Genomic DNA, 60,948 nt, shown 5'->3' on the forward strand with positions numbered 1-60,948 from the left:
TCATTTTATTATCGGTATATCCTAGACTTGTTGTCCATTACCTGTAGTAAATTAAGAAAAATACTTGGGTTTTTTTGCTACAGCATATTTTAAAAGTCTTTCCCCCTTTAAACATGCCATCAAATATTATATTCTGAAAAGGTTATCAGTCTTTGTTTTAAGGTAAATGAATCTCAGAGATAACTCAGAAAATATGTGTAGTATAAACTGCAAATTTGCATTTGGAAATATTAACAGTTCCTGCTTATGATGAAGAGTGGGCTTTTTTCTTTCATCTGCAAAACTGCTATTTGCAATTCTGATGTGCCTTCTTAGGTCAAATATCCCTTTTTCTTTCATATATGGGGTAGGTCAATAAGCTAATGGTGTCTGAGCTCCACATATTAGTGTATTTTGGAAAACATGGTAATAGCACATGGAAATAACACTCAGACTGCACTAATTTTAAGACATATTTAAACTGACATATACCTTTTTCCTATGTAGATATATGCAATGAAGAAGGAAAATGATTTTATGAATTTTGTGTCCTAGTTTTAAATGAGTATGCGTGAAAAACCGGCCACATTTTCATTTATCGCCATCAGAAGAACTAATGAAAATCTGCATGTAATGACCCCAGTTCTCCACAAGAGTAAGCCAATAGCTTAAATACATCTTTTCAAGTAAATGTTTTAAATGTGATACTTGCGGAATGACTCTCGTCCTCATTTAAATCAGTGGCCCTGTTCCCACTGCTTCATGGGACCAAGATTTTCAAGACCAGTCTTAGTAAGTCTGTATGTACAATACAGACTTACATGACTATTAATAATTTGAAAACTTCATGAGGAATTATATAAGAGTTGCAGTATACCTCTGAAAAAATCCAGTCATAACTCCTCTTAAGTCTGTGAACAAAGATGATTACCCAAATGTCTCTAAAAACAGTGCGGAGAATAAGCTTGCTTTGGCAGTGGGGTTCTCATTGTCAAGGCTATCGTTATCCATTGCCCAGACACATGCTTTTATTCTCTTGCTATACCCACAGTACTATCCAAAGTTGAGGAAGGTTTTGGGGTTGGTTTGCTTCAGTTTTTTGGGGGAGTTGGTGTTTTGTTTTTGTTGGATTTTTTTTTTTTGCTGTTTTGGTTTGCTTTTTCACAAAAAAGGGAAAAAGAAGACAACAATGAGTTTGCTCATCCAGCTTTGAGGTTGGGTGGATACCAGGAAAATGCTTGGTGCTTCAGAAAGTTGAGCAGCATGAATGCTGAGGGCTACTCACTCCCTCTGGAAATCAAACCTAACATCATCTCTGGCTTGGCACTGTACCACAAGATGCCTAAATCTATTTCAGTGACTTCTTCAGTGCCTTGAAGCAAGCAGGAAACAAAGATTGCTACTATCCTCATCTCCAGACCGTCCTCATTTAAACATAAAATGTGGTTGTGTTTTTCCTCTATAAAAATGCATACAAATTATCATGTTATTTATTTTAAATGTTCTGTGATTTGTATAATGTCATGACATTAGATATCTGGAATACTAATGATTTGAATTCATTACATTATTTTAGTGTTAACTAAAACTATAGTGGTGTTTAAAGTTACAGCTGCTGTATGAAGTACATACAAGTGACATTCAGCTTTATTTAAAAAATATGGAACAAATACACAATTTTTATCCCACAGAGCACATTTTACAGTAAATGAAAACCAATGCAATTTTCATCAGAATTTGGAACTAAGGTAACTAAAAATGTCACTGATAACAATTCTATTGTAAAGTGGGAAAAAAGCACCATATTCTTAAATATAAGCATTTTTACATTCATAAAAATTCAAATATTTTTAATTTTGGTAGAGCACTTCAAAGAAATAAAAATTTGTAGTTTAAGTTGCATCATAATCATCTTATCAACATTTTAAATGCTCAGCAGCATATAATATAGAAATAATCACTAGAATGTACATATGAACAAAAAGGAAAAGTTAAAATGGATATGAATGCTAATGTTTTTTTAAAGTGATGCACACATAACTGTTTTTAAAGATATGAAACACATATTTCATGCTTTACTTTCTGGTAACACAAAAGAGAAAAGCCTTCCTAAACATCCAAATCTTGGTGAAGCTGGAGTTTACCTGGCAAAAGGCTCATGAAACATAGAAAGACAATAGAATTTGTCCAACTGAAAATTTAAAAAAAAAAAAATAATATATATATACATAGTTCTGCATGTCAATGCACAGCAATCCTTCAACTTAGCTAATGTTAGGGAGTTTGATTTCTAAAATCAAATGGAAAATAGATCAACACATGGTAAAGGCATTATATTTAGCTTTGGAAAGGTCCAACTATTAAAAATGCAGAGGTCCTCAAAACATATACCTGAAAGAAATGTACTAAAGGTACAGGAAATTAAAAACAAATACAAATATCCTATACCATATGAAATACCTCCTGCTTTTTCTGTAAAATATATATTTGCTTAACACTGAGTAACCTCAGTGCTTTCAGTGAACATACTGCAGTTTGTACAAACTTCCTAGCAAGTCTAGGAAGAATTAGGGCCAAAGAGCATTAAAAAGGTGCTTTTGTTTTCTTTTTTATGCACTCAAGTAACACATGCCAGCCTTTTTGTGAATTAACTTCCTACCGTAAAAAATGCACCTCAATGTCAAAGGCCTCATATCTGAATAAAATGATTGCACAGTCCCACACAGATTTCCTGCATTGTCAAGGATTTCACCATCTCAGGATGCTTATGGCACACTGATATTGGCACTTGTTAAAACTTCCATGAAAACACTATGCCTTATATTTCTTAAATATATATATATGTATATATATATATTTGCATAAATTTTAAGGAAAAGGGGACTAGACTTGTATATTTATCATCTAATAAAATAGGAAATCTACATTTAAGCTTTACCAAGTTTTGCCTCTAAATTCATTTTATCATTTGAAGTTTCTGGATGACACAGTTAAATTCATATATGTAAGTAACTCTGTATCACTACTATTGACATTTATTCTGATAGTTCTCCAACAGCAGATAATATAAATGGCTTTAACACATGGAGACATAAACATATTATGACAGATTTCAGGAATCTAACCAGCATTTGTTGTGCAGGAAAAAGCATACTTATAGAATAGTTTCATCCATGATAACAAGCAATGAAATCTAAGTTACCTCATAAAACTTTCTATTGCAGAATTAGGACTGGAATAGCACGAGAACATCAGTTCAGATAACATGAATGATTTGGAAATGTTTTATAACTCTTATTCCTCAGAACAAAAAGCACATTTATTTGTGCTCTGTTAAATATAGTTTTGGCTTACTTTCTTAAATCCAACTAGGTAAAAATAATTCTTTTATCTAATGGCATATTGAGAATGTACCAATGCAAATAAAGTTTTTGGAGGATTTTTTTTCTATAAAGGAAGAAAAATCCCAATAGGCTACCTCCAAAAATAGATATTTTGTATTAACACATTCCATTATTATTTGCACAGAACAATTTACAATATCAACAACTGTGTTAAAAAATAACAACAATTTAGTTCCACTGGACTTGTGCTTTCAGCTGCTCTCTCAGCAAGTACAGACATAGAGCAAATGTGAGGACAAAATCAGGATTTGTTTCATCCATAGCTCTTGTGTAAGGACTAGCATGGCATGTCCTTTGCTTCTGCAAAGCCCCACTAAAGCATCTGGAATTTCACGACTGCATATACAAATGCATATCAAACTTACCATAAATATCTTACTTATGGCTTGTCTGGTTTTACTCAGTCACTGACTTATAGTTACTTTAACTATACACACATATAAATAAGCTTTGCACAGTTGAAGAAACCAGGAGTACCCAATTACTTTCCTTTAATTTCATTTTATATCTTATTAGTTATGTGGATAGTTCCCATGCTGCAGCTCCTTCCATCTCCTTTAGCAACATTTGTACAGGCACATTCTATTGTTTTTAAATAATTTCTCTAACAAGGAGCAGGGAGGAGAAATATTCATACAAATAAAAGGGGACACTGTCAATACACAAACTGCTGACACATCCATTAGGTAAATAAGCTAGAAAATTTATTTCCTTTAGTTCTCTCCAGAGGCCTTTGCTAGCCTTGCTTTAGTCAGAAGTTTATTATATTGACAGTATCCTTTCAAAGGAAAATTCCAGTGCAATATAGAAATTATTTTAACCAGTTCATCAGAATCACTATGGGCCAGACAGGTGCAAATGCATAGACAGGTGTGCACACATACATTCTATATGAGGGCCTTGGGAGGGAATGCAGTCTTTCTTGCACATCAAAGAGCAGCAGCAGTTTGCACCTTGGGAGCCTGGCTGGCCTGCTCTGTGGCATCAACAGCCATAGGAAAAAGTAAGTCTGTGCTTCCCACACACTGAGATTTGTAAATCATTTTCAAAGAGCTGTGTTTCACTGTAGGCTTGTAAAGACATCGTACAAAAACTTTACATGGGTGCTGCTGACTTGCTCCTACAGCAATGGCTTTTTTTGCAGCTGAGGATTTAAGACTACTGAGAAAGAAGTAATTTTAAGATTAAAAAGAGTGCTGTATTGCTCTGAAAAAAAAAAAAAAAAACAAACAGGAGAGAGACAGAAGCAGCCTAACTAGTTTGGGAGTTTTTTGTTGTTTTTCTTTTTTGGGGGGTTTGGTTGTTTTGTACTTTTGGGTATTGTTGTTGGTTGTTGTCGTTGGTTGGTTGTGAAATTCCAGCTATTATAAGGTGCTTTTCACTGTCAACCAATATAGCTCTCGTGGCATCTAAAGTTTTTACATGTAATAACAGAGATTAATACTAATGATTAGTACCAGCAACTCTCCATGACAAAGTCCAAGACAGTTCTTAGTCTAGGGAAACTGTTTTTGTAAATACATTCTTGCAAAATGACTTCATACTGTAGAATCCTTCATGGGACTTGAGCCTACTATTTGCTGAGAAAAAGTGCTAAAACGTCTGGGTGCCTTTGAGAGGTGACATGACTTGTATTGAAAGAGGAACAGTTTCTATTTTTATCAGCATTAAAATAACTGTTCACCCAGCACTGCCACAACAATTTCGTTCTTTACATAAATTAGCATTTAGACATCATACCCACATGAATGGATTTGTGGACGTAGGTAGGCTTTGCTCACAAAAAAGTGCTGACATGTTTAAGGCTTAGTGAAGTGCAGAAATACTGTTCTGACAAGGTTTTTTTCCAAAGCTCATACCTCTGTTTTTTTAAACCTCCCCTTCCATCTGAAAAGAAAGCTGGGATTTTGTGCATTAAGTCTTCTGAGGAAAAGCCACGTGTAACACCAATATCAGAAATATCAGTTCTGGCATATGATAAAGGAAAAGAAAGTATTACTAAATGAGTAGTAAGGAGAAAAACTTGATGACTGGTGTATGTAAGTACCAAATTATGTAGTCAGGGATAAAATTCTGGCCCTTCTGAAATCAAAAGCACAGTACTTGCTAAATCACATATGACTGTCACTGTCAATACTGTGACCAACAGATTAGTTCCCAGATGCTTTTGCAGAAAACAACATAGCTCCTCTTGAGAGTATTATTCTATACACACTTCTATACAGCATCTTTTAAAGAAAAGGCATTCACATAAGTAGAAATCTTGAATATTATTAGAGGGACTAAAAACCTTTGAAGTATCTTTACTGCTTGAGTTCTCTAGGACTACTGATTAGTAGTCATGATTAATAAAGGTAAGCAATTATTTCTTTTTACATAAATATATGGTCCTCTACTTTTTACAAAGTATCTGATCCATACAATTACCATTCATTTTGCAAATAGTTTCCAGGCTTGAATGAAATTTATCTCCAATGAGAGTTACTTCAGTAGAAAGAAGAAAATTTAGATTGTGACCAAAACATGTAACAGAGATAAGGAGAAGGTATGAAAGGCACTTGTGTCCACAACACATTGTCAAATATTCAGAACTTCTGGCAGACGGTTCTAAAATTCTTCATATTTGATGATTGCCAGTGATTTTGGATGACACTTCAAACAATGCCTCCAAATTTTTGCTTGCCAAAGGGTACTTTTCTTTTTTTTTTATATATAAATATTAATCTCCATGCTGTCAGTTCTGAAATGATGAAGATGGATTAGCAGCTTGTCCAAAATATCAGTCAGGCCTTGTAGTAAACACTTTCTAGAAGCACAATGTTGGCAGAAAGCTTTTGAAATTTCAGTCTGCAAATGTCAATTAAAGGTTTAAAAGATTTGTGTGTTGGCAGAGATTAACATTCACTTGTCCTTTCATGTGGAAGAAATTGATCCCTTTCATTTGCATTTTCAGGTTCATCCAGTTCTTCCACAGGATTCTTCTCTTTCAAACCACTATTTTCTGAACAAGAATCATCATCTCCATCATTACGATGACCTTCAACACTGTGTCTGATGCCATAAGCGAAGTAAATGAGGAAGCCTTCCAAAAGGAAAAAAAAAAAAAAGTTCACAGAGTTTTCAGTCAAGTAGTGCATTAAAAATGCATATATTTCTCTCTGGCTGAATATATTTTGCAAAACAATTTTCTTCTTCAGGTATCTGAATCAGAGCTCATGCTTCAGGTCTTTCCTGTTTCTATGGGTAATTCCAGTGCATCATTTTTACATAATTAAATGCTCTAATAGGTCATGGAAACTACTAATTTATGTCTAGATGGAATGAATACAATTTCCTAGATCTAAAAGGAGAATGACTGATATACTGGGAAGAAACCTTTTACAAACAGGTTTCTACATAATTTTGGCTATACTTACTAGGAAAAAAAATTGTGGCTTATTGGAATTCTTCTTTTTACCTCAAAACTATATCTACGATTTTGACTGCATATAAATACTTCTTCTGAAGCATGCTCTTTTTTGATCAGAAATATAAGCTGACTTTTAATACATCACAGAGGTTTTTTTCAAATATTTAAAGGAAAAGAATGTTCTAAGATGAGATTCATGATTTCTAGTTTATGAAGTGACTGAACAGAATTACTTACCGAGTGCCATCCAGAAGCTAAATCTAATCCAAGTTTCTCCACTTAACTGCACCATCAAGTAAATATTTACCAGTATACTGAATGATGGCAAAAATGGCAATAGTGGAACCTAAAAGGAAATATTTAATATATTTATATTAAATATATATTTTTTGCATATCACACTTCTGTTATATAACAAAAACTAGAGGTAACACATATAACCACTAATAAAGAATTGAACTTTTATTTGCTGTTGTTATATAGTGAAATTGTCTTTTTCATTGGGTTTAACCACCAGTTTCTACATATCTTAAAAACTCTTAAAATACATTGTGTTTAATATATATTCTCTAAGGCTGTGGAAAAACTTTCCAGTTTTCTGCTGAACTTATACTAATAAATTCTTGTATTTACAGCTGAAAAATATATTTATGTACATATCACTTCTTTCTGAAATGCATCTCCAGCTCCACCAGATTCCTTGACTTTCATCACTATACTTCATTATTTCCATTAAATAATTGATCTTAGAACATAAGTGAAAGCACAAAATGAAAGGACTTATACTCTGGGAGGTATGAACTATATTGTGTGATTGTACTCTCATCAGTTTCTGAACTGTTTTCCAGTATCTGAGTTCTCTGTCCCACTCGTTAGAATCCATCAAAACCTCTCATTAGAGAATAACAGAGTAAATATGTTATTCACCATAAAGGCCATTTTCTGCTGGTTTTGAGGCTGTCTTTGGATGAGGAGAATGGTAACTATGAAGGACACTGCTAACACAGCAAGAAGGCCAATACTCCAGGGCTCCAAGTTAGCAATGAAATGAATCCCATATGTAGTGAGGACACTCAAGCCACAAACCAAGCAAGCTGTATGACAAACAAAATTATAGAAAAAGTCAATTTCTGCATTGAAGAGGAAGTGACTTTTAAGAAGAGTTGATAGCAAGTCTTCAATATGTAGTATTATCATGAATATATTTAATTAAAAGAAAATATACTAGACTGCAGATTAGATCGATCCATCAAGAAGTATAAAGGCATAGAATCATTATATAAAAGCAAATTAATTAGGACAGAAAGAAGGCATGTTATCAGTGAATTTTTAATTCTGTCTTTAATAAAATTCCATTATTTATGTTAATGCATATATGAGTTTGGACAGCTGAATACTTACCTAAGAGGCTCACTAAAAAGTTAACAGTAGTTGCTGTCTGCTCAGTTGGTAAACTGGATGGATTAATCAGGGCCTGAAGACTGAAGCGATTCTCTTCTATCATATTTATCTGTGATTCACTTACTGCAGATCCCCTTTCAGCTGCAGCCAAAGCTGCTTTTTCTGGAGAATATTTTGGTTCCTCATAGGTTACAGTGGGTTGGTATCTATGCATAAAACAAGCAGGATAATAAGAAAACATGAAGCTTACTTTGGGTTTTGAAGCAATATGAATCTAGGAATGTATTTAAATACTAAATTCTTTGCAGTAGTGCATAAGAATTTCACCATTTATAACTGTACTGCAATAGTGTAGGAGTTGGATTACAGGAAGGATGCTGGATGAGGCATCCTGGGAAATGAAGCCCCGAAGTACTCCCACACATGGGCAGTGAGATGCCCTTGGTAATTGGTCAAGGGAGTCACATGTTACTTTGAGGTGCATATAAAAGGTGTCATTCAGCATCCTTCCTGTAACCCGATTCCTACACAATAGCATCGTTAGTCAGTATCATATATAAAAAAACTATAGCAACTCACTTTTTGGATGGGTTTTTGGGGGATTTTTTGAACAGTTTTTAAAGCTACCTGAATGCACAAATGGGTCAGATAAATGACCAGTCCCGTATAGAAAGAGGGGACAGGCTCTGTTCGTCAACAGCAGAGAAAGTTCCTGACTTGTTTCCCATCCTGTAAGAGGCCTCCTAACTGCTTAAACTGAAATTTTACATCTGCTTTGTTAGCATTTAAGTGTATTTTTAAAAATACATATGGTAAATGAGTCACTATAGAATAAAACAGTCTTCTCTTTTAAAGTGTAGATTATTGCAACAATGAATTTTAACTGAATTTAAGCTGTTACACTTTTCTAAGTTAATCACTTACCCTTAAGTAATAAAGACTGACTTTTCAAGGACAATTTTCTTTTAAAAGAACAATACATAATAAAGTGAGCTATAGCTACCAATATATAAATTTCATTCCACAGTTTACAAACATGATAGATACCAGAGTTTTACTGAGAAATATTTACAATCTCTTTCTTTGAGAGATAATATTTGTTCTCTCTTTGAAGGCTTACCATATCTTGAAGCACTTCTCTGATCTTACATTTCTGACTAGTGTAAAACAAAGCAATTATTTGAACTTGTTCATCCTGTGAAGGACCTAGAACATCTACACCTTTCACATATAGTCCCCAAAATGTAATAGGCATGATGTAGAGCAAAGACTGTATTCATATCAAAATATCATTTGTTGAATTCTGCACACAAGCTTATATTTAGTACCTTTGGGACTAATGCTTGGACCAATACTACTTCTGGAAAATAAAAAGTGTCTAGATTTCACATGAAGTTTTGACTTGACTAACTGCTATACTTCCATGAGAATATACCATTGCTTTCTTTGACGGGTCACTGCTTCTTAGAAATAATTTATACACTTACAGCTATTGGCCATCTAGCAAAAAACATGCCCTGTAAATGTGACTTCTCTTTATTTACTGACCAACACAAAATAAATCACAGTAGAATATGAAGGCTGTGTTTGACTCACCTAAGGATGAGGACACAGGTTGCCACAAGTGAATAAGCAAGAAGTGTACCAATAGACATCATGTCCACTAAAGCCTTTAGGTCAAACAGAAATGCCATTATAGCTAAAACAGAAAAAATAATGCAAAATTTCCATGAGATTGACATAGAATCATTCAGATCGGAAAAGATGTTTAAGACCATCAAGTCAAACCATAAGTGCCAAGATTAATATTAAGACATTTTAAGCTAAGATTTTCAAATTTGTCCAGAGTCTAACTTTACATTGTTTTATGGACAGCAGTATGAGTGAAATCATGGTAATCCTTAAAATCACATTTTTGAAGCCACTGGTATAGTTCCCAAACCTAACTGCCTACAGTTGGGAATCTAATCTATATAGATAGGTACTGATGAGCCGTACAGTCATGCTGCATAATCAAACGCTTCCTATTGAACTTATTTGGACATAAGTATTTGCACACAATGGGGCCATATTAAAAACATATTTTATAGGATAAGGTTCAGATCCTGCAGCAGAATCTCACTAAAGCTGAAAGGATGGATCCCACTGTCAGACCAGGAAAAGTAATCCGACCCAGTTAGTCATTGGGGTGTAAAATTTCTGCTGACCTGGGAAAAAGCTCTATGTAGAGAGGACTTCCAGAAGTTGTCTCAAATAAAATAGTTTTGCGTTTTGGGGTTTTTTTTAATGGTTATCCTACTAAAAATAGTTTTCAAGTGGCCTTCAGGAAAGGCCAGCAAAATCTCACAAGAATTAATTTTTTTAAGATCATTCAACTCAGAGGCAGAAATTTTTATGATCCTGAGAGTAATTCTAGAAATCTTGTGTCTATAAAAGCTAATGTCACATTCCTTTGGAGATTCTGGAATGTATTTGTTTGTCTATGCTGTCTGCACACAGATGCACATAGTTCATCAAGAAATTAGCAGAAGCCATCACTAAATGAAAGGCTAATTCCAATTTGTATTTTATTAACATTTTTGAGATGCAGACTTTTTGAAGCATCTCAAACATCAAATCTCAACATCAAAAGAAACTTAAAGGTAGCCTTTATTCACTGTGTTTATATGCACACCCAAATTTTTCTATATTCAGAAATATTTATATTTAATATTTGTTACTTTTGTTATTTTTTTGTTAATATTTGTTATTTGTTAATGTATTTGTAAACGGGTGCATAAGTGCACAAACACACAGACACATTTTCGCCTGGTATTTGATCCCGAAGGAGGAAGCAAAATGTGATATTCTGAAAACAAGACTGCTGGATTACAGAATTTTTATATCATTTGTGAGTCTCCTTTTCCAATTAAGGAAGGCCATCCTGTTTTCTTTAATGACTGCGGATGTTCCTGAATCAAAAAATTAATCTGCGGAGTAGATTTCTGAATACCTCACTGCTTTTCATGCTCAAAAGTGCATGGGTAAGCAAAGCTGAGGAAGAACAGAACCTACTATAACCTCATGTACAGTAGTTATATTTAACTTTTAATCCTAGCTTCAAAAGGCTACTCTGTAGTCCAGAATGTTCTTTAGCATAAGAAATAAAGTGAAAAATGCCTCTGTTTCTTACTAAGGGAAAAAAAAGGCACAGTATCGCTTTTCCACTTCTCTTAATTCTACTCCAAGAGACAATGGTAGATCCATTTATGATGAAACTGGACTGACACCAAAACATTTTGCTAGACTTTCGCCATTGCAGTTATCACCTGTGAAAAGGTAAGTCACATAATACCATGAGACAGTTACCTCAGCTGTAGTCTTGACCTGGTAACTTTAATTAAATGGCCAAACATCTAATTTCCTTAACATTTCTTAAAGCTATAAGACTTTCATGCTACAAATGCATAGAAAAATCAGATCATATAAGCTCTTGCATACATCCATAACTATTCTGGCAGAACTATTTTTGGCCACAAGTTACCAAGTATGTTGGGGTTTTTTTAATAGAAGAAGAAATTACTCTTTCTCCAGCAGTAGATAAAGCTGTTTTCAGATCAGCTGTTGACACACCAAATGCCCCAAACTCTCTAAAAGCAGTCCGATGAGGGTTGCAGCATAGCTACAGTGAGGGCTGTGTAACTGCATCAACCACTTTACCAGCTGGGGAATACGGTTTTCCTTTTTCTCATCATTACTGTGATTTCTGATAAAGATCTTGATTTTATCCCACAAAACCACACTTCCAAATTATTGTAGGAGAATATGTCGATAAGATAAATAATATAAAGTTGAAACAATAAAAGTAACCCTAAGCAATTTATTTGTACTCTGACCAAAGAAAAGGGAACTGATAATAATGCTTCATGTGGGAAGTCTCCAGGCAATGACTGTGCCTTTCCACATAATTGTCAAGTACGTGGTGTGAGCAGTTCCAGTCTTGTGGCATCTGAAAATACCCTGCCTATAAATGAAAATATTGTGGTCTCATTTCTGAACCTTTTATTTGAGATAGCTCAGTTGGTTAGAGCATGGCACTAACACCAAGGCTGTGGGTTTGATGCCCACATGGGCCATTCACTTAAGAGCTGGGCTCGATGATCCTTGCGAGTCCCTTCCAACTCAGAATAGTCTGTGATTCTGTGACAATCCACTCAAATGACAGAATTTGGGCACAGCTACATGTACCTCTGCAAGAAGTATGGACAGAATTGAAACAGTTGTATGTCAAGAATTAACATTAAGAGTTGGCAACAGCTCCCAAAATACTGTTTTGCTAAAATATATGTAGGCATGTATGTGTGTACATATATGTGCAGACACACATAACCCCCCAACATACACACATATCCCTCAACCACAACTTGGTAAGCCTCTACAAAAACAGAATCATTTTCTCTGAAAGACAATTAAAAAATCTTTGTATTTTACACGAAAATAGACCCTGCTGAAAATATAATTTTTTTCTTATATCTCATAATAAAAAAATGTGTCAGTTATTTTCCCCCTCCCTTATAGATGTGATAAGTATATTATGAGTACATCAGACAAGGAAACCCTGTCAGTAGAGCATCAGCCTAAGGGACTCAGATTAAGTAATAAGCTTATTCACCTACAATGGGTTAATATTTAAAAAAAAAATTGAATTCTTTGACATTAAGGCCATCATCACCACCACCATGATTTGCATGATCGGGACTTCTTACACCCTTTGATTACTCAGTAATTTTATTCCCATTGTACATGCAAGGATAATTAACAAGCAGCCCTTTTCAAAAATATAAAGTACCATGCACGTGCATAGAGTGTTTAAATCTCAGCTTTAAGTAACACGGGCTTTGAGAGCTTACCAGAGATGACCCCTGCTGTCAAGGTGGCAGAAACTGGTGCCTGCCTCTTACTCACTTTGGCAAGAAAACTAAAGAGTAAACCATCGCGTGCCATGGCAAACAGAATTCGGGGCAAAGGGAACATAGAGCCGAGAAGACTAGAACAGAAAAATGTATAGTTCAAATACAGGTTATTAAAAGCACAATGCTTTATTGGTAAACCCAACTACACAAAAAGAAAGCTTGGAAGAATTAATGGGCTCAGGCATAGTTTTCCTTAGGCTCTGTGTTGCTGCTCTTGGTTTTTTATTTGGTTGACTGATGTTCTTGGTTTTGGTTGTTGTTTATTTTGAACCTAGGCTTTGAAAGCACTCGAGATTAACCAGCAGATACAAAATCTGCAGTAGAGAAAAGTTTTACTGGTAGCCTACTTTACCTAGCAACAAGTAGATTTGACCATTTCAGTCCGAAGCACGTCACAGCTGCACAACAGTGGTTTATTTTCATATATGCAACATGTTTAGCAGTGCACCTTTCTTTACAATGATCAACTCTTAGTCTCACCTGCTACTGCACCAGACGATAGAGTAGCAACTAGTGGGGTCTTCGTTTTGGAATTGATTTGAGCTAGACATTTGAAAAGCAACCCATCCTTCGCCATAGCATAGATTACACGTGGTATTGGGAAAATGGATCCAAGAAGACTGAGTAAAAAGCAAACACATGCAACATGGCAAACAGTTCATGCAGAGTTGTATCATGGAAAAGGTAAACCATGTTAATTAATGGCATCTACAGAAACAAAATGTATGGCTGTAAGACAAAACCAGAAAGCCCCATAGCCCAAGGTACTACAGGTCAGACACAAATAGAATTTTTTTTTTAACTGCAAAGTTGATTGCTTTTTTTTAATTATTGTTTTTTTTAATTGATTTAGGTAATGAAATTGTGTCATCAGGCAGAATTCAGATTAGCAAGATAACTCTTGCCATCACCATAGTTCTTGGGTGTTAGTGGACCAGAAACATGTTCCAGATCACACTAACTATGAAATTAAGCTTTAGTATTCCTGGAGAAAGTCTGTCAGTCAGAAGCAGCAGCAAATAAATAAGCATTAGTATCATCTCTTTCACGCTGTATTTTCATGTGAGGCTGCTGATTAACAGTAATTCAAAGTAAGCACCATACAAGTATATTGGGCAGATTTTTTCTTTCGATTAAAGCACCTCTAGGCAAGCTTCATTAAGATTGTTCCTTTTTTTTTTTTTTGGAAGAAGTAAAGCTAATTAATTTAGATTTGTTATTAGTAAGACACAGAACGCTTTTAAACTATTGATAACTTGAAGCTCTTAAACATACTTCTTGAATTAGGTGATTTCTTTCACTCAAAGAGAAATAATTTTAATTAAGAAAACAAAACGCAAAATTATAGCCAGTATAACCTCTGCAGCAAGCACACTAGTTTTTAACCAGGTGAATGGTTTCTTTTCTTACTTTGCAAAATTGACTGTATCACTTAAAGAAGGCACAGCTTTTACATACCACAGATGCTAAATACATCCAGTAATACTTGTGAGACACAAGTGTTTAAGTTAGACATGAGAGAAGTTTTATTGCAAATGAATGATTTTGATATATGAATGTACCTTCCAAAAAGAATGTTTCTTTGCAGCTGTAGCTTTGTAAAACTCATTTAAACTGCCCTTCTTCTAGTACATTCATATATATAATGTAAATATTAACATCTTTACCCTGAGGAAACACGTTCATGAAATAACATAGTATGAGGTAACTGTATAAATCAAAAGAATCATCCCAGAATTTTTTCTTAATTATACCTCTACACTGAGGAATATGAAGTACACTTTCATTTGTTTTGTTCTAAACTGACATCAGTCAACAGACTGAAAGATTAATCTCTCCACAGAAGAAAATATAATTCTTCACCGGAATACACTGGAAAAATAGACTAATAGTCCAAATTTCTAAAAAAGCATTTTACCATCTCAGTTCATTTTGCTTTCCAATATTAATTTCTTTAACTTAGTTTCTGCTTCTATGCAACTTTCATTATTTATCAATGTAAAGGAAAAAATCAGTAAAATCCTCCAAACTGAGGGGACCATGACAACTAGATAGAAAATAACTATAATCCCAGGATGAAATGTCTAACTGTGACATTCTTCAGTCAGCTCTACAATTCTTTTAACATCATTCTGGAACTATTTCCTTTTTCTATCCCCTCCTACATCTAAATATTCCTTTCCTTTAAACCACTGTCCACAGTCAGCATGCTCATCATCTTCAGGCTGCTTACAAGGTTATCTCGGAGCGCTGTTAGCATTAGTGCTTCCACAGGCATCATGTTTGCCTTTGTGGAAAGGCAGCCAGTATTCTTACCACCAAAGCTCACACAAATGGCTCCTTACTTACATAAGCTCAGGTAAAAGATTGGCATCAGCATTTTTCAGGCCCTGAATTTAAGTATCGAGCAATTCTCTATTCTGTGAAAGCGTTTATACCACATCAAAATTGGGGTGTAATATATATGAATACATACTAATATATCTCATGCCCTCCCTGATCTTTTTAATCAAAGTAACATGTTAAGATTACATCCACAGTTTCACAAAGGGGAATAAATTATAATATTTTGACAGTTATAATCTATATCACAAATACCCACACAGAAACCACAGGAAAGGATGATGTCAGAAGACAGAGTGGCTACTGGAGGAAAACAGAGACAGGCAACAAAGATGAGGAGTGGAGTTTAGTTAATCCTCTCTTCAATTTTGCCTGTAAATGCACAGAGCCCATAGAGCTGCTGAGTCATCAGGAATGGACAGCAAGAAAAGACAAAATGGGTGAGGTTGATTTTACCAGTTAATAAAGATAACTTGCAGGTCATATGTTTGAAAATACATACTTTAATAGTAAGTTTCTACCAAAGAGATAGAGTTCAATAACAGTACAGTTAAAAAAAAAGAAACCTAAATTAATGCAGCTACTGTGATGTAGACCTGCTTAAGTATAAAACTTGCTTATAATACTTACTGCTAATTCTTTGCATGGGCTGAGCCTTCAAAATGAACATGTGAACATACATATAAATGTAATATATTATTCATCAGCTTTTCCCAGCAAAATCAGTATTTCAATGTCTTTACCTTGTAGACAAAGCACAGAGGGATCCCACTGCTACAACGTATTTAGCAGGACCCCATGCAACATATTCAAATGCTACTGGCAGAGGACTTTTCTCATCCAGCAGATAGTATGGCATCATAAGTGTCAGTGCAGCTGAAACCCCAAAATAGGCCATGAAGCAGACAAGCAGGGACACCACAATTCCTATGGGTATGGCTTTCTGAGGATTCTTGACCTCTTCTCCTGAAAAAAGGGGGGAAAAAAACCCATCAAAAAATTCTTATGAATTTGCACCTTCAGCTTTAAAAGATAACATCAAAGACAAATTGTTTGTTAATCTAAGTCATATCTGTAATAGAAGTTTTAAAAATCTGAGTGAAATAAGCTGAGAGACACAGAACAAAACCCACTATTTTGTTGTCAGAAATAGCATTAAAATAGAGGTAAATTAAAGAACATAAAATACATTATATTTCTAGACTACTCAGAGCCCAGTATTTCTAGTTATTTACCTACAATTCATAGTTCAATGTACTCATTCCCTATCAGTCATATGCAAGCCAGCCTTTAGAAGAGACACCTCATGTCAGAAAATTGTAAAAGTGAGCAAGTGATTAACATTATTTGAGCGGAAAAATTGTATGCTAAGCACTTCTCCGACTTAGAAAGCAGCAATTAATTTCTTTAGAACAGGAAGAAAATAAGCAAAATCTCCTACTTCCTCCCATAACTATAGCCACATTCAGGAGTGAACTTAGTTCACTCTACACAGACTGAAGAAGGTTTGGAAGAAAGCAGAGTAAGAAGAGTAGACAGATTGTTATGTTGTTTGTGCGTTTTATGGGGGTTTTTTACAAAAAAATCATGTTAAACATAAATACACAGACATATAAATACTATACCAGTTGTTGCAATGCAGTCAAATCCTACAAAAGCATAAAAACACGTTGCAGCACCAGCCAATGTTCCTGTGAAACCATATGGCATAAAGCCACCACTCCCATATATACTTGTCACATTTTCATAGGATGAGATGTTCCTATAAAGAAAAATACAGCAGAAGGAGAACTTATTTTTTCATTATTGGTAGGACAAACACATGCACTCTCCTATCCTATCACTCTAGAGAAACATGTTAAAATGTTCTCGTCAAGACAGAGTTCTGCTTTACAAAACTGCACGAGATGACATTTTTATGTCCAAGCTTGTAAGAAAGACAAAAATAACAGCAAAAGGAAGAATATACGAATCAAGTAACCATCATCTTACTCACTTTGAAGTCTGTGACAAAACATATTAAAACACCAATAGTGTATATATCAATAAAATGTGTAACAGAAAACTGCTTGGAACACGAGCAAGTAAATAGATTTTTAAAAATTACTTTGTTACTGCAGTAAGGTTTCTGAGATATTCTTCACTTATTTTCCAGTTGTCAGCATCTCCTTTCACAAAACCAGAAATCATAACGAAGAGTAGGACCAAGATGTTAATAGCAGTGAAAATTTTATTCACCCATGCAGATTCCTTTACTCCAAAAGATAAGAGACCTGTAAAATAAAAATATTTTATAGATGTGAATGATCCATTAAACTGATAAAATAGCATTTTAAAGAAGGTATATATGCAAGTAGTGTTAATAATACTAAAAAACAAACCAAATTTTATACTTCTAAAAAGCAGTAGCACAAATTTACTAGACTCTTTAACAGCATGACAATAGGAAAATGTATTGGAAACCACAAAAGAAAAAGCTTCTTTAATGGTATTCTTTAAGTATTTAAAAATATTTTGAGCAATGGCTACTTACTGCTTCTCTGAGATGCAAATCCATATCTCTATTTTAATCCATGGAGCAAAAATAGCTACAAGAATTCTATGCTTTGTAAAAACAGGTTGGTGGAATCTATTGTCCTTACAGAACAATTATTCTTTAGATTAAGAATAGAAGTAAAATTATTAGATTAATAATGTAACCTATTCACATTTTCCAGGACACGTTCATCACAGAGTAAGTCCCGTTTCCTAGTTCAATAATGAAACCTTTAAAAGAAATCCTGTTCATAACACTGATGCATACAGATCCTAGAAAAGAGTATGATATGAAATACACATCCTTTAGCTTACAGAGTAGTGCACTTAAACAATCTGAAAGTTATTCCATCAGGATTATACTGTGTCATTAGATTTATAACAATTTTAAGTGTACTAACAGCTTAATGGAAGAGCAGGCAGTGAGCAGATCAGGAAAAATTAAATACAATTGGAAAGCTTTCACAGGTCCTTTACGCTCTAAGCATTTCCACTTATCACATACATACTTTACCTCATTATTTAGAGATTAAGTCTGAAAATTTTAAGCCTCTCAAAATCATGTCTGAAAAGTTTCTGACTCCAGTAATGAGACATTTGCTATCTTATCAGAACACAGAAATTATCTTATGAGATATATTTTTCTTCACCAACAGCATTTTTATTGGAAATAAGTGTATGGTTTCTTCAGCTCAGTTTTTTCCCAAAAAGTTAGTGCCTTAGTCAGCCTAATACAGTATGATTCATAATTTGTGCATTTTTTAAGTCCTTTCTGTAGAAAAAAAAATCCCAAACCAAATTTCTGTGTACTTTTCCTTGTGCTTAGCACGTAATATTTTCTGTAAAACATCACCTGCTATTCCTATGATTCAGTTTTGCACAGCTCAAAATCCAATTACTGTGTCTTGCTCAGCCTACACAGCCCTGATCCATCCCCACTGCCTCTCCTCTCAGCAGTGAATTCCACCCAGTTTGGTGGGTTTGGCTCCTTGGGACAGACACCAGGAGAGGCAACTGAGGATGAAAAGACAGGACACAAATGAAAACTCAGGGGCAGTGACGAAGCACAGGACAAACACTTTGTCTTCTATCAGGAACCTCTAATTCTTATGTTCTGAAGCAGCAATGGTAATGGAGAAAACATAGAAAGCGGTAGCATCTGTACTAGCACTGTATAGTTCAGTTTGTGGAGTTTCAGTGCTCTGCTATTCAAAGTGTTACTTTTTCCTCCTTTATTTGGAAGAGGTGAAGCTGAAATGTCCATCCCACCTGAGGACATAAGGATCTAAACTGGTCCTATAGGCAATTCTGAGCCACAAACATGGCAGGATGCTGGACTGAACCTTGTCAAGTAAACTCCCGGATCTTCCTAAGTGTAGGAACTCATCCTTTTGTGTACAGAGACCTAATAAGAGCTTCAGATGCACTGGTCAGTCATTCTAGCATTAGGAGTCAAACAGAAATGTTTTCCTGGGTCCAAAAAAAGCCACTCGTAATAGAACAAGAGAACAGGAGGTTACATACATATAAAAAGTTTCACTTTCCAGAGAAGAAAAGCTCCTGCTTCGGTTTGATCTATAGAGAGGCTGAACATGACAAGACATCTGCTGAATAATGAAATGCTTCTAGTATTGCCTGAAAACAAACTCTTCCTGCTTCCTTCACTCCCAGTGGCAGTAAGAATGTTTCCTTGTGGAAAGCAATATTTAATGCAAACAGGAAATAAGTTGCAATATTTTTGAGTTTTCTGATCTCTCAAATAGCATGTAGTTGGTGTCAATTTTTGTGATTTAAAAACATGATACATGAGTAAAGATGAAAAAGAAACAAGACTGAGAAGAGTATAGACATGAAAAGTTTACTCAGGTTTCAAACTGGTCTTTTGCTTCATACCAGTACCTTAGAGTGCCCTTTAGCTCAAATAAATTCTAGGATAGACAACTCTTTTGAAGACTTAAAGAGAAGAACATTATTTTATACAAAAAACCACGAACAATTTAGAGAGCAAAAACCCCTTACAAATGCCCACATTTCTTTAAGGAGACCACATCACATCACCGAACTACAGAGCTTAACCTTAAGGTCCCTCCGAAAGCATTTATCAGTGATAAAGCCATGAGAACACACAGAACTGTATAATTTTCCTGTTACCATCAATCTGTATCATGGGTTTTATAAAAGAAGTACTGGCAAGTGATTATGTCACGTCTCAGCTTCAACAGAAGAGGGTACACATGAAAATTTGATTATATACATTTAATTCACAGAGCCATTCTGCCAGTACAAAATGTGCATCTGAACTTCCTTAAACATTATTAAGGCATTTCTAGTAAAATACAAACTACAGTTTGGTATTTTTATCTGTAAAACATCACAACCATCATGAATGAAGTGATATATTGTCTTACCTGCTAAAAGTAATATAAGGAATACAGCAAAGAAGTCAGGATACTCTGCTAGCCCAGAGTAATTCATTTTGAAGTAGGTACCGAAGAAATGACCAATCCGTTTTCCAAGAAGTTCATCAAAGGTGCCACTCCAGGCTCTTGCTACACTTGATGTACCTTCATAAAACACATGAATGTTTAGGGTTTTGCATACATACAGCAGGATATAGCTATTTCTAGTGAAAAATAAATAAAACTAAGCCTGTTGCTATTTGCATTTTAAAAAGCAGAGCTTATGCTACAATTGAGTTTGTTTTGCTGAAGAACTTTAATAGAATTTTTGTATGTAGTTAAATGGTAACATATTATTCTACAACTAAAATATAAAAATTTGTGTGCCACTTATTCTCAAAATATTGCAGAAATTATTTCATTTTCATAATTTATATCTGATGTCATTCTGGAAGAAGCTTGTTTCTAAAGGTACAATATGACATATTTTAAACAATATAAAGTAATGTAAGAAAGCACTTTAACAAAGAACATGGAGGAAAGTTTGCCCACCTGGAAGTAAAGCAAAAAAAAAATCATTAGCAAGATATGTGTTGCTACAGTTAGTATTTAAAATTAATACTCTCCTGTGGTAAAAAGTGCACATGGCCATGGCCAAATGCAACCTTATTTTTACAACTCTCCTATCATGAAATACACTTCAGTACAATACTGGGGCATATAAATTTTTTAATGATTTGGGCAACCATCCTGTAGTTAGGTACAGGAGCTAGGCGTGTTCATACAAAACACAGTTTGTATGAGTGAGGCGTGCTAAAACAAAATATAATATAATGGAAGTTAGGAATGTGTTCCTTTGGAAGAAATAATGTTTGTATCAAAAAATGTTATCTCTGCTGTAGCACTGAGGTAGTTATTTGAATATCTGCCACATAAGCATTGGGTTTTTTTCAGATCTGGTCAACTTTGTATTTTATGGGATTACCTGATAGGACAGTGCTTACTTAGCATGATGCTATAGTAGCAAATTAGTACTTAAACACCATGACTTTCTTGAAGTGAGACTGGGTCCCTGTAAATGTCCTTGCTGAGTATATTCTGAAAAAAATGCTTCTTGATTTTATTGAAATTATTCTTGCTGACCAAAGACAGCAGTGAAATCCTGTTTATTCTTGTGCATCATCACTGAATTGTCTGACCCAATTTTCATACAACGTATGTGGTTCATACTTCTCAAAACACACTCTTACAAAAATATCTTGCAAAAAAACCTGTTTGCAATAGGGATGCACAGGAGGAAATAACCTAATCAAATTACTTTGGTTATTTCATCTCACCAGGACTAAAAAGCAATAGCAGCTAAGTACAGAGACAGAAAAGAAAGACAGACATAAATCTTTATCTTATATCTGCTGTCTCAGAAACCACCAAGACCCATGTTTGTTCTTAAGCTTACCTATAATATAGGACAAAATGAGATTCCAGCCAGTGATAAAAGCCCACAGTTCTCCAACAGTAACGTAAGTATACAAATATGCAGAACCAGTCTTGGGGACGCGAGCACCAAATTCAGCATAGCAGAGACCTGCCATCACAGAGGCAAGGGCAGCAATGAGGAAAGAAATAATGATGCTAGGTCCAGAATCAGATTTGGCTACTTCTCCAGCAAGGACATAAACACCAGCACCAAGGGTACTTCCTACTCCCAGGGCTATAAGGTCCACAGTCGATAAGCATCGGCACAACTTGGTGTCCTCAAGGCTTTCACCACTGACATTCTTCTTCCGCACCAGACACCTAATAAAGGACAAAGCTGGTCCACAGGGCAACATGGTGGATGTAGAGCTGTGAAATAAAAGAAATCATTGCAGAATGTAACAGATAGCACAGACACTGGTGAAAAACAATGAAAAAAGTATTTACATAAATAACTTTAATCACATCTACTAACTAATACATTTACACTCTTCTGTGATGTTAAATAAGCTAGCATTTGCTTTTTCCCCAGGAAAAAAAATTAAGGATATAATATTCCTAATTTAATATTTACCACTTATGTCCCCAGGGAAAAAGATCTTCTGTTATCTTTTGGTTTACTACACTGCTGTAAAAAAGGAAGAGATTTTATCTATTTATCTGCTAATGGCCACTTCTTAATCATTTCTAAAACAGAAACAGTATATTATCTCATATACCATAAGGACTTCTAAAATAAGGATCAACACCAACATAAATAAGGATTTTTGGCATCCATCAAGGCTATAAACAGCAAAAGCTTTAAAATACAGCATTCTGACAGAGTCAATTCAATCTCCTTTTGTCTTCAAACACATCGCTTTTGCCTTTACAATTTGCTCAGTGAGAACTGCTTGAAATCAGATTAAAAGTGTTTCTACTCTCTCCTGCACCAGTGAAGTTTCCCAGATCTAATTATCCTTCAAGAAATCTTGTACACCTCTCCCTGACAATTATCTAAAAAAACCTGATGGGCTAACTGCTCATCCCATGCCAGCTGCAGTTCTTCAATATTCTGAGTGTACATCACAGTGTGGGGTGCAATCAGCTCTTGCCCACAAGCCCAGATTCTGTGACCAGCCTGGTCCTGGAGGCCAGCACGTGAGTAGCACTTCTCTGGCCTGTGACATGGGGTACTGGGTCTTGCTGAGCTGGAGTTCATTTCCCCATAGTAGCCCTCACAGTGCTGTGCTTTGCATTGGTGGCTAGAAGAGTGCTGATAACACACCCATGTTTTGGCTTCTGCTGAGCACAGCACCAACACTGTGACATTCCTTCCTCAATCGAGGGCAAGATCCTGGGAGGGGACCCAAGTAGGCCAGCTGACCCGAACTAACCTAAGGGATATTCCATACCAAATGACATCAGCTCAGATATAAAAGCTGAGGCAAGGAGCAGGAAGGCAGGCATTCACTGTCTCCAGTGGCTGCCTGCTGAGGAGCCATTACGTGTGCTGAGGCCCTGCTTCTCAGAGGTGGTCAACCATCATTGCTCATGGGAAGTAGAGAATAAACTTTGTTATCTTTCACTTCGCTTTTGCGTACACAAGCTTTTGCTTTAATAAACTGCCTTTTCCCAACCCACGAGTTGTTTTCCATCTTATTCTCTCCCCTGTCTGGCTGGAGAGTGATAGAGCGGCTGGGTGGGCACCTGGTGTCCAGCCAAGGTCAATCCACCGTACATGGGTGCCTGTCATGAACAGCAATGATCCTGCTTCCCAACTCAAACAAATTATAGCTGAGGGTCCAAAGCATTTGCTTGGGAGGGAGGACACAGTCATCCCATAGAACATAATATCTCAAAGAGGCAGCATTAATGTACAAGTTCTGTCTTTATGGTTTTGTTTGAATTGTACTGTTGATGGCTAAGAGTTTGGTAAGAATCAAGCAATACGATCTGCCATCTCCCCAAACTGATGTTTGTCTTTCCAACTCATATCATAAATATCTATACTCTGCTCATGATTTGTTAAGTGGAACTCTCCTGGAAACTGAAAATCTATTTAATTTATCATAGAATTATAGAATGAACTGGGTTGGAAAAGACCTCCAAGATCATCAAGTCCAACCCTTGATCCAACACTGCCATGGTTACTAGACCATGGCACTAAGTGCCACATCCAGTCTCATCTTAAAAACTTCCAGGGACAGTGAATCCACCACCTCCCTGGGCAGCCCATTCCAATGTCTGATTACTCTCTCTGTAAACAATTTTTTCCTAATATTCAACCTAAACCTCCCCTGGCACAGCTTAAGACCATTCCCTCTTCTGCTGGTTGCCTGGGAGAAGAGACTGATGCCCACCTGGCTACAGCCTCCTGTCAGGGAGTTGTAGAGAGGGATGAGGTCTCCCCTGAGCCTCCTCTTCTCCAGGCTGAACAGCCCCAGCTCCCTCAGCCTCTCCTCATAGGACTTGTGCTTGAGTCCCTTCACCAGCCTTGTTACTCTTCTCTGGACCTGCTCCAGCATCTCAATATCCTTCCTGAACTGAGGGCCCCAGCACTGGACACAGTACTCCAGGTAGAGTAGATGATCATATTCTGCTGGTATGTACCTTCCTGGTCTGTATCAGTTTCCTAGACCAGTAAAGAACATTTCTACTCACAATAGTTCAATCCGCTAACAGAAATGACTTTGCATCAAGATGGATAGCTCAATTAACAGTGTTTGATCCTAGAACAGAGTCAGAGCAAGAGAACTGCCATCCTGATACAAGAGTGCTTGAAAAAAAAATCCCCTTGTGAGAGAGAAATCTATGCAGACACAGTTTCTCCCTGTTCCTGTCATAGCTCCCCAAGTACACTCAGACATGCCACTTCTGTCTTCAAGGAGCATCCTGAAGAAAAAAGTAAAGGGAATTTGATAAAGGATAGTGAATGGAATTGAATAGCTCTGGGCAGAGATGCTTAATGCTCAGAAAGGTGATACCTGGCCCAGGACAGTAGAAGGAGGCAGACAGGCAAGTTTCCAAAGCTTTTCTGCAATTAGGTAGGCCTTGCAGCCTGCCAGACTCCCAGAGATAAGTATCTGCCCATGGTATGTAGACTTCATCCACTTAGGAGTTTCAGAACTCAGATGATATTCATGTCAGCAGAGATCCACAAGATCTTCTGAGGGGAATCAGCATTGAAGTGTTCAGGCAAAATCCCCTGCTGTGTATCCTGAGCTCTTCAGAAAGAGCAGCCGCTTTTTGGGCATGAGGCTTAGGCACTCCACTCCCACAAAGTCAGGTTTATCTATCCTGGGCTGTACTTAGACAAGTATTCCTGACTCCACTATCATGTTTTTTCCTCATAATGACACTTCTGAAACTGTAGCAATCACTTAGGATGTTATATTAATATACTTATTAGTCTGTAGCCCATAGTGACAGGTAGCAATGCTCTTGTGACTCCATGCCATTCACTTTAGCAATTTCAATGTTGCAGAAACATAGCTTTTTTAAGTAATTATTTCCCTCTCCCCTCAAATGATATTTCATTTGGTATTTCATTAACACGAAAAAATACTCTGGCAGATGTTGTTCTCAGAGCACTAAACAATTTCCAAAACTCCTGTTATTCAAACGACATCTCAGATTGCTCTGCTTCTTTGACATTTGGGACAAGGAGGTTTTAGAGTCATCTTGCAGTGGCCAGGTGAGAGATATTATGGTTTTCTCTGCTGAGAAGAAATCACTGTGACAAAACAGAAGGAGTTTTTCTGCTTTCTCTGATTCTTGTGGAGAGGACAGGAGGCTGGTTCTTGGTGGCCACAAGCCAGTAAGAGGAAACACCTCTTCTGACTCAAATCCAGCCTTTCTTCTTTAGCCTTTACAAACTGCAGCACAACCAAAGACAAAGTTCAATATAAAAATCCTTTGTTTGTAGAGAAAAAAAACACCTCACATGCCTGGGAAACATATCTTTTTAAGTATATCCATCCTAACATGGACTTGATGAACAAATGTTCTTTTACAACAATCACTGCAATCCAGAATGTCTTGCACTACTTCCTATACTTACTATGCATATATGCATAGTGAGCAATGTCTGAACCCAGCTTCACAACTTCTGTTGCTGTGTACCAAGAGCAGTACTCTATGTCAGACATGGCTGAGACATTCCAAGACTTCCTACTTGATGGGATGGTGCAGCAGGAAGAACTGATGAGCTTACAGAGATATTTGGCCTTCACACAGGACCAAAAGACATAAGTAAGAGGTGACAAAGTGTCTTCAGAAATCACTGACAAGTGTAACCTTTTCCTGAGGAGTCACTTGTAAAGCAGATCCATTAATGCATTACCCAGTGCAAGAGAACAGCCTGGGCAATGACTCAGTGCTGACATGTACTGACTCACAAGCACAGTTTGTCAGAACACTGGGGCTAAGCACGTCTCACGCTCAAATACAAACCTACAGAAGCAGAAAACTTAGCAGCCGGGTATGCCTTTTGGTGGCAGTATTGTCCTAGATAAGCTTACACTGACTGCCACCACACGCTCTTAAAAATGGCCTTATTGCTTCAGGCTCACAGATCTTATTCCTTTGAGACAAATCTCATGGTTTTCTTTTCTGTCAATCTTTAGACATAGAGGAACGTGAAGTAGGATAAAGTGGACACATTAAAAAATTATCTGTCCTACTTTTTGACCAGCAGGATTCAGTATCTTCCTAACTGCTCCTTTTTACTTCTTCCTTTCCCTGCTGCAGCCTAAGCCTGCCTTGTCCTAGCGCACTGTAGCCTCTGCTTCATCTTGGCCTCTGCTGCCACGAGCTCTGCCAGCACTGGCCTGGGCACTTGTTGAATATCCTGCATAGTTCTTCTCTGAGCACTGGCTCTTCTCTGAGCCTTCCTGAGTGTGGGGAGGTACACTCGACAGCTTGGGAAAGGGGGTTTTTGTCAATATATTGGGTAATCAATCAAGAAGGAAGAGAGTGCTTTCAAGGCATCTTTGACACACCTGTCCTACAGTTCTTGGAGCGGACTTGGATATCTGCCTGCCTTTGAACAACGGCATGTAGCCTGCAAGTAGAATTAGTCAGGGTGGGCTGAATTGTTCATGCAGTTTAAACAGAGAAAAGACTGAATCCTGAGCTTATACAGAGTTTAAGCACAGGCAATTAGAGAAAAGAAACCAAAAATGGAAAATGCCCTTGCATTCACTAACAGTGTGCAGTTACTTCTAATTAAGGTGAGGAGCAGACCCAACCTGATGCTTCTCTCATGCATTCAAACCTGTCCTGGGCTCCACTTTGGGGAAGTCTGTGTTACAGAGACATTTGTCACAAGCAAACACCTGTGAAGTCCATTTGTCACCAACTGTGGCACGTCCCTTTTGCTGTGTACAACTGAGGTGGCACTTCTCTGGCTCTGCATGCGCTGGGCCACTGCACTTCTCAAATCTCTTTTGGACTAAGTTTTAATTTAGCTACAGATTACTCTGTAACACAGAATACGCCTCCAACAATCCTCTGTAAAAGGGAGGTCCCAGTTCAACTGCCTTAGTCTTGAGGACCAATGATCAGCCCATATTGAAACCTCCTCCTTCCTTGAACGCATTCCTAGAAAGAATGCCGTCCACAATGTTGTTTACAGTTTTACCCTTTCAACTGCATTCAACAAAGAGACAGGCAGGAGAGGAGGACTTAATTTAGACAGGAAAAGAATTTGACAGATATATCTAACATAGGCAGGAAAAAAAACAACAAAGCTTCCTCATGTCTGATGAACATTCATGGTATTTGTCAGAGTACCTGAATAAGCACAGGCATTTTGCCAATTACTTTTGTTCTTTATTGTCTTGGGATTTTTTTTTGTTTGTTTGGGGGTTTTTTATGGGTTTGGTTTGGTTTGGCTTTTTCCCTCTACAGTAGCTGCTAATAGAATCTTCCTAATTTCAGCCTTTCCTGGCCAGCTGTAAACCAGATCATTTACTGTTTGACCACTACACATCTGATTGCCAACCCAAGAAGAAGAGTTCGGCCTTATAATTCATACCAGCTCTTCATTCAGGTGAATGATCAGGAACATTTAATAGTCATCTACTGTTAACCCTCTTCTGGCACGAAAAGTTTGGTGTCAAAAGACTTGTAACTACAAACACAGTGCAAGGAACAAAGTCTCCATCTGCAAGGACTGTATTCATATTTAAAACTGCTTTGACTGCTTCACAGTCCTGTAAAATCTACCATTTCTGCAAAGTATTTTCCATGTAAAAATAACCTAACCTAGACTCCTATCCCAAACAGGAGTCAATAAAATGCAAAAAAAAAAAAAAAAAAAAAAAAAAAAAAAAAAAAAAAAAAAAAAAAAGTGGATATGGGAGCAAAAAAAGTAACTTGCATCATGCATCACCAATTTTATTTCTATTAAAATCACATTTTAATTTAATTATGTCTCATAAGCAATTTAAGTTAGTACACATTAAACCCAAGCTACATGTGAGAAAATACAAAGTTTTCCTGTAGTTACCATTCAGCTTTTCCTACAAAATTTTCAGTTAAGAGCTCTAATAAAAAAAGATAAAAATCTCATATGGAAGGCAACTGTTATAAAGCAATATAAAACATCTGAAAGTTTTAATACTGTTATTGAGAAGTATGTTTAATGATTCCTGAAGCCAAAGTAATGTAAAGATATTTTACTTAAAAACTATTCTGTTGAGCTAATATTATATAATATACTATAAATTTTAGGTACAATAATTTAACATGTTAAACAGCATACCAATTCAGGAGACAACACTCCAATAAGTTTTTAACATACTGAAAATGGGAAAATATAAATATATACCGGTTAATACAGGTTAATTTAGCCTCTTCCTTTCGCCTCATTTTCCTGAAAAATCTGTAAAAGTTTATATATTTTCCATTTATAGAATTGATTAAATTTTTTTTTGTTTGCCCTTAAGTACATTTAGCCTTATCCAAAATTGCAGTATTGCACTGATTAGATCTTGTGCACTAATATATAAAAGTAAAAGAATTCAGAGATGAAGCAAAACTAGGTATAGTCTATGATTTCCGTATGTATGTGTGTACACACATGCACAGCCAACACATGATTTTACTGCAAGTGTCCTAAAAGTTCATATTGTTCCAAAGACTTTCACAAAACTCCTGATGCCTTGGAATATTTAAAGTAATGTATTTCAATAATACTAAAGTGCTAAAACTGGAAAGCAGCACTCTGTAACAGAAGTCTACGATGCGTAAAACAGTAAAGGAAAGCTTTATTATCCAAAAGCAGAAACACTTTCCAGTCAGACAGGGAAGGAAAACATAATCTGCATCTTCTAAATATTAGCACTGTACTTTGCACTTTGCCAAAGACAGAATAATGCTGTATCGTAAACAAACTGTATACCACAGCTCTTGCTACTCAAAAAGCACGTATGTTAAAGGCAAAGTTTCCTATGATAAGCTATGTTGCTTGCAGGTTACTTCTTTCAGCAGTAAACATCATTACAAACCTGATTCAGAGCAACTTCTGCTGGGCAAACTTCTGCTTTTCTTACCCAGTCCCGAACTCCTGCCGTTATAAATGGAAGAGTAATGACTGAAAGTCATTTTATTAACATACTTGCTTTAAAAGCCAGCTGCAGGTAGCGTGGAAGCCATTGGTGACAAGGGGTGGAGGCTTGGCAGCCCAAGCGATTGGAGGGCTGAGAGCTTGTCAGCTATTCGCCCGGCCAAGGCAGGCAGGCAGAGAGGGAGAGAGAGAAAGTCTTGCAGGTGTTCTGATAAATCACATGACTTTCTTGAAGACACAAAAATCCAACTGGATTGCCATTCTCTACGTTAAACACACCTATGTGTGTGCATACAAAATGCACGCTGTATACTCCCTCATGCAGTGAGAGAGTAGCGTAATTTCCCCTACAGGGAAACCTTTCACACATCCTGGAGGAAATGTAGATGTCAAACTTGGTATCCCACTGGGATACCAAGGCAAAATCTTTCCACAGCCCTTGTGAAAAATAAACTGGCTTTCAAGCATGTTGAAGGATACTTTGCAGTAGACCTAAATGCAATAGCACAGCATGAAAACTGGTTTTGTTGAGTAAATTTTAGAAGAATATAAAAAACTTTAAAAGTATTGCTGTGGTAGAAACAACACAGGAGACAGTATATTTACAGAGCCTGGTTAGAGCCCATTCTGTTGAACTGGGTAGATGTACCATAGATCTTGTACTCCTTTATATGGCTTGAAATGCAAAAATGCTGAACAGTGGAATTAGAACAAACCAAATATTCCTGTGACACAACCAATAAATAAACCTCAGTTTCTTAAAAATTAGCTTCCAGCATAAACCAACCCCCAGTGTACAGTTTGCAGCTGTATTTTTATTAAAACCCCACTCCAAACATGTAGTAGTATTTCCAGTCAATATTATTCATGGCATATTGTTTCCTTTTAAACGCTCGTGTTTAAATCACTTTATTTTTGTTCAGCTAAAACTCAAAAGATAAACCTTGCAGATAAAAGCCCTTTGCTTCTCATCATTGAAAAGTTTTCCCTATGAATATATGCAGAGAAACACGTTATTTGACAGCCTCTGTAACTTTCTCTCAGCTTTTAGTTTTCTGTGAGTGTAAACTCTGCCAGTGCTCCAGAAGCAGAGAAGGCTCCTCTTCCTTCCCTCAAGAAAAGTCCTGGTTCCTGCAGCCACATGCAAGGAAAGAATACAACCTTTCATCAGCTCTCCCACATCCAAGGAGAAATGCCTCCAAGAAGAGTGTGCTCCACAGGGGTGGGCCATGTTTCAAGACCAGGAGTCCAGCTTACATTATCCAAGGGAATTCTTAAAGTGCAAAAAGGTGTTAAGAGAAAGTTCTTGTTTGTTGAAGCTTTAATGATGACAATACTAATTCTTTCCCTTGTGTTGACCTCATCTTTATTAATATGAACTTTATCTCTTTCACAATTAATACCCAGTCAGAAGTTGTGCTACAGGGTAGGCTTCTTGTGCAGAAATACATGAAAACTACTTTTAAGGAGCATCACTCTGACCTGTGACAATATCTAGGCATTTTTTTACCAAACTAGCACTCCCTAACATAGCCATGAATAACTTGAGAATTACTCAGATGGTTCTTGAATATCTCCAGTGGGGGAGACTCCACAACCTCTCTGGGCAATCTTGTTCCAGGGTGCAGTCACCTGCACATTAAGGAAGTTCTTCCTCATATTTAGGTAGAACTTCCTGTGTATCAGTTTCCGCCCATTGCCTCTTGTCATATTGCTTATCTCCTGGCTGTGATAACAATTCATCCCAGGTAACACCAGTAAATTTATGGATCATTACAAAGACAGAGGAGCTGGGCTGCTGTGGTTCATCTGACTTTCTAAAACTTAATCCTGGGAACAGGAGCACACAGGAGCTACACTGCTAAAGGCATTAAAACCTAGAACTGTCCTGGCTGCCGGTCAAGAGGCAGGGAGAGTGCCCTGGCTAGTGAAATAAAATACCTTCCATCTGTCACGCCTTGATCTAGTGCACTGTGGGGTGGATTAGTGTGTCCCCCTTACGTAGTGTTTGGATCAAAGGTCCTATGGACAGACACTCATAGTTTTTGTGTGTGTTTTCAGTAACGCATGCTCGAAACAAGAAGACCATGTTACCACCCAGCAGAGCGTTGTTTTTGTGGATTCAACTGCAAAGTGTATTTGTGCACCTCAGGGTGTGTGAGAAAGCAGTATCAGAGAGATGTTCATGAAGGAATGGAGTCTAATGGGGTATCAGTGAAGGATGCCAGACCTGGTGCTCTTTGGACAAGACTGAGCATACAGAGTGCTGTCTGGTGGCAGTTACCTGCAATAGCATATCCAGCTTCTCTCTCAGAGGAAATTTTTGTTTCTCTCCAGGAGAGAGCTGTGGTACATCCACTTTGTGGCTCCCAGTTTATTTCCAGTTACAAATCCAACTGTGTTTTGATCAAAAACATTACTTTATAGCTTAAGTTCTGATTTTAGAGACTTAGCAACTATATCATACTTGGATTAATATAAAATGCTTCATCCAACAGTTCTCTAACTTGCATACCCCAAGGGCTTTCATAGCACATTCTTTCCATAAAGAAGTTGATCAGTTATTCTCTTCTTGCCAGGAAACAGTTGACCACATTAGAGAGAATGAACTGAAAGAGAAAATTATTTTATTTATTTTATTTTCCTATGGAAGGCTTCTTTTAAGACTTTCCCGTAGAGTGGTAAAAAGGAACATATTTTTATAGAGTTATGCAGACATTCATGTTCAGGGAATTTTAAATGTAAGAAAAAAACCCCCAAACCATTAATTTGTGCAACTCTTGCACAGACTGAACAAAGTACTGCAGGTACCAAAGTGATAAACTCATTAAAAGCTGCTCTGCTGTTGACTCTGAATTGTCTCACAGGTGCAGTCTCACAGCTACAGGCCAAAAATATGTAGAGTTTTACATAACTAGAGGTGCTAACTTTGCACATGAAGATCCATGTGTTTGCCCCCTATAACTACACATACTTCATCAGTTAAACATGAACAAAAGTGCTAGCAGGACTGGGCCTTAGTGAACCATGGCAACCCCTTGACTTTGCAACCAACTGTAACAAACACAACTTTTGACATGCACAGTGAAAAAGAAACACATGTTTTGTACAGTTTGTGCAGCTCTGATGGGTTATGAGAAGATGTACTAGTATTCATAAGGGGATTCATGAGATGCCAGCAAGAATCTTTTCTAGATAATTACATTTTAGTGGTTCTGACATGCTTCTGAGAATAAAAATCCAGTGCAATCTATGTGTAACTGTGCTTAAAATGATCACAAACATTCAAGAGAGAAAAAGAATCTTTATATAGCTCAACAGTAACGTAGGCTATCTCTATAATGTTACGACAGCATAAGTTCTGAGGAGAATAAATTATAATTCAACACTTTTTAAAGGGCTTCCTATCTATTAAAATATATTTATTTTATATTTTTGTGGTTTAAGCAGATTACTGAAACTAGTTCCTACAGAATGCTGTACAGATTAAAATAAAATTATCACTTATCAATTCTCTCACCTTTTCTTTAATAATTCTTTTTGAGTTTGTACTTGGAAAAATACCTCAAATCTTGACTTCTGTAAAAGAAATATAATACATCCTATAAATATAATCATATACTATTAGACTAATACAAGCAGGAAGAATAAATCTGCAATCCTGCATCATTTCATATGTGAAAAGAAGAAGGGCTACATTGGCACAAATTCCTATTATTTATTCTAATCCAAGAATTAGTCATGTAACCTAATATTAAGCATATCCCAAGAAGCTACTAGCTATCATTTGTTGAATTCAAAATATTCTCAGGGGTCTAAAGAAAATGTTTGTAGTGCTGACTCACAGTGCTGTCCCTAAGTCTAAAATCAGAGTTTTGGAGAAGCTTTGGAGAAGGAAAGTAACTATTTAAAGCCATACTATCTGTAAAAAAAAATATCCACACATACTTTTTTGGCCCAAATCCACACCTTGAATACAGGATAAATATAGACAGGAAATTCAGATAGAAAAGTCTGTAATACAAACTTTGTAAATACAAAGAAGAACTAGGAAAATCCAAGTTAAAACTAACAAACGCTTGATCTGTAATTGATCAAGTAACTGAAAATAAACTGCAATGCTATGTCTTGCCAAGACTGGGAATGAAGCTGTTTCGCATCTCCCTGGACAGCTGGGAAAGGAGCATCAGATGCAGCTCCACACTGCAGCTTGGGAAGGAGCATGAGGAAGGCACCACCACCATTTGAAGCATGAGTACGCTTCTCCATTAGAGCCATGAAGTTACAAACCTTCAATAAGAGCAAGCAGAAAGACCAGAAAACAAATTAATGCACTGTGCATTTTTGAGATGTAAGCTATTGGATAACATTCTGCTTTTCCACAAGGCTGATGGAACTCATAGTGAACTGAAGCCAACTTAAAAAAAAAGGTATTCAGTTTCTGACAATTAGTCCATGTTTGATCCAAATACTAATGACCATGTATATTTTCTTCTAATGGCAACTTAGGTAGGAAATTAGGCACATTTCATAGAAATTATCCCAGCCTATGCAAATGCAACTGGCATGGAAAAGTAGTACTTAAATCTCAAAACTTAAAAAAACAAAAAACACCAAGCCTTTTACCCAAATAATGAGGATCTGAGTTATTATTAGAAGTTATATAAATATGTACAGATATAATAGTTTTTAATTGTTTTGAATGGGCTTCCTTTATAGTTTTTTAAGGTCACCCGGTTTTAGTTATCACTTTCTTCATTACCTGAATTAACCAACTGAAAATTTATTTTCCAGTCCTACATATAGGACTATCATCCTTCAACTTACTCTTTTTCACCTCAGCCAATCTCTTTTTTTCAGTTTACTTGGATTTTTTGTGTTGTTGTTGGAATATTTGTGAGGAGGTTTTGATGGGTTTTCTTTAAAAAATTTAAGGAAATCAGTTTTTCTTTAAAAAATTTTTAATTGGAAAGGCTAATAGTGATCTTTTCTCCTGTATCAAAAAAGGGAAATCTTTCCAGTTGCTGTGAACATTGTTTTCCTATAAAAACTTCTAGAAAATTTCTACTAATTCCATTTCTACTTAACAATCATTTTCCATGCTGGAAAATGCCTGCAAAATGATAGGAAGGTTGCTGTTTTACTCTTTTTAATCAGTAACAGGGCTTTACCTTTCACCCTCCGTTACTAAGTTTCCATTACAGTCTCTTGTGTAAGACACAAGCAAAAGCCTCTTAGAAGCTAACATCAGATCACTTCCAGGTATTCTGTTCTCTTTAAACCAGACAAAATCAAAACATAAAATTCTGAAAAACTAATAGAGATATATTTACAAATACAACCTTTTTCACTGATAATAGGAAAATATAAGCAGTGATTGCAGGATCAAAATTAAATCCCAACCCTTTCCCTGCTGAAAATTTTTTTGATTTGCACAAAAGTTGGTGATTCTTTAAAAGGACTTAGCCACTGATTTTAAAGTAGGAGTAACGAGAGCCCTTTCACATGCCTAAACTCCTGAGGTGGTTTTTAGAATGTCTATAAAATCTGTATTTTTTAATGGCTTTGTCTTTGTGCTCCTGTGCACTTCCACAGGGGAGTCGAATAGTCCAAAATAGTCCTAATTTTCATGGTGCAAGAATGAAAATTAAGCAAAGAACTAATGATTCACCTAATTTCCCTCCTCCCTTCCCAACCTCAGTTGGCTGGTTTGATAGCACAAGTAGTATCAGATTCAGGGGTGCCTACTCCAGTGAGGTTGTCCAGTCTCATCCCTGGGCACCTCTCAGCCCATTTGACCAGTGCACCACACACTAATGGGCTCCAGGACGTCTTTTTCTTTTAAAAAAACAGTGCAACTAATTTTCTGTGTTGAGTTACTGGAAACTGTTTAAGGTAACTCAAATTTATAAATATAAAAAAGTGGACTTTCCCCCTTTTTTATATGGGGGCCAAGAAAGAAAGGAGAGTGGAGAAGAGAGAAAGGATGAATATATCTAATTTAAAAGAAATCACGGACAATACTGGAAATAGCCTTACAAAAATATCATGGAGCAAGGGCAGGAAAAGAATACCTATTACACACCTTACTTGTTTCTATATGACTTTTTGTGGAAAAGATGGACATGGAAAAGATGCCATCTTAAAGGGATTACAAAAAAACCAAACCAAACCAACAACAACAAAAAAACCCCTAGGTCACCCAATCAAGATGTCACAACTTGCTCATAATGAAACATATAAAATGTAGCATGTATTAATTATCTGCCAATTTTAAGAATTTTCAGAAGTTAAGTTTGTTTTCTTTTGCTTACAGAAATCCAACAATTAGATGCATATGTTGTTTATATTCCATACTTCTTTTATCTTAAGTCAAAGGCAATAAGAATTAATTTAAGAGATTCTTGCTCAAAAGTTTTGAGAAGTCTCCTTTGTAACCAAATATTGCTTTAAAATAATGGCAAAGTATTTAAAGTAGGATCCATCACTTGATCTGTTCTGGACTTTAAATATTAAATCAGAGAAGTATTTTGCTTCCATTCTGTGCAAAAACAGAACTGTGACAGCCCAGCGCCACTGGCAGACATCACAAACACCAGACAAAACCCATGTGCTCAGGGCACAGCTGTGATTTATTTTAGGTTTATATATCAGAACAATACAAAACAACATAAATGGGAATAGTTAATTCACATGATACAAATAAGCTCCATCTGCACTGCTTAGTCCCAGAAGCATTAACCAGTGTTCTGTGGTCTGAAGGTACTGCTGTTAAGAGCACCCCACATTCTTTGCAGGTACTTTCTGCACCCTGCAAAATCAAAACCACTTCTTTCAAAGATGAAATCCCCAAAATAATAAGTCACTGCAAAGTCACTATAGCAACCCTTTGACATTAAATGTGGACAATCCAGCCAGAAGTGGTGTCAGACGCTCCACTCTGAATATTTACTGTCCATATCAAGATAACACAAATCCTAACATCTAACATGATGAATGTTGCGTTCTTGTGTGTTGTGGGAGGCAATTGAGTTGTGGACAGCTTGGGCCCTGAATTTGAGTGGTTGCAGCTGTGAAGTTGTGAAGGAATGTAAACAATGAAGATGAGAAGGTGGACAGGGAGGATGGAGCTGTGGGGTAGTTGTGATAGCCAGAGAGCCTGGACTGTTTGCTGAGTGACCCTGAGTTGCAGAAGCTATAGAGCAGCCAACCTTAAGATGTGTATGTAGTAAGGGCACCAATGGTGGTGAAACACGCCGGCTAGGAGAGACTATAAATTGGCCATGTTTGTATGAAATAAAGGCTTTTCTGCGTGAAATCCCAGTGTGGTGTCCATCCCGACAACGACAGTGTGTGTGATTGACTGCAAACTACACTATTTTTTTGATTGCTTCTCAGTCCCTACTATGTAGGAAGGTACTGTTATTATGGCTGGATCACAATTTTAGAAGAAAACTATCCTCCTTCCTCACTTTCTTCTCATGAGCTCTGGTGGCAATGACAGCAAATTGAGTTCCTGCTGCCTGTGTGTGCAGAGGCAGGATCTGGCCACAAACCATCCCTTACTTGCCCCAGGAGAAAAAGGTGGCCAGGACAGATTCAGTCTCTCAAGGGCCAAACCCAGAAAACAGGTTGCCAGTTGAAATGCAATGATCTAGGAAATTACCAGCAGGAAAGACATCTCATTTTACGAACTGTTTGAAAAAAACTTCTGAAATCGAATATTTCCTTAATTTAATTCTTTACTTTAACAGGGTAACTAGAATACACATAACCTCATTTGGGTAAAATACTGAGTTGCAAAATGACATAGAAATTACTTCTAATTTTGAAATGCCACCAGTTCCCTTACTAGAACTAAATGGAATATTTCACCAACTTACTGATTTTTATTGAACCTGATCATTGGTTAGTACCACTTGTAAATGATACACCTTTTCATAATGCAAAAAGATTTTGGCACAAAGAGTACGTATATATTCCTCATGGAAACACTATTAAAACATGAAATAGTTCTACAGCAGCAACAGATACTCATATAATGAATTTTGTTACATAAAATTAAGATAATCAGTGTAAAATCCTGCATGGCTAATCTAAAAAAAAATCTTAGCTAGTTTAAATGATAATCAACATATCAGCAAGTATACTTTGGCTAAGATCCTTTTTCACCTATGCGTTGCTTTACTGGCCTCCAGAAAATGCCACTTTGGCATACAATTGTCAAACTATTGCTTTTTATTTCCTTAGACACTTAGCCAGCAATGCATCTGCATTTCTCACGCAGAACTTGAGTTTCCAGCAGCTGAAGAGGCTAAAGCAAAACCAAACACTCCCTGTGATCAAACTCCCATAATTTCCAGTTAATTTGTTTTATTTCCCTTTAATTTTGACCTTTTTTACATTTTCCATAAATGCTAGCCTCAAATTTTCATTATTTTCTGCCTTTTAAAATTATTATATGCAAAGAACAGAGTCTCATCTTCAAATTTTTTATGGACCCACTAGAGTGGCCTGGATATCTTTTATCCAAATAACCTTCCCTTTAACTTTAGCCCCTCATGAAAATATAGCTCTTCCATCACTGAAATACTTGCGTATTCATCTAAATATTAAGCTTGTTTTCCAGTAGAAGTGTGCAAAGAGTATCACACGCCAGTAGGAACTTTCAGGCACATTATCCATTAGCGCCAGAGTCCATCTTGTAGCATGAAAAATGAACTGGATAAAATGTCAGTAATATGAGACTCAAACAAAATGTCTCTGTAATTTTGCAACAATTGATTTTTGACAGGTATTGAGATGCATCATTATTGACCATCCTGTTTAACTGCAGTTGCACTCATTTTGTGAAAAATCTGGAAAAGAAAGACAATCTCTGTGATAAGTGTTCTTCAAACATTAGTAGAGAGTTCCATCTGTTTCAGTAGAGGCTAAAACAATTCCATAAACATCTTAATAAATTTTAAAATGTGCTTGGCTAAAGCAATTCTAAAATGTTAATAATTTACTCAGTAGACTGAGTATCAAAAGCCAACACAATATATATAAATAATCAATTGCAAGTATTCATTTCAAAAATAAAACTCACCTCAGAAGAAATTTTAAAGAGGGAGTTTTGGGAGGGTTTTTGTTTGGTTGGGTTTTTTAACCTAGAGCATTATATTAGATGAATGCAAGAAGACTGATTCATTAGACAGGAAACTAATGAGATACAATAATTGCTCCACTCTGAAAATAATCTTTAAAATATTTTATATTACTTCTGGTTTTATAATAAGAATCCTTTGTCTTGACTCAAAAAAAAATCCACAATAATTCTAATTATCACAAGAAAAATAATTTAGAAATACTTTAAAGATAGTAGAAGGATAATCACTGCTGTTCTTCAGCATTTCTCCACTGAAATCTAGAAATGATTGGTCAGAGGACCTGCAGTTTCACAAACTTCATGTATCCTTCTCAAACAAAGCATCCAGAGTTCAGTGTCTTCTCAAATGCTATCAAGCTGGTATACTTAAAATACAAATAACAAGCTCTAATTAAAGTCCCAAAAAGCACAGAAGTTTGGAAATCCAAGGCAAGAAGTCTGTGTCTCAATAAAAGGATATGAAGGACAAAAAGTTCCTTATGATTTTCTGGATTAAGGACAGTGACAGACTACAGTCTCTTGCTGACATAATGTTGAGAGAAATCTTTGAAAACTCTGAGAGTAAAAGTCTGAAAAAGTGGTGTTCTTCTAGCCATGCATCATAAATAGGTATTTCTTCTGAAATTTCCAAGACAACTTATTTTACACGTCAAATAGAGCTGGGTAACATCCTAAGCAGGATGGCTAGGACTTCACAAGGATACAGTTGAACATATTTCACTTACTCTGAAATTCCCAGCAATTGTGAAGAGAAATGAAAAAAAAAATCTCCAAAGCATTAGAACTGATTCATTATCTTCAAAGCTGGCCTTAAAAAGAGATTTTTTCTGATGGGAATTACAAAACCCAATACAAACTGCAGACAACTGTGCAATGGCCAGGAATACTTCTAAAAGGGTGTTTAGGGCAGGCAACAGCAAATGGATGAATTGTCCAGAGCAGAAAAAATTGATTTACTCTTGAAGGACATTGGTGGGCTCAGCACTGGACTGCAATGATTCATATGAAACTGGTGACAGCTATAAAGCCAAAACATGAGAAAAGGAGGAAAATCCAGTAGAGCTACTAAGCCAAGAGATCAAACAGATCAAAGACAGCTACTCCTTCAGAATAAAGACTCTATTATTTTTTTAAGTATAATTTTGCTCTCTGCTGTGATAGCTGTATGAGTGTGTCACATTAGAAATTTTGTCATGACCTAGTCATAAATCATCCAAAAGGGCAGAAAATTCATCTGAGAAAGCAGAGACAATTGCTCTACCATTTCATGCCCATCAAAATATACACCGCTATCAATGATGTGATGACGATGCCATGACTTCTTCAAGAGTTAATATCAGTGTTTCATTCTACCTGTTCCTAAAACTCTATAACGCAAACTCTGAAAAAACCAAACCTCTCAAAAAGATATTTCATGTGATTAAAGTTATGTTCTGCTAACAGGTTCTCTTCAAAGACACAAAAACAGAGCATGAAACTGGGGAAACTATGTTAAAACTATGAGTCTGGCTCTTCCTAAACTTAGCTTAACTCAATTTATCCATACTACTTCTTTTCTTCTCCCCTTTCTCCCACAAGGGACAAATGACCAAACAAAATAATTTTCACAGTCTTAAATACCTGGAAGTACAAAAAAGCACAGTCGTTAAAGCTTGTGTAAAAGACGGGAGATGGACTCTACGTGAACATGAGCAGCGTTCAGTGGATTTCTTTGTTCAAAGTTTATCAAACTGAGTATAAAGGCACACAAAGAAAGCACAAATAACAAGCACATGCTGGATCAAAGGCTATTTGGAAAGTGCAATCAAAACCAGATGAGAAGTCATGGATATGGAGGAGTTAATTTTTTGCGTTGGTATGAATTTTGGATCAGTATAAAAGATCAAAGAGAAGCTACTGACTATTAAGAGCATGACAGCTCCATCTCCCCAAAATGAACTGGACATCTCCCTGAGAATATAACTGGGCTCTACTCTTAGGCTTGGCATTAGAAGTTAGCAGAAATTATTTCTCATGACTTCTATGCTTAATACAACTTAGCAATTCCCAGAGATAGACAAAATTATTATGCAACAGAACGCCCACTTTGATGGGAAATATTTTTAACACTTAGAGAAACTGAAAATCTTCCTGTTAAAAAAAAAAAAGAAAGAAAAAGAAAAAAAAAAGAAGAAAGAAGAAAAAAGGAAAAAAGAAAAAATGAAAAAAAGAAAAAAAAAGAAGAAAGTTGGGCTGTAGCTGATAAGTAATTTTCTTTTCTGTCAGCTTTACAGATTATGAGCAGTGTTTTGTATTATAGCTAAGAGTACAATGACTTGGTGACCCCATTTATTTGGATAATTCTTGAGGTTGATGTGACTCAAATTCATGGAACTAATTTGTCTGGATAACAGCTTTACAAAGGTTCTGAAGAGTCTAGACATTTTCACTGTGGGAAAAAAAAGATGCACAATCCATTTTATACAACCTTTAAAAATAATGTCCTACAGTCACCCTGTCATATTGCAAATTGTACTTCTAAAGCCAACAGCAGATAAACTAAAGCAGTTGAAAGTAGCTGTGTTTGTACAACACCGGAAGGTATCAAGGGAAATGGAAACAGCCTTTGATTCAACTATTTTGCAAGAAATGACATAGCAAAGAAAAAGATCATTTATCTGCAGTGCTATAGGCTCCACAGAACTTAATTTTTAAGATATGTGAAATTTTACCTAATGATGATATGATTAAAAAGTAAGCTACTTCTCAAAGAACTACATAACTATGTAATTTCCTGTTCACACTGATTGAGGCCCAGGCAGAAGAAATGTAGGATTTATGAGAAGTTTGAGCACTGTTTCTAGCGGCCTAGCACAGCTTGACTAACTGGAGAAAATAAAAAGAAGGCAAAGGAAGAGACAAACATTTGAGCTTTACATCATTGTCTCTCACTATAGCTATAATTTTAGCTTAGAATTAGGTTTTAAAACTGTAACATACTTTGGCCTTATTCCATTGTGGTCTGCCAAACCGTTTTCCAAAACTGGTTTAACTGTAACTGTGTTCAAACACTGCTGCCAAGTTGTTTTAGCTCCAGAACAGGAGAGAAAGGAAGAGTCAGCATTTATTTCTTTAAAAAAAGAAAAAGAAAATACTTAGTTCTTTATCCTTGATCCAGAAATTCAAATTTATGCTTAACCAAAAAGACTGAAATCCCTTCAAAATTAAGAGCTTCATTATAAAAGCTCTTGAATTTATGACAGATTGTAGCCACATGGCACAATTCTGTCTATAAATACACTTTGAGCCCCAGTTAGTGAAACAAAAAACTTTTCAACTGTGCTAAGATAAAAAATATCTCTGCAATTATTCATACTGTGGTAACACCCAGCTCAGAGTCAAGGCCTTAGAACTTAATCTAAGAAAAATCAATAGTATGAGAACAGCAGAGGTAAACAACAAAATGTGTGTGGGTTGGTGTGTTCATCTGTCTTCCTACTGGTGCACAATGAATATGCTTGACTATCAAAATACCAAGAAGCTGCAGTGTAGCTATTGCTGCTAACACCTTTAAACAAGAATGGAAACAGTTGGTAAAGTCCACCTTTCAAACATACATCCAGGTTTCTTTCACCGGTGTTTCTTAGATTATTCAGATCCAATATTTTCCATTACACTGCAAATGCAACACTTTCAAGCACTATCTTTACGCTTCTCTCTTTTGGCAAAGCTCCTTGAAGATGGATACTCCCTTTTTATGTGGAGTCACATGGAAAAGACAAGGGGCAAGGGGTACAAGTTATTCCTGGGGAGATTCCTATTAGACACAAGAGGAAAATTTTTCACAATAAGAACATTCAGCCATTGGAATAATTTCCCCAGATGGATTCCCCAGCATTGGACACTGTTAAGATTCAGCTGGACAGGGTGATGGGCCACTTGTTTAGACTTTTGCCAATAAAGGTTGGACCAGATGATCGTTGAGGTCCCTTCCAAACTGGTATTCTATGATTCTATGTTTTCATCCACTGAATCACAGTCAGTTTGGAATAAGAAATTCCCTTCTTTGGGTACTAAATTTCATGAGACCATACATGCACATCAAGAATACTCCAGCAAAAAAGTTTTTATTTGACTTAGACTTCATGTTGTCATACTTAGCTCAATTTTCATGGAATACTGCCACAGTAGATAGAGATAAGGGATAAAATTGTGCTAGAAAATATCTCTTTCGGACCATTACCACGAACATAGAGTGAATGAATGCATCAGTTTCAGAGCTTGGAGAGTAACAGTGGGATTAGCTGCTGAACTGTCACAAAAACAAGTTTTGAAATGGAATCAGAAAGAATGATAGAGTCATATACAATAAGTGAAATCCAACTGATACCACAGTGCAACAGTCTGACAGCAGCATCTATAGGCAGAGCACTGGCATTTTTGTTCAGATCTGATGCATAGTTTCAAAGACTTTCCCAGTCATCCTGACCATTCACTGTGAACAATCCTGAGATATCCTTTCATATGAAAGGAAATTCAGATATGTACTCCAGAACAGCACCTACTACACTCCAACTGGTAATGGAAATTCAGTCTGTGAGACCAGACAAAAACTAAACTGAATTCCTCCCAATTCCCCCACACATACCAAAACCTAAGTGGTATGGTCAGTGAATCCACAGCATTAGAAATTTTCCTCTACAGCTTCATTACTGCAGAGCTGCACTACTGCTGAAGTAGACACTGCCACTGCACACACATAACAGTGAATCCTCAGCTGCAAAGGCTGCAGGCTGTACTGCAACCCACCTGAATTCAAAGATGTTTGCCAGACAGAGAAGCTCTGTGCTGCCATTGCTTTATCAGCAGTCGTAGCATAACAACTAACACCTCAAACTGGTATTTCCACCACAATAAATGCTGTACTCTAACTGGATGCTCCTTCCTGCTTTCTTCCCTTGGGGCAAGAGAAACATTTCTGTGGCAGTAAAGTGAATTAAACTGGGGAATGAAGCTACAGTAACACTGAGTAGGTACGGAGTCAATTTTGACTCAGATTAGTTTCCTGATACAATTCACTACAGAACTGCACAAGTTCTTGTACCAGCATTACTGCAAGGTACATATGGAGAAGGATTAACTGCTGTAGGCAAGACTTAAAATATAACTCTTTTTGGTGCAACCGTAACTCTGAGTATGGACAAGCTTATTCTCAGGCAGAGCTGTCAGGCAAGGTAAGAACCTATAAAGGCCACAACAGTCTGAATGGCAAGATTAAAGTCTAGAATGTAACACTGCAGCAGTGTTGATGGTGAATGACTCATAACAATGCGTCAAATCTGATCCTGTCACTGGCAGAAACACCTACAAAAGACAAATTGATTTTAAGCAAACTTGGACAGTTCAGTTGTTCAGCATGCAGCATTACTGGTACATCTTAGGGAAATAGGGATATTTAGAGAATAATGGCTATAAAAGTTACTTTAAGTCTTATTCCATTCCAAGTTTTGTGTAATGAATTGAATACTGACACCACACCCTGCACCCTGATGTGGCATTCACTGATGGGAATGCCAAATGAAACTCTGACCCCAAGTTACTTGATCTGAAATTCAAAAAGCATAATAAGGATACTACAAAAACAATACAGACACGATCAGTTCTGCTTTACGTATAAGAAAATACAGCCCAACTTCTATTTCAGTATGCCTTTATTTCAGTATGCATACTCTTATTTCAGTGTGAACCATACGAAAAAGCAGCTGAGAAAGACAAGGACAGAAACCTACAGAGGTTGCATTTGTATAGGAGAGGTTTATTTACTTCTTTATTTCAGTCTTTGGTTTCCACAGTTTTTGGAGAAGACCATTATGAAAGCTCATCCTCACCACATGCTGAGATGCTCTTAGTACATTAACCTGGAATTCAGGTAGGAGGTACTGCTGAATTCTAGGGGTCATTTATCTAAATCCATAAAAAGCAGACTTCTCCCCCTTCCCTTCAGTTATAACTTTCATACTCATGACTGTCCACCTGATTCACGGGGCTTGGTATATGCCTTTTTAGTACCTAGCATATGTCTGAGTATAACAAACGGGCTGCAGCAGAGATACAGGCAGTACCTTCCTCCTACCATACAAAAGCAAGCTGATACACTGTACAAGCCTGAAGACACACATAAAACAGTCACACACTCATCCTCATACAAAAGTGGTCTTTTGGTGTTCTTTGGATCATCTGGTCTTTGAATGCTGACTTGCCAACTTAATATTCACTGCATAAAATAACTCACTCTGTATCAGCCAGGATCTCTTTTTTATTTGTAAAATTTTCCAACATTAGACTGCTAAATCTCCACAGTCCATTACACAATACAATGCTGCCATATTAACTAGGGAGCAAGATCCCAGAAGTGGCTGAAGGTTCAGACATGCTTTCTTGATACAGGTGTTCAATGATACATGCGAAGGATGAAGAAAACCTCTCTAAATTGTCAAATCAGTACCAAAGGCCAGCAAAACAACCCACACAGGATCCAAGCAACAGTTTTGTGATTTCCATTCTTCACTGCTTATGATGGTCAGCCACTCCTCATTTTGCAGCCTCGTGTGGCATCACATTCTGAAACATCAGTTTGAACACATGGCATATACTTCACATTTATACATCTTATGGTATATACTTTAACATTTTGTAACCTTGAGTGGGATTTTAACACTTCCATTTCTCTCTGCTCATTCTGAAGCATATCCCACTTCTCCACATAGTCTGCGCTCAAAAAGCTATTCTTCTGTTCTGTCCAGTAATTTACCCAATTTATTAGCAATACTGAACCAAGCCAAATACATTTCAGCAGAATTGCATCAGTCAAAAAAATGCTAATGTCAAGGACTGCAGTATTTCTGATGGGGCAATCCAAACTTTCCCTTCCTGGGCCTCCAGAGCAGAAATCTGTGGTAAAATATTCAGCCTTATGCAAGATCCCTGGATGACGCAGTTCCAAATCCAGGCAGACAACTTCTATAGCCTACCCAACTCACAGATTTAATTCCCAGGATTGTGGAGGCTTTGTTGTTGTTCCTGAAATCCCGCTTTCTAAGTTTGCTAAGAGAAATGCAAAGATTCTTCACTCAAGCCAGCAGCTATGCTAGCTGTTTATGAGAACCCCACAGAAGTAGCACTGTGAGTAATGTTCCCGTATACCACTGTTTCAGATCTTCCTTCAGCCTTTTGGATGGGGTTTCAAGGGGTGTGTTTACTATCAAAGAAGAGTCCACATATAGCACTTGGAAGCTTTTCCCCCGAGAAAGCAGATGCTCCACCAACTCCTGAGGTGATGAAATTCAATGTCGCACATCTCACATGCCCTGCTCTGCATTTCCAGAGTCCTGTTTCCTTGAACATAGGGGGAATCAAAGTATCAGGACAGCTTCTTTGCTTACAGTTCCAGGCTTCTTTCCAGCCACCCCAAGCTGTCCCTCCAGGGAACACTATGAACAACATTCACATCATTCTGTGTTTCTGCTGCCTTTCTGCCATTTGCAAACAGTTGCAATTAAACCAACCCATTGTCTAACTCTGTGCTATCGGCAATGTTTGTTATCAAATCCTTAGAAAGCATATGGAACACTGAAACCCATATATCTATTAGCTAGGTTTCAGCCAAGCTAAAATGCTGGATTTCACTGTTCTTCTATGTAGATTAAAGGAAGATACTTATCCTACTAACCATCTTCTGCAGGAGTAATTTGTACCAATCATCATGCAGTTGTTTGGACAAATATACTGCCAGTTTTCATAAACAAGCACAAGAATATAACTTGGAATATTTTTTTAAGAAATTCCAATAGGTTATAATAGCCTACTAATAAATGCAAATGAGAGTTGAGAGAGTGTTTGGAATGGGGAAGAGACAAGAGGGATATTTTGCAACTTTGGTAATTTCACTGGTTCCTATGGATATACTTTCTATTTACAAGGCCAAACAGAGATCAGAATCAGGTCAAAAATGCAGTAGTGGAACTACAGTTATAGTAAAGATGTAACAAATTAAAAGTAGGAACTATCCAAAATCCTTCATTCAATACAGTTTCACACAAAAGTCATTTACCAAGCCAGTCTAAAGGAGCATGAGCAAAAATACACTTGGTAAGTGATATCTTCTTGATTAAAAAGTTGGTACTTTCTTTAGCTCCTGTCCAAAGGAATGAGACTGAACTCTACAGGAGTTCCTATGTTGCAAGGAAAGTATGATTCTAAATGCCAAAACTTCCTTAAAAAGTTTGAGGGATACTACAGTCCTATGATGAAAGTTTTTGAACTAATGCTTTCTTCAGTAAAAAAGACAGTCTAAAAGGAAGGGAAGACAAACATCAGAGGGGATAAGTGAAATTTTGGTATGTTTTACAGCTTTGTGGAGCATATTAAATAGTTTCTTCCAATGGTGGCACAATTGAAGCAGCTCATACTGCTCAGTCTATTCTTTCCTCTGTATCCATCCCTTAGTTGTGGCTGCACGACCATGTGTGTGGCCATTCCAACTGGAATAGGGAACTGATCCTTAATCAAAAGTATCCCAAGATAAAAAATGAATGTTTCCTAATCCAGTTCATTGCACTGTACCACAAACAGCTGTGCAGGCAAGAGAGATGGTTACTAGAGCAGGAACAAGAGATAGCAGCCCAGAGCACAATACAAGAGCTTCTTATGCAGACATGGCTTCAGTAACAAATGCACAAATTGTACCTATGAGCCCATCCAGACTGGGAAATCTACTTGTTTCACAGAACGTAGAGGATACATTTTAATTAATTTCAATGAAAGAGTGTAAACATTCACTTTACATAATCAGAAAGCTGACTTAATTTATTGTGTGGGAATAAAAATGCAACATCAACAGTATTTTACTGCAAATTCTGCTCTTTTTGCATCTGGTTCATTGAACTAAGTGCAAGCCATCTGTTACCACATAGGACAGAAAAACATTCAAATGGAAAAAAAACCCTCTTATTTAATACAAATCTAAAATTATTTGCTTAGACAACTAATGAAGTGGAGGATATAGGCAATTAAACACCATAGAAGGCTTTATGAAGTACTACAAAACTGCAGGAAGGTTTATAAATGTTTATAACTGGGACAATTAGAAATACAAAATGGGGTTATTAAGTCTGATGTTGAAACTAATTGCCTCAGAATAAGACACATACACGTAATAAATTAAAAAATAAATTACAATGGTCTAATAAAATATTTCTAATAGCTGGACATTGCATGGGAGACTGCAAACAATTCTGGACTGGATACTCAGAAGTAGTGTCCCACTAAGGAATAAATGTTGAATCAATTAGAACAGATTTCCTTCACTTAGAGAAAGTATGTTGCAGGGTTGATTTTTCCTTCCCAGTTTCTTCTCTACCGTGAAAAAACCACAGTGAATACCTCACTGCTCTAAGGCAGTTGTTCTACCGGAACACCTCATAGCACATAAAACTTGCTACCACATGGTATTTTTCAGCATCAGGCTCAACCACAATGATGAAAGCTGCATTTTCATGGAACAAATGAGATTTCTCCTAATGACATATGAACATCTATTTTTTAACTCCTGAAAACTTCTTTTAAGTGCCTTAAAAATCTAAAGGAGTCTCAGCAATAGTTGGTTGATACCACAGAGTCAATCAGGTTAGAAAAGACCTCTGAGATAATCAACTCCAACCTATGACTGAACACCACCATGTCAACTACACTGTAGCACTAAATGCCATGTTCAATCTTTCCTTAAATGCTCCCAGGTGATCTGGGTCTATTACATCTTAAACCCGCTCAAACAGGAGCAAACAGCATGTGAATCACCATTGTTTCCCTATGCAGCATCTCATCTTTCGCTACAGAGAACAAGCTGCTACAGAGGACCTTGTAATACTTTTTTTTCCTCTCATAAGTGGCATAACATAAGTTTGCCACTGTTCCGCCTCCATACATTCCAAAAGGTCTTTCAGATACAATGGTCTCTCTCATTATTTTCCTAGATGTTGTGTTGCACCAACCATATACTTCTCTGAGCAGAAAACAGATCTTGGCAATATGGGAGCTCTGCATATCATCTCAACTAAATATGATGAATGCACTTAAATTCTACTCAGTTGTTTAGGCTCCAAGAAGAGTCAAGGATGTCAACTTTCTGTCAGGCATTTACATTTTTCACATAAATAGACAAATCCATTTGGCTTTGGACAAGAAGGCAGAAAAATACAAATATTGGGAGAAAGCAGTTATATACAGACCTTAGGAAAAATACTTCACCTCCATAAGTCTGTTTTCAAACACGATTTTAGCTCTGTCATGGTCAGGTTATGGGGGGGTAGGCATCATTTGTTTGTTTACACCAGCATGAAACTCTACAGACCATGGAGTTATTCTATACAAACTGATGTAAACATGAAATATAGCAGTCTCTACTGTGCTGAAAACTAGGTTGGGAAACAGGAAAGACAGCACTATAAGAATACGAGGAACTGCAATTCACCATTGAGGCTTCCTTAGGAGATATGTGAATCTTTATTCATAGCAACTATTCAGGCCAATTCAGATTTGGGGCACAGAATTAAACTAACACAAAGGATGAGATACATATCAAAGGATAGTAAGGTTAGGTACACAGGCCACCTGAAGACAGTGAAACCCTCAAAGCAGGCCTGTTAGTTACAAGAGGAAGTCTCCTCATAGATGGTATTTTAAAAAGTACTAATTTCAACTTCTCTGGACTTTTTCATCTGACAGTGAATATTATATTTGAAAATCTCATAGTATTTCTAATGAAGCAGCATGTACTACTTGGTAATCCATATGACTGAATTTTTAATACTGAATCTTTTTACCAATCTAGTTGTAGATAACTGCAATTTTTCTCTTTTTAGTTTGTCAGCATAGCAATTTACCTAGTGCATACTCATGCCTTATTGAAAAATATTTAAAAAAAACCCCCAAATTCATAGATGTAGGAGGCATCTGCTACACACAGGCCTGAGGGAAGCCTCCAGCTCAGGACTTCCCTCTTCACATAGGAGACCTTGTTATACCCGCAGAACAGCCCCTCCTTATCAGTAACCACCCAGGGGCCCTTCTTGAGTGTTTGTAAAGAAAGAGGGTGGACACAGGTTGGTAAGCAGTGCATAGATGTAAGGCATCAAGATTTTTCTAAAAACATATTGCTGAGGAAAAGCAACAAACGCAGAATGTATAAATTACATATTAATGTACCTAGTATTGCAAAAACATGTACGAAGTTTTGCTGGCCTAATTTCCACATAACAAGCCTGATGTTTCATGATACTTCTTCAGTACTACCCTTAAAAGTTCTCCCTCTCTTCAAATCCTTACAGCAGAACACAGCAACTAAATCCTGCAACTTACTACACTCAAATACTTACTACTACTTTAAATCTTAAAACAACTTAGGCTGTCATTACAAGGATCAAAAATACAGCCTAGTCATCTAAACTATTGCTTCTAAAAAGCACACTGAAGCACTGTACCTTTGAAAAGAATCACGCATGCATGCTAATTCTATATATCCACAAGATTTTCATCTCATTCACAGTGGTGAAAGTATTTAATGGCAAGTCACATCCCATTGTTTTCTCTCAACTGCATGACGGTCCAGAAACATTCAAGGGCAAAATAAAATCAATATTACACCAAATCATTCATAAACAGTGAATTCAGAGGAATTAATTTAGGTCCTCATATGAGTAATCAGATATCTTCACAATATCCAAATGTTACATTTTCCTTAAATGATATGGAGTTATTTCTCTATCTAAGGAAACTTAGAAAAGAACAATAATAATTCCTTTGAAATTCTATTTCAATTATTATTTATTTCATAACCACAATGCATATGGTACTGCACAAACAAAATAAAAAAAAACCAATCATTTTCCCATGTTGTCAAATAGCTTGCAATCCAACTCCAAGCAAAGAATTAACTAATCTCAAAGAAAATGGGCAAGGAGTAGGGATTAGCTACATGAATTCACACAGCTATAGAACAGCTTATCCACATCATTCACTGTTTTCACGGTAAAGGTGATGAAGATTAGATTGCATTGAACCCAACTCCGCCTCTCCAAAAAGAGTCATATAAAGCATAATGTTCTTTAAAGCAAAAATAAATGTATTCCATATATTTCTAAAAAAAAAATCTGGAAAGCAAAAAGCACAAGTGAAGTGAATTTGTATATTAAACACAGATGATGGTAGAAAAGTCTGGCAAAATTACTGGTACGGTGTGTCTTTTCCCCTCAATCCAATCTCAATTGACAAATGTTTCCTGCATAAGTTAAGTTCCCTGCATAAGAAAATTTATTTATCTGCATTTTGTCAGTTGACACCTTTCTACATTTTGTTACCCTTCTACAGCAGTTAGACTCACAAAAACTCCAGTAAGCACTAAATTGTATTAATTTAATCATCCCTTTGTGGTAGGACATCTGACAAAGTAATTTTCAGAAATGAGGTCATTTAGTGAGAACAGCCATCCAAGACCTCTGAAAACTGATGTTACCATCACGAAGAGGTAAAACTACCTTGTCATTAATGACAGAGGGAACAACAGCAAAACACTGAATCACAAACACTGACTCTGCCCATTATCAGAAACAGCAGATGTTGCGTGCACTCCACTGCATTTCTGATGAGTTGTCACAGGGAACTGAGGGCACCAAAAACAACCTTTCTCTAGCAACTGCATGGAGGTCTTTATGGCTCATCTACATTAACTGCCGGGTATGGTAGGACAGGGTAGTTGCAGAAGTGAGATGGAAGAAGAACCAGAACCAATGAACAAGCATGACAATAATGTGATGGTTTAGGTATGATTGTTTCCTCCATTTTTTTCCTGTGTGACTGGCTTACTTCTACTTGTCAGAGGCATGCAGCCACTTAGAAGTATTTGAATAAGAGATTCTACCCTTCCATAATCAGTGTTGTAGAAGTCATTCTATAGTGGCCTGGATTTTTATGTAAACTAGTTTTAGATAATTAGATAATAATTTCTAGAAGCCATAACCCAAACTAGAGTAGCTAGCTGTCATCAGAACTATGGTGTTGCTATTCCATACCATTAAAAAGTTCATTGCTGCCTGGGCAAAATTTTGAGAGCCTCCATCTGTCTTTGGGATTCTATTAACTTTACAATATGTGAATGAAAGTACACTTTATTTGTGAGGACCTCTTTTATTAACTTTAAACCATAAAATATTCTACTCCAGTTTAACGGTTACTTCCTTATAACACGTCTTGGGGGGCTGCTTACATATATACACAACCATCACATACATGACACGTACACGGGAGTCTATGCAGTCTAGGACAGAATCTTAACATCCACAGTAAAGAATGCATATTCCAGTAGCACCTCTCCCCTAGTAACATTCAATAAAAATGGATTCAACACCAGCCATTAAAGTATTAATTTTTTAGACTGTCACAACCTGCCCATCCTCATTTCTACTGTTCATGGTCAAGTAAGACGGAGGGAACTAAAGGATATCTATCTGTGTATGTAATTGCTATAGCCCATATATTGGCATTAAGAGACCTTCAACAATCATCTCATAAGCAGAATGTTTTATTTGAGGTAATGCTGTATTTCTTTTCCAGATGTCCGTAGAACAAGATGTCCTGAGCTCATTCTGTGGTCAAGCACTTGCAATACATTTCCCATCAGTATTTCACAGAGATTCAGAAATCTCATTCCACACATATGCAATCCTATGCAGGAACTCATAAGAACAATGACAACATTCAGTGTGTTTCTAAATGATCTTCCTCCTGGAGTATGCCCACTCAGATAAATTACAATGTTGAGATCGCACAAGATAGTACTGCAGATCTTAGATGACTGTCAGCAATGACTAAACTTAGGAATCCCAGAAGCCACTTTTACTAGTAACCTTTATAACTCTCACTGGAGTTGTAGTGGCAGATCACTTATACAAATGCTTTTCCCAGCAGAGAGGAGGACACGTTTGTCATTTTCTGAAAGCTCAACTGTTTGCTTCCAACAGCCCTGTCAATTGACTTACCACCAGCGGAATGAAGATGAGTCTTACTCCAAGTAGAGAACAAACAGAAGGATGAGAATCGACAAGACTGAGGATCAGTACTGTATCATGACACTGAGGGATCAAAGGTGATGTGATAAACAGCAAAGGTATCACGAAGCTGGGCACTTTCAGATACATGAAAACTTACAGACACAGAAACATGACTCCAAATATTTTTATATACTTTTTAATAATTTCGGCAGCATATAAAATAATTTTTAGTATCTTAGTATGGAAAAACATGAACACATGAAGTTCTGATTTAAAGTCACAAATATGCATTAAAATGGCATTGATAGCTCTTTTCTACACCTTTGGCTATATGGCATTAATAGATCACCAAATGCCTGAGAGGTACCTGAGGGGAAAAGAAATGGCAGAAGATTGCTCATTCTAGTATAAAAAATGAATAAGTCAAAGACAGGACCAGTACCCTACAGTGCATGCTATATTTTTATGTTAGTGCCCTAGCTAATATTGCCTATGTGAAGGAAAATTTCCTAAAGGGTTTTCTCCTGAAGCATATAATTGTATGAGCTAGAGAGGGTTCTGGTTAAAAATAGAACAGCAGGCAAACCAGGAAAGCATGCCATGTCTAGCTGGGGAGTTTTTTTTAGTGTCATGTGATACCTGTATCATGATGGATGGATGCCAAAATACCTATGGAACCAACACAAGTGAAGATGATCAAAAGGTGTATGGGTAAAGCTGTAAGAGCTTTCTGATCTTAAACTTAGGGAATGACATATAGCTTAAGTTCCTTTTTGATCATTTGCAGTCTTTCCCCTTCATTTGCCTCTGTCTTAAACATATAGTCCACTGCAAATTGAACAAAAATCTGCCAAGGTACGAAAGGAGGAACTAAATCTTCAAGCACCTTTCAATACATCTCATTTTGCAATGAACACCAGTCAGTTTTTCTCAGTTACTCTGCAGTACATGCAAGCAGAAACGTAGAAGTAATATGCATTTTCAAACAAGTTAAAACCCACACTGACTTAAGCTGATATGTGTTTTCAATCTCTGTCCCATTTCTGGTCCCTACGCTTGTAAAACTAAGTTTCACATATTTTCACCCAAGATAGGTGGATCTTTAGCAGTTCTCTTCACCTCGAGATCTCCTGCTGGATTCTTATATCCAACATAATTACCCAGGAGTCTTGACTAGCTTGAGTCTCTGTCACATCCACCTGCAATCACTGAGTTACAAAAAGAAACCTCCTCCTTCGAAATACATTGTTGCCAAAACACTTAAAAAGTGAAAAATTTTAAAAAGTTTTAAATTCTTCTTCTTTTATCTTGCCTGTCTTTCTGTACTCACTGCCACGTATTATGCCAACATATTCATATATCAAATATCCCCATAAAGTAGCTAATAAATGGCATCAATAACAACACATTGACTCCAAAGTCATTGTCATCCCTGTGTACCTTATTAACTAAAATCTTAAACTCAAAAAAATTAGAAGTATATACAGGCAGATGGAAAATATGCTAAGTACATTAATTTATTAACCCAGTGCTCTCAGGCATGGTGTGATTCTTGGGGCTGTCCTGTGCAGGGCCAGGATTTGGACTTTGATGATCCTTGTGGGCCCTTCCAACTCAGGATATTCTGTGATTCTGCGATTATTAGGCAAGTTGAAACTGATTTTGATTTAATCTGTGTGTACAAAGCTAGAAACAGCTACACAGTCACGCATCTTATCAAGTACATTTTTACTGAGGTCAACAACTTTGTTCGGACCATTTACACATGCACACGCTAGCCAACATACTGAGCTTCAGGATCAAAAGCTTCATTGCATTAACACTTCACAAAGTGCCAGTTTTCATCCACGTCTGAAGAATCAAAAGTAGTATTTGAGTAACATCAGTTAGACAGAAGATTACTCCATGCATGAATAATCTTCATCACAACATGTGGCAAAAGAGTAAAAATGTATGCCATTTGTACAAATTATCATTGCACTTTGCATAAGATATAAAACTAGCTACTTATGTCTCTGTGGGGTTGTTTTGTTCCTGTACCAATTTGTATCAGAGCCCAGTGGGGTTTAGAATTGTGGGGACAGGGTAGAGTCAAATGGAATTAATTGCAGCAACGGAGATCTGCTTATAGGAGCAGGACAGGCAGTCTTTTTATGTCTGACTATATTGTACATTATATGTACCAATGAAAACAAGTTTTTTTATAGGCCTAATGCCTATTTTTACAATCAATCTTAATGTTTTAATGCCATTAGGAGACACAAACCAGAATTCAAAACATTGTCCGCAGTGTGTAATCCAAATTCTAATCCAAGATCCACTGTGTACTGAATCTGCACAGTGTCTACAGGAACTTTTCATACAATGTGTTTTGTCTTTCTAGCATAAACAAACTACCACCAGCTTGTTTCAATATATACAAGTTCTATATGCCATGATCCCTTGTCTTATGTTCTCCATCTCTGAAACATCTGAATGCCACTCAATATATTTGTTTTGGTTTTAATACGAACAATACAAAGAGAAACGTTTGAAAGGTTTTCAAATAATGTCAGGTATTAATATACTTGAAGCAGATGGTAGGCTTGAAGTAATTCCTTTCACACTTGAGGCCAAACTTCAGGAAACTTATATTCCTTTTGCAAGTAAGTTACTTTTGCTGGAATCATGTGTTAAGCACCGGCATAAAAATCAGAAGAAACTCCATGCACTGTCAGAACCAAGCGGTGTGATAACCCTACTCCCCCAAACTAAGGTAATTCAGCCAAATTAATGGAGTTCACCCAGACCCAAGACTTCCATCAGATCCACAACACTCTACCATCCAAATGTTATCATAAATCTCGAGTGATACTTAATATTTTAAACATAAGGTTTATGTTCTGTTGCTTCAGACATCTCAAATTTTAAATTTATTTTATTGGACTACTTTTCTCCGGCTGCCAGTTGGGTGACATACTTCAAACATATTTCTACGTTTAAACATGCAAAGTTGGCAGAAGGGAACAATCTCACGTTTCCTAAACTTGCCTTACCACAGTTAGGGACCTGCACCCACTTCATGCTCTCCACTGCAGTGTGATTTCCCCAGTGTCTCAAAACGCAGTGAAGAACTGTGGTTGCACTGTGTGCTTTGAGTCAGTAAACCCCTGCATACGGGCAGCACCTGCATGGACAGCAACTCCAGGTAAAGTCTTAGATCGAGCTCGTCGGAAACCCAGGGAGCGCCGTTTCACCCATCCACGCCTCCAAACTTACAGCAGCAGCAGACGCTGCCCCAGGACCAGCAGACAAAGTCCCACACCCGCTGCCCAGCAGCGCTCGGGTGCCTTTCCCCTTGTGCCCCGCCCGCAGGTTCCACACGCCCCGCGCCCCCGGCTGCAGCGCCCAGCGCTGGGGGGACGCGACCAGGGCCATCAGGGAAACGCCAGCGCCGCTTCCCCCCAGCGGACTTTAAAAGGCAGCAGAAAAGTCCTTGCCTCTCTCCCCGCGCAAGTCGCCCGGCGCTAAGAATAACTCCTCGGAGCAGGCAGAGGGTCAGCGGCCCTCCGGCCGCACACCGGGGGCTCTCGCCTGGCTGGAACGTGGGAGCCCTCGCCAGCACCTCCAAGCCAGCCGAGAGGCCCCGGCAGCGGCACTTCCTCCAACCCCTCGCCGACCCGGTCCCGAGGAAGGGAAAGGCGGGAGAGAGGAGCCACTTACGGGACCCGGGCACGGCTCCCTGCGGGCTGCGCCGAGCTGCGCTGACAGCGGCGGGTCCCTCTCGGCGGCGAAAGCCGGGGCGCTGTTCCCGTCACAGAGCCCACTTTGCCCGGCCTTCCCACACTTGCGGGCCGGCAAACTCCACCCCGCCTCCCTTTAGGAGGCGGGGGATAGGGGTCTTCCCTGAAGGGTCGGACCGTGTTCCCCGCCGTGTGCCTCGGGGAAGGGAGGCCAGGCAGCCCCGACCCCACGGCCTCAGAGCCTACACAGACATCCCCGCGCCCCCCGCCCTTGCAGACCCGCCGCACCTCCGCGGGAGCGACGTTCAGAGTCCCCGCCGCGACGTTCTCCCTCTTCTAATTACGAGCAACCACGGGGCGCTCTAACTTCGTTCAGCCCCGAGTGCTTTGATGTTCTGCACGCGAACAGCCCCGGCGGGGGGTTCATGAGCCGCCCTCTGAAACAATTTTTCCCGCAGCTTCAGCCGGGTGAGCCCGCGGGCAGGGGGTGCCTGCCCTGGCCTTGCGCTGGGGGGCGGGAGGAGCGGCTGCTCCCGGGCCGGCCGCCTCCCAGCCGCCCTTTGCCGCTTCCTGGATCAATTTTTAGGGGCACCTGTCAGGAACATGTGGTGGGGGTTTGTGGAGAAGCTCCAGGAAGCGGTGGGAATGAAGGTGGAAAAGTCGCCCCGTCGGTCCTAGCAGATGATGCTTCGTATGCTTCCTTTGGGAAGACATCACAGGCAAAATTTGGCTGAGAGCAGCAGAAAGTGTCACAGGATGAGTACAACTGGTTACATGCACAATGCAGCTTCTTTTCATTCCGGTGTTGTCAGTCTTCCTCTCCTCCAATCTACCTCTTCCTACGAGCCTTGTCATATTTGTTTGAGATACCTGGGAACTGGTAGCTCTATCTGTCCAGGTTGGAGAGTTTTTTTGCCTCCCTCTGCTTCAGCCTAAATAATTCAAATAATTTTGCTCAGCCAGATATCTTTAAAAACTCATTTTGAGGCTAAGAATAGCCTTAGGCTAAGAATAGCTAATGCTAAGAATAACATTAAGAATAGCCAGAATAAAACTTACGATCATCATCTTTTTCTCCCTGCACATATTCTACTTATATAGGCCCTCTCCTTTCGACACTGTAATCTGAATCTCCCAGCCGACTGGGGAAGATGATTGTCCATCTCTGCTCACTGGTACGGCCTCACCTTGAATATTATGTGCAGTTTTGGGCACCACAATATAAGAAGAGTATAAAGCTATTGGAGAGTGTCCAAAGGAGGGTACAAAGGTGGTGAAGGGTCTAGAGGGGAAGCCGTATGAGGAACAGCTGAGGTCATTTGGTCTGTTCAGCCTGGAGGAGACTGAGGGGAGACATCATTGCAGTCTACAACTTCCTTGTGAGGGGAAGAGGAGGGGCAGGCACTGATCTCTTCTCTGTGGTGACAGTGACAGGACCCAAGGGAATGGCCTGAAGTTGTGTCAGAGGAGGTTTAGTTTGGATATTAGAAAAAGGTTCTTCACCCAGAGGGTCGTTGGGCACTAGAACAGGCTCCCCAGGGAAGTGGTAACAGAGCCAAGCCAGACACAGTTCAAGATGCCTTTGGACAATGCTCTCAGACACATGGCATGAATCATGGCATGATTCTTAGGGCTGTCCTATGCAGGGCCAGGAGCTGGATTTCGATAATCCTAGTGGATCCCTTTCAGCTTAGAATATTCTGTGATTCTATGAATACATAAAATCCATTACAGTCCTTTACAAATTTTGGCTATGGATCTGCTCGTCTCTGTTCTATGATATTCTGTCACCATATATAGTGCGTATGTCTGTATACATCTATATGTGCATACGTATATTAAATATACATAGACACTCACACACACATGAATCCCCACTGTAGGCTTTCAGAAAACAGAGATTGTTCCATGAACACCAGAACTAACATATAGCTGACTTGTGAAAAAAAGTCTTATCTTTGAATTTCTATGTGGCATGTTTAAATATACCTCTTTTTGCTTAGATCACAACTTTCTAACAAATTTTTCATAATGCCCAGACCTGGTGCTGCCAGCAAGTCTCATATAATTAATATTTCACTGCTGAGTTAAACTCTTATGTAAATTTCTATGAACAGGCCTTCAAATTTGCTTCCAATAATATTTGAAAAAGACCAGTGATTACATATCATCGCCAGCTTTCCTCAGTTCAAGCTAGTCAATGAGCTTACATTTCACAAAAAATTAAACTAACATATTTCTATGCCAGCCCTAAGTTCTTCTACCCACTCCATATCCATATGATTTCCTGAAGAGACTAATACCATGTTCTGTCAAGGATGCAGGCAAAGCCCATGAAGGTTTGGACCATTTTCAGCAACCCTTAGATTTCTATCTTTTTTTCTGGTAGAGGACTTAGAGATTGAATATATTTCCTTCTGTTTCATTTTTTATATATAAATGTCATTTGTTCTTTGAGCAAGGAGTTGCCTGTCTTAAACAAGTTCTATCCACAATGGCTAACAATAGTACTTACTGTTAAAAATTAGTTCCACCTAAAGCAGTAAGTGTGTGTCTTCTTCTGTCAAAACAGCCTGTAAAGTGTGAAATTAAATACTTACATCTAGTATTAAAGGGGTATTATTTCAGCTCTAATTATACTACATGGTTCTGTTAACAACTGAAATATCTTTCCCTGCTCTCTCAGTCACTGTGGTGCCTTTGAAATGTTGACAGATCCATAACTGCTTTTATAAAAGCAGTAGAGTGTCACAAACTTCAGCAAGCATGTTTCTGGGGGTTCTGATAGTCCTGTGCAGCCCTAGCTTTCCTTTTTCTTCAGTAGTAAGTCCTTTCCTGCTGACTGTACAGCTGAGGTAAAATACCTGCTTCTGGAACATTTTGAGTTCCCATTTTGAGGGTGTCAAACTCAGGTTCTCAACCTTCAATTTATTACTGGCAGCTTGTAAGTATGTCAGTTCTGATTCAAATATTTGGTATGCACTAAAGTACCACATAATTAAAGCAAATAGCAGTTGTTCCAATTCACTGGTTTTGCAGCATCACAGGGAATGCATGCATGTATCCAAGCTTAATGTGTCATCAGCCTACTAAGAAATAGCTACATCAGTAAGATAAGCAGTACAGCGAAGATTTTTTCACAATGCACATCAGATATCCCGAGAAGTCATGTAACTAACAGGAAGCCTATTCAACCAAAACATTGGCAGTCAGAACGTTACTTGTTCTTGCCCTTGCCATGTGTGCAGGACAACAAGTTTTGACTAAATGTTCTAATCCGTATCAAGACATTATATATGTGATGCATAAAATCTTCTGAATACTATTGAAGGGTAATTTTTGAGCAACTGGATTTGTAAATACAAACATTTTACTAAGTCCTCTATGTGATTATGCTACATTACATGTCAGAAGTCAGATGCTAAAATAATTAAGAGCAACAAAATAAATTAGTGTCACCAAATCTGTGATTCAAAATTAGTTTTGTGAAATTTCCAGTTACCCAGCATATTCTTGCTGTACTGTATGTGCTGTAACTGCATGAATACAAAATAACCATTCTTCACCACATTTTTTAGCTGATAAATGCAAAGAGATTTTTACTATGTATGCAAAACAAAGGCAAAAAAAAAACCTCATTCTTTCCCCCCCCCCCCCCCCCCCCCCCCCCCCCCCCCCTTCATCTTCTACATGTAGGACTGTGTCTCACTCTGCAAATTAGTGTTTTCCTCCATCAATGTATTCTTTTCACCTTCCTGTTTTCCACTGGGTTTTTCTATTTAATTGTTTCTGTTCTGAGTAGTTATTGTCCTGTGTGGTCTATTGACAGGAGGAACTGTTGAAGAGATGGTATTAACATGCCTAATGAACACATAGTAAACAGTGTCTTGAAGTTTAAACATGTTCTTTTTCCATTTAATCACATAAAGTAGCCTTATTTTCCCAGTTTTCAGTCTTAGTGAATCAGTCTGCTGTTAAATGGTTTCCACCAAATCAAAATTACTAGATAGAAGCATGAAAGAAATGCTGGCCAGTCAGTGAGAATATGGTGGTCACCTGTGTCTGGGAGGGTACGGGGACTGAACCTGGGAAGAAATCCATCATATAATGGATATAGTATGTATACAGATATACACCTCTTTTCCTCTGAATTTCAGACTGCACTGTAGATTTTTGGGGAATTCAGAGAGTTGTGCCATGATAACAGGCATCAGTACTACCAATTTCTACAATCTCATCTGAAGTCTTTAAATGCTTGATCTTCAACCCCTACAGTCTAAGTCTGGGAGAAAATTTCCTCTTGCATTGTAAAGAAAAACATGGAAAACATATATCTTGATCCAAGTGAGGCTCAGAAAACAAGGCTCTGAAGATAAATAACATAAAACTTAACATTTAAAGTCCAGGTGACTTTTAAACAACTATCACAATCTTTGGAGCCTGACATAATTTTAGATTCAGTTCACAATACTGATTTTAACTAATGTGTAAAGCAGAATATAGGATATTAGCTCAGAATTAATACATCATACAAAAAGGTTCAA

At 37.5% G+C, this 60,948-nt stretch overlaps 1 protein-coding gene across 5 annotated transcripts; it reads right to left on the reverse strand.

The window, feature by feature from the left end:
• Nucleotides 1–4,662: 4,662 nt before the first annotated feature.
• SLC7A2 (solute carrier family 7 member 2) lies at nucleotides 4,663–56,761 on the reverse strand. 5 transcript variants are annotated; one of them, XM_027735396.2, is made up of 12 exons: nucleotides 56,693–56,761; nucleotides 21,879–22,267; nucleotides 20,432–20,587; nucleotides 17,596–17,761; nucleotides 17,114–17,250; nucleotides 16,232–16,454; nucleotides 13,626–13,765; nucleotides 9,790–9,892; nucleotides 8,194–8,399; nucleotides 7,720–7,886; nucleotides 7,030–7,138; nucleotides 4,663–6,465 (listed from the first exon to the last, which is right to left on the reverse strand). In XM_027735396.2, the coding sequence occupies exons 2-12, from the start codon at nucleotides 22,252–22,254 to the stop codon at nucleotides 6,278–6,280; spliced, it is 1,971 nt and encodes a 656-aa protein (XP_027591197.1). In that variant the 5' UTR covers nucleotides 22,255–22,267; nucleotides 56,693–56,761; the 3' UTR covers nucleotides 4,663–6,277. The 5 variants fall into 5 exon arrangements, with proteins under 5 accessions (XP_027591197.1, XP_027591202.1, XP_027591201.1 ...); XM_027735401.2 differs by lacking the exons at nucleotides 13,626–13,765; nucleotides 56,693–56,761 and adding exons at nucleotides 13,083–13,219; nucleotides 56,385–56,492; XM_027735400.2 differs by lacking the exon at nucleotides 56,693–56,761 and adding an exon at nucleotides 56,385–56,492.
• Nucleotides 56,762–60,948: the final 4,187 nt, after the last annotated feature.

Source organism: Pipra filicauda, unplaced genomic scaffold (assembly GCF_003945595.2).
Source record: "Pipra filicauda isolate LSUMZ 115617 unplaced genomic scaffold, ASM394559v2 scaffold57_size4234018_pilon, whole genome shotgun sequence".
In the NCBI taxonomy this organism is placed as follows: Eukaryota; Metazoa; Chordata; class Aves; order Passeriformes; family Pipridae; genus Pipra; species Pipra filicauda.

Excerpts from the sequence above, each read along its gene's own strand:
- SLC7A2 (XM_027735396.2), bottom strand. The coding sequence starts at position 22,254 with ATGTTGCCCTGTGGACCAGCTTTGTCCTTTATTAGGTGTCTGGTGCGG. Across the intron at positions 17,251-17,595 it reads AACCTTACTGCAGTAACAAA|GAACATCTCATCCTATGAAA; the intron begins GTAATTTTTAAA and ends TTTTCTTTATAG. Across the intron at positions 6,466-7,029 it reads TAGCTTCTGGATGGCACTCG|GCTTCCTCATTTACTTCGCT; the intron begins GTAAGTAATTCT and ends TCCTTTTGGAAG.